Source organism: Oncorhynchus gorbuscha, linkage group LG13 (assembly GCF_021184085.1).
Source record: "Oncorhynchus gorbuscha isolate QuinsamMale2020 ecotype Even-year linkage group LG13, OgorEven_v1.0, whole genome shotgun sequence".
Taxonomy (NCBI): Eukaryota; Metazoa; Chordata; class Actinopteri; order Salmoniformes; family Salmonidae; genus Oncorhynchus; species Oncorhynchus gorbuscha.
In genome coordinates, this window is record NC_060185.1 from 40185395 (window position 1) to 40247575 (window position 62181).

At 43.9% G+C, this 62181-nt stretch overlaps 1 long non-coding RNA gene across 1 annotated transcript; it reads right to left on the reverse strand.

Moving 5' to 3' along the window:
- Positions 1–31437: 31437 nt before the first annotated feature.
- Positions 31438–58604, reverse strand: LOC123992864. The gene is made up of 4 exons (XR_006831323.1): positions 58293–58604; positions 43155–43254; positions 32891–33083; positions 31438–32603 (listed from the first exon to the last, which is right to left on the reverse strand). It is a non-coding gene; the product is annotated as an uncharacterized LOC123992864 (long non-coding RNA).
- Positions 58605–62181: the final 3577 nt, after the last annotated feature.

The following is a 62181-nucleotide window of genomic DNA, read 5'->3' on the forward strand; positions in this document are numbered from 1 at the left end:
GACTGAAAGGGAGCGTAGAGCCTTTGTACGAGCTGTTTCATTGTCGTCTGGCAAGACAGTCGGGGTAGGAGCATGAGAGGAGGTCTGCCACCATGTTATCCCTCCCCGGAGTGAACTTCAGCTGATAGTCATACTGTCTGAGGAGGTTGGCAACCACGTTATCCCTCCCCGGAGTGAACTTCAACTGATAGTCATACTGTCTGAGGAGGTCTGCCACCACGTTATCCCTCCTCGGAGTGAACTTCAGCTGCTAGTCATACTGTCTGAGGCGATCGGCCCATCTGTTCAGCCGAATTGGCTTGTGGCTAGTTCCTAATGCTGACAGTAGCATTGTGAGGGACTGGTGGTCGGTTCGGAGCGTGAACAGCCGGCCGTATGGGTACAGGTGCCACCTTTCACACGCCCAGACACAGGCCAGTGCTTCTCATTCGCCCACAGAGTACCGTTGTTCAGTGGGGATCAGGGCCCTTGAGGCGAAGGCAACGGGCCTCTCAATGCCATTCTGCAGCTGTGAGAGGACAGCTCCTAGTGTTTCAGCTGAGGCGTCACAGGTGACAATGGTGGGGCAGATGGGGTCAAAGTGAGCCAAGACTGGGGTTGTGGTCAGCTGGCTCTTCAGTGAGCAGACCGCATCTGAGCAGGCTGCCGTCCAGGCCCATGGCTCGTCTATCTTGAGGAGCTGGTGAACGGGCGCTGTGGTCTGAGAGTAGTGGGGCAGAAACCGGAGGTAGTAGGCTGTCATGCCCAAGAACGAGGCCACCTGAGAGGCTGAGGTCGGTTCCAGGATGCGATGGATGGTTTAAATGTTTGACATGAGTGGGGCAATGCCTTTGGACGATAGGCGGAACCCCACAAATTTGACGGCTGGAGCTGCAAAGGTGCATTTTCCACCCTTCAGGGCCAGGTTGTTCCTTAGAGCACTGGAGACTCTGTGGAGTCGATGGTCATAAATGTGGTGGTCAGGGCTGTGGACCATGATGTTGTCCAGATAGACAGTCACATGTGGGTATTCCAGCGAGGATGGTGCTCATCACCTGCTGGAAGCAGCTGGGGGCGGTGCTAAGTCCAAAAGGAATGTGTGTGTATCTAAACACAACAGTATGCGTAACAAAGGCCGTGAGGTCTCTGCTGGCTGGGTGGAGAGGCACCTGAAGATAACCCTGACGCAGGTCGAGCTTTGTGAAGAACCTGGAGCCATGAAAATGTGCGGTCATTTCCTCAGCTGTATGCAAGGGGTACTTATTTTGGACAACAGCCTTGTTCACAGCACAGAGATCCACACAGGTCAGGATTCCACCAGACTTTTTGGTTGCAATGACCAAGTTTGAAATCCAGGAGACAGTGTTGACTGATGCCTGCCTCCAACTGTGACTGTAGATATTTTGTGACATCATCACGCTATGCAAAGGGAATGCGCAGCAGGGGCTGCAAGACTGGGGTCACGTCCGGGTTCACTAGGGGCCTGTGAGTAAAAGCTGTGAGGCAGCCCAGTCCATCAAACAGAGCTGGCCAGTTATGTTGCCATGTGCCGGTAACTTGGTGGTTAGCTGACCCACTGTCATCTCTCAGTGTGAATCCCAAGCCTGTGAAGAGGTCGAGGCCCAGGAGGTTGGCACACCCGCTTCGAAAGCAGCTGCTTGGCGCAAAAGTGCACTAGGAGCTGGAGGGTGCCTGCAATGTCTATCTTGGATCTACCATACCCACACAGGGCAGTACAGGGCTGTTGGAGTGGTAGGTGACTGAAAAACTTGTAGTAAGTGGCAAGGTTGAGCAACAACATCGCAGTGCCAGTTTCCAGTAGCAAAGGCAAACCCACCTTGCCCAGCTGCACAGTGCATGTCTTGAATGACACATGGTTGGTGGAGACGGTTCGAATTTCAGTGTGTTCATGTTGAGAGTGAGACGAAAATAAGGGCCTGTTCTGAGTGGAGCTAGTAGCTGGGGCAGAACGACACACTTTTGCAAGTGATTCGATTTTTGAACAGTTCTTGCATATTTTCCCATGGGCTGGGCAGTTTGAAGCCCTTGAATTGTGAGAGCGAGCACCACATTTGCCACAACTACTTCTATTTGTTTATCTGTGTCCATGCAGCTATCGACGTGGGAGGGCGTGCGCCGCTTGTGATCGCTGTAGTGCGCCTGCTCGGGCTGAAGCTGCTGTGTGAGAATGGCAGGGGGCCGAGTTTATGCTGCAGAACTGTCTGTTAGCATAGTAGAGCATTCCCAAGTCGCTTCAACCTGGATTGCTATTTTAATAGCTCCATCAAGTTGTAAATTATCCGATTCCAAAAGCAGTTTCTCCCTTGTCTTTTCACATAACGTTCCCTCTATCAGCTGATCCCTGATGATCTCATCCTAAAGTGTCCCGTAGTTACAAGAGCTAGCCAAATCCCTCAGACTAGCCACCTAGCTTTGAATGGTCTCTACCGGCCGTTGTTGTCTTTTCCGTAGCCGGTAGTGTTGGAGGAGCACTTGCTCTTTCCCGGCAAAGTGGTTCCATAGGAGGCTGACTGCAGCGTTGAGATGTGCCACTCATTCTCACAACACATTCATCCATAAAGCAGCATACTATAAACCATAACAATGTACAGTATGACCCTACATAACAATGTACAGTATGACCATACATAACAATGTACAGTATGACCATACATAACAATGTACAGTATGACCATACATAACAATGTACAGTATGACCATACATAATTCTGATGACCAGGTGGCGAATCGCATCTCTGCATGTCTGGCAGACATATCAGTGTGGATGACGGATCACCATCTCAAGCTGAACTTCGGCAAGACGGAGCTGCTCTTCCTCCCGGGGAAGGACTGCCCGTTCCATGATCTCGCCATCACGGTTGACAACTCCATTGTGTCCTCCTCCCAGAGCGCTAAGAACCTTGGCGTGATCCTGGACAACACCCTGTCGTTCTCAACTAACATCAAGGCGGTGGCCCGTTCCTGTAGGTTCATGCTCTACAACATCCGCAGAGTACGACCCTGCCTCACACAGGAAGCGGCGCAGGTCCTAATCCAGGCACTTGTCATCTCCCGTCTGGATTACTGCAACTCGCTGTTGGCTGGGCTCCCTGCCTGTGCCATTAAACCCCTTCAACTCATCCAGAACGCCGCAGCCCGTCTAGTGTTCAACCTTCCCAAGTTCTCTCACGTCACCCCGCTCCTCCGCTCTCTCCACTGGCTTCCAGTTGAAGCTCGCATCCGCTACAAGACCATGGTGCTTGCCTACGGAGCTGTGAGGGGAACGGCACCTCAGTACCTCCAGGCTCTGATCAGGCCCTACACCCAAATAAGGGCACTGCGTTCATCCACCTCTGACCTGCTCACCACTGAGGAAGTACAGTTCCCGCTCAGCCCAGTCAAAACTGTTCACTGCTCTGGCTCCCCAATGGTGGAACAAACTCCCTCACGACGCCAGGACAGCGGAGTCAATCACCACCTTCCGGAGACACCTGAAACCCCACCTCTTTAAGGAATACCTAGGATAGGATAAAGTAATCCTTCTCACCCCCCCCTCTCCCCCCTTAAAATATGTAGATGCACTATTGTAAAGTGGCTGTTCCACTGGATGTCATAAGGTGAATGCACCAATTTGTAAGTCGCTCTGGATAAGAGCGTCTGCTAAATGACTTAAATGTAAATGTAAAATGTAACATAACAATGCCCACCCAAACCTAGTAATTCGCTGTTTCTCTTTACTTGAGTAATCTTCATGTGTCAGACTAACGTAATTTAAAACATTTACATTTGAAGTATTATGTATGATACCGTTGCAAGTCTGAAAAACACTGATGATAACATTGTCCAAGTGGATGGCTATTGTCCATGTGAGGCGGTTGGACAGACTCTAAAAGTGCCGTTGATCAGCCAGACTAAAACGCTAGCTGTGTTGCTAGCTGATCTTCAGTTTTTCTTGACACTGAGCCATGAGAGGGTCTTGGTGTTGGGGACAGTTGAGAAGCCGTCACATTACTTGCTTGAGAGAGAGAGAGAGGAGTAGTGACGGCAGGACCAGATGGCTCTCTGGACTCAATGTACCATCCCTCTGATAAACCCAGACAGAGCCGTTACACTTTCCAAAAGAGAGATGAAAGGAAATACAGGGAGGGAGGGAGGGAGGGAGGGAGGGAGGGAGGGAGGGAGGGAGGGAGGGAGGGAGGGAGGGAGGGAGGGAGGGAGGGAGGGGAAAAAAACAAAGGCTCGCCTTTCGCAAATCTTTAATTACCCAACTGTCGGCTGCTTTTCAGATTGCTGCTTTTTAAAACATCCCCTTCCCCAAAGAACACACACACAAACACACACACACACACACACACACACACACACACACACACACACACACACACACACACACACACACACACACACACACACACACACACACACACACACACACACACACACACACACACACACACACACACACACACAGCGACCCCCCGCCAGAGGATCCCTATACGACAGTCTTGCTCTGCTGAAGAGAGGGAATCAAAACTGTTAAAAAAGGAGGAAAAAACAGATAAAAGATATGCAAATACAACTGTCTGGGGGCGACGATGAGCATTAACCAGAGTTGAGGTTCTGCTATTTTTAGCTGGCGTTTCTTTGCAGACTCTGAAAGATGTGTGATGACTTCCTTAAGCGCAGGATTTTATGTGCTACAGACACAGCTTGGCTGTGCAGAGATGTCGGGAGAAATATTCCCCTTAATTGAGACACTTCACAAATGAGGCTGTCAAACCCAGTACAAGCAGAATACAGTGAGAGTTGAAACTGGATTTCGAGGAAAGAGCTACGTTGGAGTCTTCACTCTTCACACATAAAAAAGTAGAGTGTATAGCAACTAGCGAGTTTTGGAGCTGATCTTACGGAGACGGTTAGGCAGTAGCACAAATATTCTCTCCCTTTCACTAATATAACCACTGGCAAGTGTACAGTGCATTCAGGAAGTACTCAGACCCTTTATCCTTTTCCACCTTTTGTTACTTTACTTTATTCTAAAATTGATTAAATAAAAAAATGTCCTCATTGAGCTCAACACAATACCCCATAATGACGAAGCGAAAACAGGTTTTTAGACATTTGTGCAAATCTATTAAAAATAAAAAACTGAAATAGCTTATTTACATAAGTATTTGAGACTTTGAGTGCAGCTGCATCCTGTTTCTATTGATCATCCTTCAGATGTTTCTACAACTTGATTGGAGTCCATCTGTGGTAAATTCAATTGATTGGACATGATTTGGAAAGGCACACACTTGTCAATATTTATAAAAGGTCCCACATTTGACAGTGCACAGACATGGGGAAGGGTACCAAAACATTTTTGCAGCATTGAAGGTTCCCAAGAAAACTGTGGCCTCCATTATTTGTAAATGGAAGAAGTTTGGAACCACCAAGACTCTTCCTAGAGCTGGCCACCTGGCCAAACTGAGCAATCGGGGGAGAAGAGCCTTGGTCAGGGAGGTGACCAAGAACCCGATCGTCACTCTGACAGAGCTCCAGAGTTCCTCTGTGGAGATTGGAGAACCTTCCAGAAGGACAACCATCTCTGCAGTACTCCACCAATCAGGGCTTTATGGCAGAGTGGCCTGACGGATGCCACTCCTCAGTAAAAGGCACAAAACAGTCCGCTTAGTTTGCCAAAAGGCACCTAAAGGACTCTCAGACCATGAGAAACAAGATTCTCTGGTCTGAAGAAACCAAGATTGAACTCTTTGGCCTGAATGCCAAGCGTCACGTCTGGAGGAGACCTGGCACCATCCCTACGGTGAAGCATGGTGGTGGCAGCATCATGTTGTGGTGATGTTTTTCAGAGGCAAGGACTGGGAGACTAGTCAGGTTTGAGAAAAAGATGAACGAAGCAAAGTACAGAGAGATCCTTGATGAAAACATGCTCCAAAGCGCTCAGGACCTCAGGACCTTCACCTTCAAACAGGTCAACAAGCCTAAGCACAAGACAATGCAGGAGGGACTTTGGGACAAGTCTCTGAATGTCCTTGAGTGGCCCAGCCAGAGCACGGAACCCGATCGAACATCTCTGGAAAGACTTGAAAAAAACTGTTCAGCGACGCTCCCCATCCAACCTGACAGAGCTTGGGAGGATCTGCAGAGAAGAATGGAAGAAACTGCCTAAATAGAGGTGGGCCAAGTTTGTAGCGTTATACCCAAGAAGACTCGAGGCTGTAATCGCTGCCAAAGGCGCTTCAACTAAGTACTGAATTAAGGGTCTGAATAATTATGTAAATATGATTTATTTTTTATACATTAGCAAAAATTTCTACAAACCTATTTTGTCTTCATGGGGTATTTTGTGTAGATTGATGAGGGAGAAAAAACTATGTAATCCATTTTAGCATAAGGCTGTTACGTAACAAAATGTGGAAAATGGGAAGAGGTCTGAATAATATCCGAATGCCCGGGACCACCCATATGTAGAATGTATGCACACATGACTGTAAGTCGCTTTGGATAAAAGCGTCTGCTAAATGGCATATATTATTATTATATTATAAAGCAATAGAAAAGGGTGTTAATTATGCTACTCCAAGTGTATGTGCCACATAATAAGAGCACTGCCCTCCAAGGCCCAGCCATGGCTGCATCCCTGCCCAGTCATGTGAAATCTATAGATTAGGGCCTAATGAATTGATTTCAATTGACTTATTTCATTATATGAACTGTAACTCAGTAAAAAACGTTGAAAATGTGGCATCTATATTTCTGTTCAGTATGTTAGAGTTGAGGTGGACTGCTGTAAAAGGTCTGAAGCCAGGACAGTTATACCAGTGTAGCAACCCTTTTCTCTTTGTTTACATACTCCTTGTTTACATGAAGTGAGTCAATCCCTGAAAACAGCAGACTAGCTCAAAGTGTGATTCTCCTTTTTAAATACAACACAAACAAACAGAGGGCGTAAAATAGGAGCTATGGTTCCATTCAGTGCAATACGTCATAAAACATGGTGTGTGTGTGTGTGTGTGTGTGTGTGTGTGTGTGTGTGTGTGTGTGTGTGTGTGTGTGTGTGTGTGTGTGTGTGTGTGTGTGTGTGTGTGTGTGTGTGTGTGTGTGTGTGTGTGTGTGTGTGTGTGTGTGTGTGTGTGTGTGTGTGTGTGTGTGTGCGTGTGTGTGTCTGTGTGTGTGTGTGTGACATACATACACACACACACCTTCAAGAACTGGAGCCCCAGCAGCAACAGTTCTTGAGGGAGATACTGAGCATCAGATGGGAGGATCGACGGACCAATGTTAGCGTCCTGACCCAGGCAAACATTCCCAGCACAGAATCCCAAATCATTGGGCACTCCGATGGACAGGATACCGTGATTCAAGGCTGCCCAAACAACTGCGTCCGGGCAACTGGAAGAGGGGAAATGGATGCAAATGGGGACAAAAGAAAAGGTACAAAGACACCCTGAAAAGTAATACATAACGCAACAAACTGGCAACTCCACACCACAAAAAGAGCCACCTGGTGACTTCAGGTTGTTGTCTGCTCAAGTACGGACGTCTAATTAGCATAATACACAAATCCCCATCAAAATCTGTCCGTTTAACCATCAAACTAACGAATGGGGTGATTTTGATCAGGACTTTGTTCTTAATAAATAAAAAATAATTGTTTCCTGTTTCTGTAACAATGTGGACATTGGGGGAATTCCTATATACTCTTCAATATTCTATATGTGCAACTTGTTATGGTATTTGGGTCGCTATAACATTTGTTTTAAAGTGACTGAGGATAAACATGCTTTTTGAAGCATCCTGGCTCTACCACTCCCATTGTTTCACTAGCAGGGATGCTAATGATGGCTTTGGGGTAAGTAAATAAACAAAACTAAGGCATATGTTTGGTCATTGTCTCTCAGGATCAATGGATGCATCAAATTAAGTATATTTCACATTTTAATGTACTACCCTTTAAATGGCTGTTTAAAACCAACTAGTCAATAAACTCCCATCACCTCCAGACTCACTTGAAATGTCAGTGGACAGGTCTGAGGCTCCAGAATCTGCCTGCTCAGACACAGCCGGACCCACAACAATCAAGCTACCTAAAAAAACAGTGAGGAGAAGATCATCCTTGAGGGATTACGTGTGAGCATGCATGTGTGAGCATGCATGTGTGAGTATGCATGTGTGAGCATGCATGTGTGAGCATGTGTGAGCATGCATGTGTGAGCATGCATGTGTGAGCATGCATGTGTGAGTATGCATGTGTGAGCATGCATGTGTGAGCATGCATGTGTGAGCATGCATGTGTGAGCATGCATGTGTGAGTATGCATGTGTGAGCATGCATGTGTGAGCATGCATGTGTGAGCATGCATGTGTGAGCATGCATGTGTGAGTATGCATGCATGCATGTGTGAGCATGCATGTGTGAGCATGCATGTGTGAGTATGCATGTGTGAGCATGCATGTGTGAGCATGCATGTGTGAGTATGCATGTGTGAGCATGCATGTGTGAGCATGCATGTGTGAGTATGCGTGTTTTATGCGGGTGTGTGAGCATGTATGTGTTTTCATGCATGCATGTGTGTGTACAGTATGTGCATGCATTTGTATGTGTATGTGTGTGGTATTTACAGTAGAACATAATTGGTGCGGGGCAGCGGCGGATGAGGGGAAGGCCAGTGGGTCTGACAAAAAGCAGGGTAGCCAGGCAGAGGCAGTGCTAAGGCCTGGTGGGTATGAGTGGTGTGCAGGGGGACAGACAGAGAAAACTGAGCAACTCTCACTGGGAAACAATATGCAGTTTCATCTGGGGAAGACATTTTGCAGCTCTCTCTCTCTCTCTCAGAGCCAGAGAGCCGACAGCACAAAGAGCTCCATTGTTTCCTCTGCAGCAAACTCACCGCTCCCAACTAGAGCAGCAGGGTCGAGGACACACAGGACCTGCCAGGGGCTGTTAGAACCTGCTCCCACTGTGTGTGTGTGTGTGTGTGTGTGTGTGTGTGTGTGTGTGTGTGTGTGTGTGTGTGTGTGTGTGTGTGTGTGTGTGTGTGTGTGTGTGTGTGTGTGTGTGTGTGTGTGTGTGTGTGTGTGTGTGTGTGTGTGTGTGTGTGTGTGTGTGTGTGTGAATATCGCTTGTCTTCAATATAATGTTTCATGCTAGTTCTTGGTCAGGATTATCATACAGTTATATCAGTTTTTTTTCCTGTACTGTATAAATGGTAGCGAGTTCTAACACTGTACCTACCACACACTGTATGTGGTTCTAATGTTTCATACAGGGATGTGTTTCAGCGGGTTGTGTCAGTATCAGATCATGGACAGTTAGGACAGATATGCCTCCCTCTGTCCGTCTTTCGCTCTCTCACCCTGTTTCACCCTCCATCACCGTCACTCTGTAACACACACTTACAGTACTCGAGCACGCACACACATGCACACACACGGCTACAGGACACAATGGAAAATCCTTTTATATAGAAGTACGGGTCACATCCTTAGAGGATCCAGGATATTTCTAGTTCATAATACTCTGGCAGGCAGGCTGGGTCTGTGGAGAGAGGAGGGGAAGAGAGGTAGAGGCAGGGAAAGGGAGAAGGGAGGGGAGGTGAGGTCAGGGAAGGGAGGGAGGGTAGGCTAACGACTAATTGAATAGATAAGATCAAAGGCTGGATGAGAGAATTCTTCAAACTCAAAGGGCTATGAGAAAATTAGGAGACATGGAGGGCCGCGACTAATCAGCAGTTGGAAAATCCTAATGCTCCACTACCGGGTACGGCAGTAATCCCCGTAAATTGTAGCGAGACAAATGCTTGCATCGTTCAGTGAAGTCGAAATCCATTTTTAAAGAGGTGAAAACTAGTATGAGTGTAATAATGAAGGTGATTCGGTGAGCCACGGTAGTGTGATAAGTAACCTTGCCTGAGACTTGTGTTTGCTCCCCAAACTAATGCCTAGGCTTGAGCTCAGCGAGCTAACAGAGTCAAATAATGAGAAAAAAACTCTTCTTCGGTACATACAGAAGAAATCAAGATTACTGCTATCAATCATGGGTGCTAGTTTAGCAGAAGTGAAGTAGTTAGCTGTGTGCGCTAGGAACGGCACGGTAGTGTTTAGCATGTTAGTTAACACCCAATAGTGTGTCCTTACCAACCAAGACCATGGTTTTGGCAAGGTAATGGTTAGCATGCTAGCTTCAGGAGCACAAAGTGTCGTTGTTGTTGGGGCTGGAATCCTGGGTCGGACTTAAGCTCTTATCAGATTCCAAAAACGTGTACGTGTCTACACAGCAGTGTTCTAAAATATTGGACCATTGGCTTTCATATTTTTCGAAGCAATTTCTCCAGAGTAGTTTAGCTATGTTACAATGGGCGACAGACTATCGGGTCTCTGCGTCTCTGGACTTTAAATTACAGCTTAAAGGGATGGCCTACGTCAGGGGTTCTCACTGGTGTTTTGCAGGTACTATTTAATGAAGCTGCCAGTTGAGGACTAGTGAGGAATCTGTTTCTCAAACTAGACACTCTAATGTACTTGTCATCTTGCTCAGTTGTGCACTGGGGCCTCCCACTCCTCTTTCTATTCTGGTCAGAGCCAGTTTGCGCTGTTCTGCGAAGGGAGTAGTACACAGCGTTGTACGAGATCTTCAGTTTCTTGCATGGAATAGCCTTCATTTCTCAGAACAATAATAGACTGATGAGTTTCAGAAGAAAGGTCTTTGTTTCTAGCAGTTTTGAGCCTGTAATCGAACCCTCAAATGTTTTTGCTCCAGATATTCAACTATTCTAAAGAATACCAGTTTTATTGCTTCCTTAATCAGCACAACAGTTTTCAGCTGTGCTAACATAATTGCAAAAGGGTTTTCTAATAATTAACTAGCTTTTTAAAATTATAAACTTGGATTACTTGGATTAGCTAACACAATGTGCCAGTGGAACACAGGAATGATGGTTGCCGATAATGGCAAAGGGTGGCTACTTTGAAGGATCTAAAACCTCAAATATATTTTAATTAGTTTAACACGTTTTTGGTTACTACATGATTCCATATGTGTTATTTCATAGTTTTGATGTCTTGACAATTATTCTGCCATGTAGAACATAGTACAAATAAAGAAAACCCTTGCATGAGTAGGTGTGTCCAAACTTTTGACTGGTACTGTATATACAGTGGGGCAAAAAAGTATTTAGTCAGCCACCAATTGTGCAAGTTCTCCCACTTAAAAAGATGAGAGAGGCCATGTTTTATCATAGGTACACTTCAACTATGACAGAAAAAATGAGAAAAAAAATCCAGAAAATCACATTGTAGGATTTTTAATGAATTTATTTGCAAATTGTGGTGGAAAATAAGTATTTGGTCAATAACAAAAGTTTATCTCAATACTGTTATATACCCTTTGTTGGCAATGACAGAGGTCTTCACAAGGTTTTCACACACTGTTGCTGGTATTTTGGCCCATTCCTCCATGCAGATCTCCTCTAGAGCAGTAATGTTTTGGGGCTGTTGCTGGGTAACACGGACTTTCAACTCCCTCCAAAGATTTTCTATGGGGTTGAGATCTGGAGACTGGCTAGGCCACTCCAGGACCTTGAAATGCTTCTTACGAAGCCACTCCTTTGTTGCCCGGGCGGTGTGTTTGGGATCATTGTCATGCTGAAAGACCCAGCCACGTTTCAACTTCAATGCCCTTGCTGATGGAAGGAGGTTTTCACTCAAAAACTCACGATACATGGCCCCATTCATTCTTTCCTTTACACGGATCAGTCGTCCTGGTCCATTTGCAGAAAAACAGCCCCATGATTCACGGTAGGTATGGTGTTCTTTGGATGCAACTCAACATTCTTTGTCCTCCAAACACGACAAGTTGAGTTTTTACCAAAAAGTTATATTTTGGTTTCATCTGACCACATGACATTCTCCCAATCGTCTTCTGGATCATCCAAATGCTCCCTAGCAAACTTCAGACGGGCCTGGACATGTACTGGTTTAAGCAGGGGGACACGTCTGGCACTGCAGGATTTGAGTCCCTGGCGGCGTAGTGTGTTACTGAAGGTAGGCTTTGTTACTTTGGTCCCATTTCTCTGCAGGTCATTCACTAGGTCCCCCCATGTGGTTGTGGGATTCTTGCTCACCGTTCTTGTGATCATTTTGACCCCACGGGGTGAGATCTTGCGTGGAGCCCCAGATCGAGGGAGATTATCAGTGGTCTTGTATGTCTTCCATTCCCTAATAATTGCTACCACAGTTGATTTCTTCAAACCAAGCTGCTTACCTATTGCAGATTCCGTCTTCCCAGCCTGGTGCAGGTCTACAATATTGTTTCTGGTGTCCTTTGACAGCTCTTTGGTCTTGGCCATAGTGGAGTTTGGAGTGTGACCTTTTGAGGTTGTGGACAGGTGTCTTTTATACTGATAACAAGTTCCAACAGGTGCCATTAATACAGGTAATACCTTCGGTAGTAATGTACACGCTAGACATGCCGCACATTAAAGCTATCTACTCAAATCAAATCAAATTTGATTTGTCACATGCGCCGAATACAACAGACATTACAGTGAAATGCCTACTTACAAGCCCTTATCCAATGATGCCGTTTTATGTATAGATAATAAACAGGTTAGTCGAGGTAATTGAGGTCATCTGTACATGTAGGTAGAGGTAAAGTGACTATGTATAGATAATAAACAGGTTAGGCGAGGTAATTGAGGTAATATGTACATGTAGGTATAGTAAAGTGACTATGTATAGATAATAAACAGGTTAGGCGAGGTAATTGAGGTAATATGTACATGTAGGTAGAGGTAAAGTGACTATGTATAGATAATAAACAGGTTAGTGGAGGTAATTGAGGTAATATGTACATGTAGGTAGAGGTAAAGTGACTATGTATAGATAATAAACAGGTTAGGCGAGGTAATTGAGGTAATATGTACATGTAGGTAGAGGTAAAGTGACTATGTATAGATAATAAACAGGTTAGTGGAGGTAATTGAGGTAATATGTACATGTAGGTAGAGGTAAAGTGACTATGTATAGATAATAAACAGGTTAGTGGAGGTAATTGAGGTAATATGTACATGTAGGTAGAGGTAAAGTGACTATGTATAGATAATAAACAGGTTAGTGGAGGTAATTGAGGTAATATGTACATGTAGGTAGAGGTAAAGTGACTATGTATAGGTAATAAACAGGTTAGTGGAGGTAATTGAGGTAATATGTACATGTAGGTAGAGGTAAAGTGACTATGTATAGATAATATAAACAGGTTAGTGGAGGTAATTGAGGTAATATGTACATGTAGGTAGAGGTAAAGTGACTATGTATAGATAATATAAACAGGTTAGTGGAGGTAATTGAGGTAATATGTACATGTAGGTAGAGGTAAAGTGACTATGCATGGATAATAAGTAGCAGCAGCTATGCCATTATTAGCTGAATTAATAGTGTTCCCCTGACCACTGCATACCAAGTTGTTTGCCACATAAACCAATAAAACAATGACTGTATTGGGAATGAGAATTTAGAGTAGAAATGACAACCGCATCCTCTGTCAAAAAAAAAATGCAGACAATCTTGTTTTCAGAGGCAATGGAAGACCACCAGCTCTTACTGGTTAATGACAGATTATCAGATCCTCTGACAGCCCTCACACAGGCAGGCGCTTGAACACACACACACGCACACGCACACGCACACGCACACGCACACGCAGACACAGACACAGACACAGACACAGACACAGACACAGACACAGACACAGACACAGACACAGACACAGACACAGACACAGACACAGACACAGACACAGACACAGACACAGACACAGACACAGACACAGACACAGACACACACACACACACAGACACACACACACACACACACACACACACACACACACACACACACACACACACACACACACACACACACACACACACACACACACACACACACGGAAATGCGCTGGTGGCAAATCAACAGCTGTTCCCATAGTAAAATCATTTATCTGAAACATGCTCAGAACTGCTCTGTTTCAGTAGTATTGTATGTTAACCCCAATAAGACGACGAGCTCTAATCATAGTTGTTTCTTCTTTGTCTAATGATCTATTGTTGCAGCCTAGATATCGCTGCTTTGTAGAGGTTCACCGTCATATCAGCCATAACTATTCACAACAGTTATGCATGAAGCATTTGGTGCTTAACTTCTCTCATTATCAGGTTTCAATAACCATTTTTTTTTCACTTTGACAGGTTCATTAAAGCCTCTCAAAAATATTCAAATATTCAAACGTGCCATCATACATTTACAGTAATCTCCAAACAACCGCAGAGCCATGTCTCCCTGTAACCAGCTCATCGCTGTCACAATTTCAAAGGCTCTCTCTCAATCCCTTTCTCTCTTCCTCTCTCTTTTGATTCTCTCCCTTCTCTCTCTCTCATTCCCTCACTCTCTTTCTCCCCCCACTCCCCCCTCTCTCTTTTTCTGTTTCTTTCTCTCTCCCACCCTCTTTCACTCTCTGCCACAAAACACAGACAGCTCCTATTGGCTGATAGTCTGTCTCGAACCACGTCAATATTCCCTGACTCATGTGTGGGTATTGGCAGGCACTGGCTCAGCTAATGGCAGGTGAGGCAGTAGCGCTGTGCTGTGCTGTTTTGTGTCACTTAATCAATGCCCTGCAGAGGAGAGAAGTGCCAGACAGCTCAGCACTGGCAGCTCCCTCGGCGTTGGGCACGGCAAACCTTCTGGAGCCAGCAGAGCTGGGGAGGGCATGGCATTGCTGCACACAAACACACACACGCGCATACCCAACCCCTTCCTCTTCGAAACACCCTGCCCCCACCCCCAAACCCCACATCGGCTCTAGTGGTCTGTTGTCGGGTACAGACAGCGTATGCCAGGCTGGTCTGACGTACCCTACACCCCACGTCGCCCATCCTGGCTTGGACCAGGGACAACATCCAAGATTCCGTCTCTCACTCTCACGCTCTCTCTCTGTCTCTCTATTTCTAGCAGCTGCGGTAGCCATGAGCTGCAGTAGACAGTGGCTCCAGGCCCCAGACTGAAAAACCCTCAGCTTAAAGCTTTCAGCATTATCTCTGTAACCCCAAAGCAATTGGCTAGAGGAACTTGGCCTTTTCTGCTGTCCTCAAAATGTATTCCTGGCATAGGGACCTTATCCCACTTCTCTCTCTTTCGACGACGTGCTGCTGGGCTTTAACCTTGCAATGACTCCTCCTCCTCCTCTGCACCAGGTTAATGCCTGGGATTGTTTGCCACGCTCACTCAGTCAAATCCTTTCAAGCTTTCATCTGCTAATTTCATTGTTCATTTACAAAGAATTGTAATGGATGTCTGTGGTTGCAAGTGTTGTAGACAACATGTACTTGAGGCAGTTGTTTTTGTGCCAAAAACAATAAACAGACGGCATTTGAAATTATAAAAATGAAAGGTATAGGAGTGGTCCATTTGCTGCTGTCATGGACAGCAGGCAGACTCTGCTGGGGTAAGTATTATGTGTGTTGGTACAGGGATTTTGCTATCGCTCACAAATAACATCCATGTGATGAGAACTACCATTATACCGTACTTGTGGTTTGGTATTTTAATGAACATACACTACATGACCAAAAGTATGTGGACACCTGGCTGTTCAACATCTCATTCCAAAATCATGGGCATTAATATGGAGTTGCTCCCCCCTTTACAGCCTCCACTCTTCTGGGAAGGCTTTCCACTAGATGTTAGAACATTGTTGCAGGGACTTGCTTCCATTCAGCCACAAAAGCATTGGTGAGGTAGGGCACTGATGTTGGGCGATTAGGCCTGGCTCGCAGTTGGTGTTCCAATTCATCCCAAAGGTGTTTGATGGGGTTGAGGTCAGGGCTCTGTGCAGGCCAGTCAAGTTCTTCCACACTGATCTCAACAAACCATTTCTTTATGGACCTCACTTTATGCACTGGGGCATTGTCATGCTGAAACAGGAAAGGGCCTTCCCCAAACTGTTGCCACAAAGTAGGAAGCACAGAATCATCTAGAATCTCATTGTATGCTGTAGCGTTTTTTTTCTTCGGGGGGCATATTATTGTGACCCTGGTGGCACCAAATAATCAAAAGTCTGACTGCACAGAGATGCCTGGGGAAATGGTCCCAACGGGGGACCAGTGTGTGTGTGTTTCAGGGGAAGGGATCTCATCTCCATCAACTAGGATTTGACATTGGTTAATTTAATCTCCCCATTTTTGCAAATTTTGCTCAATCTTGCATGCTTTCAAAAACAGCTGAAACTGTATATGCATTCGTAAATCAAGTCCTTTCAAGAGTTGGGCTCTGGGATGTAACAACCGTTGGGCATCTGAGCTTATGGATGACTGTAGGGGAAGTGTGTAAGAGTATGTGTGTGTAAGAATGTGTGTGTGTGTGTGTGTGTGTGTGTGTGTGTGTGTGTGTGTGTGTGTGTGTGTGTGTGTGTGTGTGTGTGTGTGTGTGTGTGTGTGTGTGTGTGTGTGTGTGTGTGTGTGTGTGTGTGTGTGTGTGTGTGTGTGTCCCACATCTGTTGCTCGGGAGTAAGGATGTTAGGGACAATATAGGATGACTCACAATAATTGTTTGCTAAAACAGTAATTGCTTGACAAAAATGTAACAAAATGGCAATCCTGGTTATCGGTTACAATCCTTTGCATCCTTTGATCTGTCGACATTATTACGCATATAGATTGTTAATGATGGGAATTAAGTTATGCAATATTTTTGAATATACATGTGTATCGTTTTTTAATATCTATATATAAAGCAAATCGAGGTGAGGGTGATGGAAATGCTTTTGGCAGTTGATCTGCTTCTGTTCTGTGGTTGGCACCGTGTTCTCTTTTCAAAGCGTGGGTCCTGGCCTCTCAGGGGGCATAGAGATGACAACCCAACTTGGGATGGGGAGGGGCTTTAGCGGGTGGAATAGTGGAGAACAATTGGAGGGTTACATAGGAGCAATGAAAATATCATGGTACAGCTATATGGACACTCAATCATTATGGTACTTTTCAATGGTCAATTTACAAACATATATTATGATAAATAGATCTGAAACTTGTATCTCATTATGGTAATTGGTGAAATAAGTATAGCCAGTTATAATTGTAATGGCTTAGCAGATAATAAGAAAAGACAAACAATATTTACCTGGCTTAAAGAGAAAGAATATAACATATATTGTTTACAAGAAACTCATTCAACTCATTCAATTAAATTGTGTGGGAAAAGGACTGGGGGGGGGGTGCAATATACTTCTCCCATGGGCAAAGAAACTCAAAAGGGGTGATGATATTAATTAACAGTAATTTTGATCCGAATGCGCAAATTGTCCAAGCAGATCCGCAAGGTAACCAAAAAAAGTGTTAAAATATATTTGATATTTGAGATTCTTCAAAGTAGCCACCCTTTGTCTTGATGACAGCTTTGCACACATTTTGGCACCATCCCTACGGTGAAGCATGGTGGTGGCAGCATCATGCTGTTGGGATGTTTTTCAGCGGCAGGGACTGGGAGACTGGTTAGGATTGAGGGAAAGATGAACAAAGAAAAGTACCGAGAGATCCTTGATGAAAACCTGCTTCAGAGCGCTCAGGATTGGGGCGGGGCGAAGATTTACCTTCCAACAGGACAACAACCCTAAGCACACAGCTAAGACAACGCAGGAATGGCTTCGGGACAAGTCTCTGAATGTCCTTGAGTGGCGCAGCCAGAGCACGGACTGGAACCTGATCGAACATCACTGGAGAGACCTGACAATAGCTGTGCAGTGACTCCCCATCCAACCTGACAGAGCTTGAGAGGATCTGTAGAGAAGAGTGGGAAAACTCCCCAAATAAAGGTGTGCCAAGCTTGTAGCGTCATACCCAAGAAGACTCAAGGCTGTAATCACTGCCAAAGGTGCTTTAACAGAGCACTGAATACATTTCAATTTTTTTATTGTATTTTTGTTTTAAAAAATCACCTTTATTTAACTAGGCAGGTCAGTTAAGAACAAATATTTTTTTACAATGACGGCCTACAACGGCCAAACCTGGACGATGCTGGGCCGCCCTATTGGACTCTCACTGCCGGTTGGGATCTGAATACTTATGTAAATGCAGCTGTTGGCAGGTCAGCTGATGTATGTATAGGCTGATGACCATAGAGAGGGCACAGCTGCAGTAGCTGAACAGAGTTGAGAGAGGAGGCCCAGACCCTTCACTGTGTTTGTTTACCATCTCCTCCATCTCAGTAGACCATTCAAGGTACATTCCAGCAGGGTGGCTAGCTCCAAGGACTGCTCCAATACAGATACTACAGGAACACTTGAAATGTGGTTCGTTCCACCATTTCAGTTCCTTTTGAGTAGTGGAACTTGGTCAAAATAATCGTTTGATTTCAACCAAATGTAAAATTCTGTCATAAAGAGCACCTGCAATGTAATAAAAACATGTTTTCCCATCTCGAGAGGTTAAATAAAATAAAGTAACAGGGTTGATGATTTCATCTTAAATCAGCCAAAAATCCCCCTGTGACAGGGGGAATGGAAGCTTGTTGTGTACAACAGGGAGTAGCAATTGAATGCAAACTTCACAAAAAAATATTCTATGGATAACAGGGTTGATGTGCTCTGCTCGACCCGCTCAGTTGTCCATCACAAAACACCAGATAATGGTCAAAAAGAATAGAACCAGCTCACCTGCTTTCATACTATGATTTGACTATTAGAATGTTTCTTTTGAAAAAAAAACTTTTTTTAAGGAATAGTTTCAACATATTAAAAAGAGAGTTCAGTTCACTAACAGGGTTGACCTTTAAATGAGTGACAGATGTAAATGAATCACTAATCACATAAACTCAATAACACTCTTCTGAAATGACTTTGTCAAAGAAACAAAAAAACAGTGTCTTACAATGATGGTGAAAACATTAAGAAATTGTGGGGTTATGTGGCTTATGTTAATGTAAAGTGCAGAATTCTTGAATTATATATTTTTTCAAATCAGATTAATTGAATTCTCCAAGGCACTTAATATAGCAGGCTTTTAAATGCAATATTGGTGCAGAATTTCTACTTAAAATATCTAAGGGATGCAAAAGGCCCTCTTTTCGTGGAACGACCCAGCTGAGAATACTCTACTCACAGTCCAGAAGTGGTGCTAATCATCATGTGAGGCTGCTCTCTTCCACTCATTGGCTTCTATGGATACTCTCTCTGGTTCCTGAAAAACATGAAAAACTCCAATATCTTATCATCATGCCACCATGTTGACATACACTGAGTATATAACACATTAGGAACACCTGCTCTTTCCATGACATAGACTGACCAGGTGAATCCAGGTGAAAGCTATGATCCCTTACTGATGTCACTTGTTAAATCCACTTCAATCTGTATAGATGAAGGGGAGGAGACAGGTTCAAGAAGGATTTTCAAGCCTTGAGACAATTGAGACAAAGATTGTGTATGTGTGCCATTCAGTGAGGGAATGGGAAAGACAAAAGAGTTAAGTGCCTTTGAACGGGGTATGGTAGTAGGTGCCAGGCACAAAGGTTTGTGTCAAGAACTGCAACACTACTGGGTTTTTCAAGGTCAACAGTTTCACGTGTGTATCAAGAATGGTCCACCACCCAAAGGACATCCAGCCAACTTGACACAACTGTGGGAAGCATTGGAGTCAACACCTTGTAGAAGTCCATCCCCCGACATATTGAGGCTGTTCTGAGGGCAAAAGGGGGTGTAACTCAATATTAGGATGGTGTTCCTAATTATTTGGTATACTCAGTGTGCTGTATATGGCATGAAGGATCTAAGATAGATGAGCAGTATCTGATGCTTCACTAGTACCAGTCTATGTACAGAACTGCTGAATCACATGCAGAGAGATGGTGGATTACACAGCACACTCATTTCAATAGAGGGAAAAACAGATGCTGGTTTAAAATATGATCTTCACATTGACTGAGAGTGAACAATAATCATTGTTGTAAATGATTGTTGCATGACACACTAGATTCTCGACTACATTAGGCGGCCATGATGTAGAATAGAGTGGAAACAAGTAGTGTTTTACGGCCATTATTTTTATTGTAACAATTACAACCCAAATAAAAATGCAATTCCGCTCATTCCTGGCATGTCGCATAATGCCTGGAAAATCTGGGAATCTTTCAAAGGGGAAATTCTCATTTTGAACGTTTTTTTCCCTTTGCATTTCTCAAGACGAGTGGTCTATACTGGGCACCGATTCAAAAAACACAAGGAAAAAAACCTCTCTCTCCAAATTAGCCGGCGGTTCCTTTTATTGGAGTGGATTCTGTTCTAATTTTAAAGCCTTTTGTAATAAAAGGTCTTAATTATGACCTTGCATTCCAAGTAGCGGTGGTGTAACCAGAGAGCTATTACAGTGAGCCTCCTTCTGGGTGCCCATTAGCCAATAGCCAGGCACTACACCGCTAGTCTCCGACTAGACAGCCTCTCTGCTTTACTGGCAGCCTCTGCGTGTTCCCTCCCAGCCTACCTGGTAACACAGGTAATCAAAGGAGCAGTTAATGCCATGTACTTTGAGTTAAAGTCTATGGCGGTGTTGTGTAATTATGTGCGCCCTGGTCATGACTCAGACACGGATTGACTGACAACGGTAGAGCGCTCATCTGTCTGGTGTAGAAGACACAGCCGTTGGTGTAAGATGTAAGGTAATAGAAAATGGGCAGGTAATGATGCTATTCTGACTGTAGGGTAAACAGGGAAAGGGGGAAAGGAATGAGTATTTCAGGAACATTTTAACTGTGAATGTGTGTTTTGTAGGTTCCCACTGGTATCACAGGTTGTCAACCTAAGTGTATCCTAAACGACATCCTATTCCCTATATTGCAGTGCTTTTGACCAGAGCCCTAAAATAAGTATGCTGTAGTATATAGGCTAGGGAATAGGGTTCCATTTCAGACACAACCCCTGTCCCATGTTGTGGGTGGTGTGGACTGACGGACTGAGGGCTAGGATGGCTCCAGGCTGATGCCGGGGTGTACTGCAGTCATCAAGGGTGCTTTGAGAGATGTCAGTATGAGAGAAGCCTTTTTGTGTGTCCTCAAATAACCCAATGTCCCACCCTCCTCTCTGCCTCTCTTTCGCCATTCCAGACCACCCTCCCTCCCTCTTGTCGTATCTTCATTGCCTTTCCTCGTTCCCGGCTCCTCGTATCGTTCCATTTCGTTCTCCCTCCTTTCTCTTTGTCGCTCTGTCTGTCGTCCGCCTGCCTCTCTCAACCTCTAGCCAACCTTCCACCCCTGTTTCTCCTCAGCATCTCTTCTATTAAAGACCCCCCGTCTATCACTCTATCACAGGAGTGTCAAAGATAGCGACGGGGTGCAATCCAGCCCAAGGGTGGTTTGATTTGAAAAGTATATATACTGTACTGTATATAATATTTTGGGGGTGGAAAACAAACTCAATATATTTTTTTCAATGACTCAAACCAAATGAAAACTGAGTAGAAAAGATAATGGACCTAAATTCATAGTTTCTTGACTTTGTCCAACTCACTAATAATCACTGAAATGAAAGCTAGTCAGTCAGGGAGCATCAAACATTCACCAAAAACGATGTACAGAGGACTATTTTTTGCAAACGTTGACGGCATGGAAATATAACACATTTTCAGTGGGGCCCTCCGGACCTCATTGAAGACTGAAGGTGGCCCGCGGTGAGAAATTTGTTCCACATCCCTGCTCTATTCCATCTATTCAGTCTATCTATCATCATTTCCTTTACAGGATACCCACCCAGAGCACAAAGACAGAAAGTTATGGCTAGCCTGTAGCTATCTTCAGGTTGGTACCTTCCATTCCGCTCCCTCTGCTACAGTTTTCAGATTAATCAGATCTTTTAAAATATCCTACTAGATGTATTTACATTCTAAAATATATTTGATCCAGGGCTTCCGGAGTGACACAGTGGTCTAAGGCACTGCATTGCAGTGCTAGAGGTGTCACTACAGTCTCTGGTTCGATCCCAGGCTGTGTCGCGCACAATTGGCCCAGCGTTAGGTTAGGGTTTGGCTGGGATATCCTTGTCCCATTGCGCTCTTGCGACTCCTGTGGCGGGCCAGGTGCATGCACGCTGACTACAGTCGCCTGCTGTACAGTGTTTCCTCCGACACATTGGTGCGGCTGGCTTCCGGGTTAAGCGAGCAGTGTGTCAAGAAGCAATGTGACTTGGCGGGTTTGTGTTTCGGAGGACGCATGGCTCTTGACCTTCGCCTCTCCCAAGTCCATACTGGAGTTGCAGCGATGGGACAAGACTGTAACTTCCAAAATTGGGGAGAAAAGGGGGTACAAAAATATATATATTTGATCTATAAAAAGATATAGGCTAATACAGACATACCTGTACCCCAAACCCACCATCTATCTCTCTCTCACGCTCTCTCTCTTCCTGATGGAGGGAGGGTGGGGTAATCCACACTGGTTGCCATGACACCAGACAGCCCTTGCTCGGTGAAGGGTCGAAGCTTCCTCTCTGGTCTATTTCTTCCACAGAGGAGTGAGTAAGTGAGTGAAAGAGTGAATGAGTGTGTGTGTGTGTGTGTGTGTCTATTTGTGTATGTTAGTGTGTTTGAGTGTGTGTATATAGCTCCATTCTTGTGTATTTTATTCCTCTTGTGTTACTATTTTTCTTTTCTTATTATTTTTTTTACTCTGCATCGCTGGGAAGGGCTCATAAGCAAGCATTTCACAGTGAAGTCTACACTATTCGGCGCATGTACAATATTGAACCATTATTATTTTAAAACTTCTCAATCAAACTCTGATTTTGCCTTTGCTTATATCTGTCTTCCATTTCTTCCCAAACATAACACTTTGTATTCAAGACAAAAAGTTCATTTATTTTCCACATTTTTGCAGTATTACTTAAGCGCCTTGTCGCAAACAAGATGCATGTTTTTCAATATTTTATTCTGTACAGGCATCTTTCGTTTCACTCTGTCATTTAGGTTAGTATTGTGGAGTAACTACAATGATTTCTCATACCATTAAACTCTGTAACTGTTTTAAAATCATCATTGGCCTCACTAGGGTAGCCTAGTGGTTAGAGCATTGGACTTGTAACCGGAAGGACTTGTAACCGAGCTGACAAGGTACAAATCTGTTGTTCTGCCCCTGAACAGGCAGTTAACCCACTGTCCCTAGGCTGTCATTGAAAATAAGAATTTGTTCTTAACTGACTTGCCTGGTTAAATAAATAAAAAATGGTGAAATCCCTGAGCAGTTTCCTTCCTCTCCAGCAACTGAGTTAGGAAGGATGTCTATCATTCTATGGACTGGGTGTATTGACCACTATTATTGAACATGGAATGAATCCTTGCAACTTATTATGTGTGGCGGTGGCAGGTAACCTAGTGGTTAGAGCATTGGGCCAGTAACCGAAAGGTTGCTGGACTGAATCCCAGAGCTGACAAGGTAAAAAATCTGTTGTTCTGCCCCTGAACAAGGCCGTTAACCCAGTGTTCCCCAGTAGGCAGTCATCGTAAATAAGAATTTGTTCTTTAACTGACTTTCCTAGTTAAATAAAGGTAAAATTGAAAAAATATGATTTGTTAAGCACATTTTTACTCCTGAACTTATTTTGGCTTGCCATAACAAAGGAGTTGAATACGTATTGACTGAAGAAATTTTGGCTTTACATTTTTTATTCATTTCAAAATGTCTACAAACAAAATTCCACTTTCACATTATGGGGTATTGTGTGCAGATCAGTGAGGCTGTAACACAACAAAATGTGGAAAAAGTTAAGGGCTGTGAATACTTTTTGAAGTCACTGTAAGTCATGCCGACCCGAGTTAAGTGAGCGCAAATGGAATGTAATTCCCTTTCTATGTACTTTTCTCTCTAAGCATATTCTGACCTTGAATTTAAGCATGAGAATAGGATGCTATTCACCCACTATTCATTTGGGGCGAAAAATATTTTCAATAAGAACAAATATCATTTTTACAGCTATTTAAAGCTGGTGGACAAAAAATTAAAGTTACTTTTGGTTTTGGTCCACCAGCTTCAAACAGATGTAAAATCTATATTTTCTGTTATTGAAAATATATTTCACAGAGATTTAGATGATACAATGATTCTCTACACTAAACTGAAATTGAGCGAATAGTGCAGAATTTTTGCAATCAGGAAATGAATGATTTCCACTAGACAGATGCTGCTCCGGCGAAAGAAATCCATACGCAAATGAATATCACAGCGAAACCACAACAAAGGCACGTAAGTAATACTGTGAAATCTATCATTCCACTATTAGCACCAGATATAAAATGAACATTTTCTGAAATTACAAAGCAAAAATAAAAATAAATCCTATGTAGCACCTTCAATTGATCCCTAATATTCTGGACTGTTCTCTCCATATATTCGATTGACTCTAATTAAAGGTACACCAAATTGAAATGGATGGATTTAAGATAAATGTAATAAAAACCCCATTGAATGAAAACTCAAGTTTGAGGGCTTTCAGCAGTTGGGAGGGCTTTCAGTGGGAGGGCTTTCAGCAGTTGAATTAAATGTATTCAGTGCTCGCAAGCGAACCATGCATGGAAAGCCTGTTATGCACCTGCATAAGGTAAGTCTGAATAACAATCATTTAGAAGTGTGTAGGAAATCCATGCATAGGAAAGGAGTCTGAATTGGGCCTAAGGTAAATAATAATACACTTAATGTGTCATGCATCAGATGCAGCATGCAACAAAAATGTATCATGAATAAAGTGCAACGCTATCTTACTTCAACACCATGTAATGAGCCTCTCTTGAAATATTGTGTGTAATCATGCTCATCCCATTTACAGTAATGTAGACAACATGCAAAACAGTAAGGGGCCGATTCCAACTCAGGAAATGTACGCCTTTCCTGGGCACACCTTTCCCAGGCATTTCTCAGACTAATAACTTACGCAGGTGCGTAATGAGCTTTGCAGGTTTGGTTCCCTTACGCACTGAATACATTTCATTAAAACGGCTGAAAACCCTCCCACTTACTGACCAACAGATTTTCTCATGGCATTTTTTTGTACATTTATCTTAGGCCATCCCTTTAAATGTCAACAGACTAGAATATATAGAGAGAACCGGTTCAGAGTACAGGGATCAATGATAGAATGCCATCTAGGCATCTTTGTCTTCGTTTCAGCACCAACTAGTAGATTTAAAAATACTCTAATCTTATAGATTATTTTGGCAAACTTTAAAAGTTAAAAGTTGTGTCTATGTCCTCTTTTGTTGGCCTAGACTTGTTAAATGTTTCTAGAAAGTATCGTTTTTCAATAAAAGGTGGAAAAAAAGTGTACACTAGGTGTTGAACAAAAGTCCTATTAATCTACCCTAATTCTCACTGTTCATGGAACTGTGTGACAAAGGTCCAGTCCTCATAAACCATGTGCCAGGCTCCAGAGGCTCCAGGTTTAACCTGCTACTTGTGGTCTGAGTTCCATAATGATTCATAGAGGCTACATGTCCCAACATGAACCTAATATGATCCGGTAATGTTAGTGACCCTCAGGAACAACTCCACAGGCGTGACAGAGGAAAGAAAGGTCAACGGAATGAAATGGAATGAAGCAGGTTCAGCCCCACAGAAGCCCATAGCGTGGGTCTCCAAATTTCATCCACGCAAATTATGATGGCACACAGTTACAATTCTGAATGATGGCACAGCTATTTATAGCCTACTTCACTGTGGAAAAAGGGCCACAATACATTTCATGTTAATATCATTTTCAGTTTGCTTCGATGTGACTGGTTTCACATTCGTCTTCCGGGATCATAAGAAAAAAATGATCTAAAACTATTTCTATGTGTATTTACAATTCCCTTCTTCAAGCGGATTACTAATTGATCTAGCTATTATCGATAGCTCTTATCAATTTATACATGAAAGTGTGTGGAGAATGCTGTTATTTCTATAAGAGAAAATAAGTCGATGCTTTTCGACTTTGAACCAGCAGGTTGGCTCAACCTTGCAAGTAAAGGTCGTGGAATTATTCAAGATCGGAGTCAAGCTCAGAATATGGTGTATCTGTAGACACACCTCCACCTCACCTTCATTACTTACATCTCCAAGCCGAGTGAATAGCGGGTGAATAGAAGGCTATTTTCATGCTTAAATTCAAGGTCAGAATAAGCACAGAGAGAAAAGTGCATCAAAAGGGAATAATGTTCAATTTATGTACGCTTAACTATGAGTGCAGAACAGCTTGTATTCTAGACTGTATACAGTATCTCCTCCCCCCACCTCAATCTCTCTCTTTCTCTCTGCCTACCCACTCCGCCACCACTTCTCTCTCTCTCTGAGTCCTCCACCAACTCCTAGCTAATAAAACCGTCCACTCTAGCTAGTTTCCCATTCATCCCAAGGCTCCAAACCTGATGAATAATTTAGCAGTCTATATTTCCAGCCATCTGCTTCTCTTTGCCTGGCCATCAGTCCTCCTCCTAGTCTACGGACACTGGCTGCCTGCACAGCCTTCAAACATACACATACCTATTCACACCCATAGACATATGCAGTACATAGGCACATTCATATACATTGGCAAACATATTCATACTCGGTGTCCATAATTGACTTTAAATGGTGTGCTTCTCATTCGCATAGTGGAGGAAGATAGCCACAGATCATTATAATGATAAAGCCATGACAGCCATGTCATATTTGTATGAATTTATTATACTTCCGTGAAGTAGCTGACTTTTACTCAGCATGCAACAAAAATGCAACTTAAGGGAAATGTACGACAAATGCAGCAATCATAATTTTCCCTCTGTAACGACAATCAAAATGAATCGCTGTCATATGAACGCCACCTTAAAGCTAAAATGGCTTTCACCAGTCCAAATGCCACTTTCTGGTCATGAACCTGCTGCACTAGCCAACACCCACCAGCAGAGGACAGAGTAACCCCTCTGTCCCCTTTAACAAATGATTCTCCAGAGAGGACCATACCAGGTTCAACGCCATACAATAAAACACGGTTAGGGTTCTGATCAGTGAGGTTCACGATGACAGCAACAATCTTCATCTAAAAACATAATTACATACATTTTGATGTTGACACAGCACATGGTTATGAGCAACTAAAACTGGCAGACATCTTGAAATGACTGTTTAGATGGGGTTGCTGTGCTGTGCTTATTGAAATAGATCATTTGAGAAAAAAATCAGATGATGGGAAAAGCTGGGAATCCGTCCGTCCCTCCCTCCTTCCCTCCATCCCTCCCTCTACTGAACACTGTCCTTTTCTCTGTTAAATTACAGCGCACAGAGATCAAGCCCCTGGTGGAGCGCCAACACAACCAGCCTCTTTGTTCAGGTGAAATTCTTCCCTGGTATCTCCGGCTCCCAAACTCCCGAGCTGCGTTTACTCAGCTTAAAAAAATGAGACGAGTCTTGTAGCTAGCTGCTTGGCGCCACCCTCTTCCCCAGCCATCTCCATAGACAGAGGATGCGTCCCAAGTGGCACCCTATGTCCTATATAGTGCACTAAAAAGAAAATAGGATGCCGTTTGGGAAGCAACCATAGACAGAGATGAGCATTTAAAGATGCACTTGCAACAGCAAAGATAATCCAGTCGTTCTTCGGGTGCAGGCCTACCCTGTAAACAGGATTTATATGGTGCCGGCATAACGTAGACATACCTGAGGTAATGATATTAGGGATCATAAAAGGCATTCTATAAATGTAACATATGTCTCTGTAGTGTCATAAAACGAAATACCAGGGTAAATTAGGTTCATAAAATGAAAGCTGCAGTGAAATGGGGATGTGTATGAAATGACAGCACTGGATAAGCCACCGTGCCATGACAGTACCTAAGGATACCACAGTGAAAACACTTTTGGTTCAGTGAAAAACCCCACATTTGTCTATTGTATGAGAGGTAGCCCAGTGGAATGAATGTGTGGCTCACTGTGCTCCCTGCCCTGACAGCTTCCCCACCCATCCCAGACACATTAAATATCCGCCCTCCAGCATCGGCAGTTGTGTGTGTGTGTGTGTGTGTGTGTGTGTGTGTGTGTGTGTGTGTGTGTGTGTGTGTGTGTGTGTGTGTGTGTGTGTGTGTGTGTGTGTGTGTGTGTGTGTGTGTGTGTGTGTGTGTGTGTGTGTGTGTGTGTGTGTGTGTGTGTGTGTGTGTGTGTGTGTGTGTGTGTGTGTGTGTGTACATGCATATATCTGTGTGTACACACGTGTGCGAGCGTGCATGTGCGCACATTGGTCTGTGTATATGTACAGTATGTGTGTAGGGGTGGCTTGCTGTATCTTCGAAACATGACTGGCTGGCCCAGAAAGAGAGAGGAGGTCAAACATTCATGTTACACTGCCTTTACACACACTGACAGATGCTGTCGGCTTTGATCTAACTTTAGCTGATCCACTCTTGTCTGTCAGTTCGCTGGTGGTGACTGCATGGTCAGGAAGCAGCTTAAAGGTTCTGCTTGTCCTGCGCCACAGAAAGATAAGCTATGCAATCTAACACTATGGGGAGAGGTCCAAATCACAGGCAAATACAAACACCATTAAGGCAGTAACCTTTTGCTTTTCAATGCTTTACAGCTGCCTTTCAGTGCACAACCAATCGCCCAGGCAGGGACACTACCTTGGTCTCCGTGCCACATAACATATTTCCAGGAACCGCAAGCTACTGTGGTGTGTGTGGCTCTGTGTGGACGTAATGAGGAGTTGTGAGGAGTGACAGTTAAAGGGGAGAGGGGGGAAGAGGGTATTGGGGAGGGGGGTGGTGGGGGGGGGGGTTGCAGTGTGCCAGGCACTGCACACAATGGGGTTCGCCCGCCACGGAGAGAGCGAGAGAGAGAGAGCAGGAAGGAATCTGGCCGCTCTGTTTCTCTCTCCCTCATTCCCTCTCTCTCTGTCTCTCACTGGCTCAAATAGGAGAGGAGCGGCGAGGGGAGAGGAGAGAGAGGAGAGGGGCTAGGCGAGGGGAGAGGAGCTGGCTGCACTCGGAGCACTGCACGGCCAGGCTGAACTGAGTGAACTGCACCAGAGTGTTTGCTGTGAGGTCAGAGAGTCCAACATTCCTCTGGAGCTGTGTGTTTACACTGCTTGGGAGAGAGAGAAAGAGAGAAAGAGAGAGAGAGAGAGAGAGAGAGAGAGAGAGAGAGAGAGAGAGAGAGAGAGAGAGAGAGAGAGAGAGAGAGAGAGAGAGAGGGAGAGGGAGAGAGAGGGGGGGGGCAGGGGGGAATGAGGGGGCTTACAAAACGGGAACAAATCAACGTCCCGTCTCTCTTTGTGCCATACAGTCTCGTCCTGCTCTACTCTACTCTAACGCTGAACCAATGCAACACTACCTATCACTTGAACTGGGTTTTTGAATCATCACAAACTTTACATTATCTGTGAAGAAAAGCAACAGGCTGACAGAGTGTTTATTATTTAAAGCCTGGGATCAAGTACAGATTTTTGAACGTTTGCAAGATGTGTGGTTTATTTAACGTTAATAATTTATGTGTTGAAAAGTTGGGAGAAAACTGAAAGGAGCCGAGTTAAGTCTGGTAATCAAACACATATTTATCTGTGTCTCTAGAAACACACATGTAAAGGGAACTCCAACAATGGTAAATTCTGCAGAGTGAATTTCTTCTTTTTTTAAATGTAAAACTCACAAAGTGAGATTCTACATAAAACTAGCTCGGCTTAACAATTGTGAAAACCCCGGAGCCTATGGTAAAACTAGAAACTTCTCATATTGCTATTTATATTGATTTGATTCTGTTTATTTTACATTTACCATTTACTATAGTATACAAAAAATACATAGTTTCCATCAAACATTCTTCAGTACAATTTAAATCCAAATCACAAAAAATGTAATGCTATTTGTTAGTAAATCATTGTAAAAATCAAACTAATTTTCTGGTAAAAAATTCCATAAGCATTTCCTTCTTAAAGCTTATTTTCTAATGAAGACACATAGTACAGTAAGTAGTTCCTATGGAATAATCTCAACTTTAAAAACTAAAACCACTTTTGTCTTTACAAAATCCTTGCATCATTATTATAGAAATAGAATGTGTTAAGTATAAATTCTAGATCATGATCTTGAATAAACATGACTGGCTCATGCAACAAAATTGCAATTTTCACTATTAGCTACTACATGATCTTGGCTTAATAATAGGCAGACATATGCCATTCACCATTCATGTACATTGCTCATACTTATTTAATGAAATGCATTAAAAAAAACAGCTTGGCCAAAGATACAGTTGTTTTATGATAGTGCCCCTCTACCATTAAATCAACCAGACTTCTCTCAGATCTGGGCCTGTGTTCAAAAAGCATTTAATAAATAAAATGACATGGACAGGTCGGACCTGATCCTAGACCAGCACTCTTAAACTGAGAATCTTTGTGTAAATGGGTACTGGTCTGCTGTACTGGGACTCAGAGCTGGGACGATCAGAAGTGCAGTTCAACGGAGAGATTTTTATTCACTGAATAAAGATGTTTCCTTTCCCCCTCTCCTGGACAGTCAGACATACTACACGCCGAGCACTAACACTTTAGGTAAGAACATATGGCAACTGAATGAATCTGTCCACTTTTATGAATAACATGTAATATTATCTATTGGTTGAAAGTATTCTCACAATCTCAGAGGCTATAATGAAGAAAGTATACAATTTACTGACTATACACTATAGAATTCTAAAAGGGCGTTTTCTAAAGTAATCCTACAAAATTTAGCGAGTTAAAAGAATACGTCATTGTAAAGATTTTTGCTTTATGCTAAATTTACTACTTTGAAATATACGTCTATTTAATTGTACTTTTCAATTTGTAAAGTACAAAAGTTTCTCTCTCTCTCTTTCTCCCCCTCTCCCTGTCTCTCTCTAGTCTCCTTTAGTTTTCCGTCAAACACTTTTTTGTGGCTAAATAATCACACAATTTCTCAACAAAAGAAATGGAAAATGTATTTGCCAGTGCTTTACTAGTATATATAACAGGGGTCCCCTCAGAACCAAAGAGTTCAGATTGCTCTTTTTAGGAAGCCTCAGCAATCGTGATTACAAATCACATCCAATCTACATAAAACAATAAAAAATATATCCTAATGATTGATTCCAGAAATAGTCTCTGTTTCATCTGCCATTATGTGCAAAACCATGATCAGGTTTCTTGACTTATACTATAATGATTTAGAATTACCATTTGAATTGCACGCATTGGTTGCCTTTCAGGAAATCGTCACATCTGGCATCTGCTCGAATGTCATTTCAGCAAATCAAACCTGAGTGTTAGACTATTGGTTGTCTGGCATTCAAGACTGTTTAATCAATTTCAGACTGTTGCATATCAACACCAGTTGGTAAGAGCTCAAGTATGCACCCTGACAAAAACAAATCTAATACTGAACTACAGGGGAGGAACACGGCAAAATCCTGATAATTATTTAATACATTTTAAATCTGCTGACTAAGACGATAGGGTGAGTTACAAAGTTGCTTAGATGGTCTATTTTACATTTCTGTAGCTGAAATATAGGAGATTGAAAAGACATTATACTAGCTTCAGATGACAGCTGTAATGCCACAGTATAGTTTCATTATTGTGGGAGTAGAACTTAAAAACAGTTTTTTAAAGCACAGTCAAAATTGAGAAACAAAAACAACAGCAGCTTATCAAGAACAAACAGCCACCAGACTATCCAAATGAACTGCACCATCAAATTCTCTCACTTTTTAAAAACCATTTTTCATCAGTAAAACAAACATGTATTATTTGTTGAAACATGTCATTCAATTCAGAACAATTTGAGTCAGTACCAAAACCTTCGGCTCTGTAAATATATCAGTTAAGTATTTTAGCTCTGTCCTTCAAGTTATGAACGTCTACAGCAATAAAATCAAGTCACAGACAGAGTCAGGAAATGATAGGAGGAAGTGGGCTTTGCTTCCAAAGGTTGAGCTATCCTTCATAGTTGTGTATTCTTTTGGTAAAAGTCCTGACGCACAAAAACAATATAAACGATCCAAACTGTCACATCGTGCATCTGTGTGTGACTGGTGGTTGTGTGGATGCAGTCTTTAGACCCACGGCCCCTATAGGTGAACGGCTCTAACACTACATTTTAACACTCAATTTAAGGGAAACATGCACTTAAAAAGCACTTAGTAACAACTGACAGGTAAGAGGTAATTAAAAACTATCTTTACCCAGTGGAGAGCTGGACAAGGGGGATGAGCGAGAGACAGAATGAAGGGGTATATGATAAGGTGGAGGTTTTGGCAGTTCAGCTACCGGTTAAGGGGATAGGGGACAATGTGAGAGAGAGAGGGAGAACTCACTGTGGCCAGACCTCCATTCCTCAGCTCCCCAGGAGGTACAGCCACAGTCACAGCCCCAGCAGCCAGCTCTGCCGCGGGGGAGCGTAGCTAGACACCCACCCAGGATACCAGTCCCCCAAACAAACCACTCTGGGAGGGAACCACCGCAAAGGAAAAGGCGGCAGGATTTTTCCAATGCAGCTGGGCACCGGGCAGCTGCCAAATCGCCGCCACGCTTCTCTTCTTCTTTTCTCTCTCTGTCAATCCCTCGCTCCAGAGCTGAGAGAGGCCCAGGATTGGGAGAGCGGAGGGAGAGAGAGAGGAGAGAGGGAGAGTCAGCCACACAGACACAATAGATAGCCGTGGCTTTGACAATGCCTTCCCCAAACGCCAGAACATTTGCTCCCTCTCCATGACACCCGCATTCAGCCAGACAGACTACGCTGGACACAGACAAAGGTAAGTGCAAAGAAGGATGGAAAGAATGGAGAGAGCAAGCAGGGGATAGCAGAGGGGAAAAAGGGGGTTAGGATAAATGAAGATTAAGATCGGCGAACTGCACTCACCTTTCGTCCGACTCTTTGTTGTGTGTGTTTCATAAATGTTCCGTTTTTTTTCATAGTAATCCATCACAAAGTTTGGGACAGAGTACTGCAACTGTAATGCGATGAGTACTGTTTTGTATTTTCATATGCAGCCTTGCGCACTTTTCAGAATATGGGAAGTGTTTTTTCCCCCGCATGCGGTCATTGTCCAGTCCTAGTTGGAGATTACACAGAAAAGGAAAGGAATGTGAGATAGTCAGCTCAGCTGTTGATGTTTTGCTGTTGTTTGCCCTGAATCCTTCTTGCTTCTCTACACAGTTGCGGCATAAGGACTTTCTTGTCCCCCTCCCTCTCTTTTCACTCACAAGTATAACAGTAAGTATAAGTAGTGCCAATGAGTGTGTGTGTGTGTGTGTGTGTGTGTGTGTGTGTGTGTGTGTGTGTGTGTGTGTGTGTGTGTGTGTGTGTGTGTGTGTGTGTGTGTGTGTGTGTGTGTGTGTGTGTGTGTGCGTGCGTGTGTGTGCGTGCGTGCGTGTGCGGGGGGTGATTGCGTGTCTGAGTGTGTGTACGTACATGAGCGTGTGTGTGTGTGTGTGTGCGTGTGTGTGGAGGGGGGGTGATTGGGTGTCTGAGTGTGTGTACGTACATGAGCGTGTGTGCGTTTGCTCGCGCATACATCCAGTGTGTTTTAATAAGGCACTGGGTCAGATGTGAAGACCTGTCTTCAGCAGCTCATTAAACCTTTCACACCAATCATTCAACAGGAGCCTGCCTATAGGACATGGGAAACACAGGAGAACAAAGGTACGGTGCACCAAATAGCACCTCCGCTACGTTACCCGACAGAACAGACCCACTTCTCTTTTTCTTAAACAATCGCAGCTTGGCTGTGCACTATGGGCAGTAACAATTCCCTTAGTAAGAAACAGACAGTTCTGCCCACTCCACAATATATTGCAGCTACAGGGGCTGTGCATACAGGTGTAGGATCTTAACTTGATCACCTTATTGCAGGATAACTTTCCTGCATAGCAGGAAATGTAAGACATGTAGTGTATTTTGTAATTTTGTAATATCAGACTTGATTTTCCCTTACAAAAAAACAATCAACCCCTACAAAAATGTCCATTAATTATAATTCCCATAATAATTTCCATTGCCTGTAGCTGCAGGAGTATTTTCCTGATGTAGCAAACTGGCTCAAATTAAGATCCTACATCTGTAGTTTCATATAGACAGACCCAGGCGAGAAAAAAGCTTGTTTTTAACGGTTCAGCAGAGAGAGGAAGCCAGGAGGAAACGTGCCACAAAGCAGGCAGAGGAGGAACTTTTCTAGTGAACCTGGTAAGGCAAATACTGTATGTGGCATTGGAGGAGAGACTATGGAGTCTTGGCATTTACTGTCTCTTAAAGACTGGGATGTAGGATTTGATTAGAAAACTATAATACATACAAATATACAGTAGCCAATTGAAAACTACCAACCTGATCATCATGTTCAACCTATAATTGAATTAAACATAAATAGCTTATAAATAGTATATCTAATATCTTAAATACAGTACCAGTCAAAAGTTTGGACACACCTAATTTTTGAAAATATTTTCTATGTTGTAGAATAAAAGTGAAGACATCAAACTATGAAATAACTCATATAGAATCCTGTAGTAACCAAAGTGTTAAACAAATCTAAATATATTTTAAAGTTTAGATTATTCGAAGTAGCCACCCTTTGCCTTGATGACAGCTTTACACATTCTTAGCATTCTCTCAACCAGCTTCACCTGGAATGCTTTTCCAACAGTCTTGAAGGAGTTCCCACATATGCTGAGCACTTGATGGCTGCTTTTCCTTCACTCTGCAGTCCAACTCATCCCAGCTCAATTGGGTTGAGGTTGGGTGATTGTGGAGGCCAGGTCATCTGATGCAGCACTCCATCACTCTCCTTCTTGGTCAAATAGCTCTTACACAGCCTGGAAGTGTGTTGGGTCATTGTCTTGTTGAAAAACAAATTATAGTCCCACTAAGCGCAAACCAGATGTGATGGTGTATCGCTGCAGAATACTGTGGTAGTCATGCTGGTTAAGTGTGCCTTGAATTCTAAATAAATCACAGACAGCGTCACAAGCAAAGCACCATCACACCTCCTCCTCCCTGCTTCAAGGTGGGAACTACACATGTGGAGATCATCCGTTCACCTACTCTGCATTTTAGGAACAAAAATCTCACATTTGGACTCATCAGACCAAAGGACAGATCTCCACCTGTCTAATGTCCATTGCTTGTGTTTTTTGGCCCAAGTATGTCTCTTCTTCTTATTAGTGTCCTTAAGTAGTGGTTTCTTTGCAGCAATCCGACCATGAAGGCCTGAATCACGCAGTCTCCTCTGAGTAGTTGATGTTGACATGTGTCTGTTACTTGAACTTTGTGAAGCATTTATTTGGGCTGCAATTTCTGAGACTGGTAACTCGGATGAACTTATCCTCTGCAGCAGAGGTAACTTTGTGTCTTCCTTTCCTGTGGTGGTCCTCATGAGAGCCAGTTTCATCATAGCGCTTGATGGTTTCTGCAACTGCGCTTGAAGAAACTTTCAAAGTTCTTGACATTTTCCAGATTGACAGACCTTCATGTCTTAAAGTAATGATGGACTGTCATTTCTCTTTGCTTATTTGAGCTGTTCTTGCCATAATATGGACTTGGTCTTTTACCAAATATGGCTATATTCTTATATACCACCCCTACCTTGTCACAACACAACTGATTGGCTCAAACACATTAAGAAGGAAAGAAATTCCACAAATTAACTTTTAACAAGGCACACCTGTTAATTGAAATGCATTCCAGGTGACTACCTCATGAAGCTGGTTGATAGAATGCCAAGAGTGTGCAAAGCTGTCAACAAGGTAAAGGGTGGCTACTTTGAAGAATCTCAAATGCAAAATATATTTGGATTTGTTTAACACTTTTCTGGTTACTACATGATTCCATATGTGTTACTTCATAGTTTTGATGTCTTCACTATTATTCTACAATGTAGAAAATAGTTAAATAAAACCCTGGAATGGGTAGATGTGTCCATGCTTTTGACTGGTACTGTATATATCAGTGAAATGCATGTAATCAAAATATTCCATTTGAAGAATGTTACTACAGGGTACAGTCTGACAGCGTGGCCATATCTTATGCATGCAGTTTGTGTACAAATATGATGTGTGTGATCATGGGGTCAGTCTGTCTCCGAAGACAGAGAAAAAGAGGAAGGAAGAGATGACGAGAGGGAGAAAGGGAAGAGACAGGGAGACAAAGATAAAGGAGAGAGAGAGAGAGAGAGAGAGAGAGAGAGAGAGAGAGAGAGAGAGAGAGAGAGAGAGAGAGAGAGAGAGAGAGAGAGAGAGAGAGACAGAGACAGAGACAGGCAGACAGAAAATAAGAGAATGAGATAGAAAGAGAGAAAGGAGGGGAGAGATGGAAAGAGGGAGGGAGGAGGGAGAGTCAAGGCGAGGCCAGGCCAGGAAGAAATTGGGTGTCTGGTGCACATGCCCAGAAGAATAAGACTGCTCGACACTTCTTAAGTCTTCACTTGTACTGCATGTATTATTTATATTCCCCACTGCAGCTGTCTCAGAGGAAAATTGAGATGTGTCTCTGTCTGATTCATAGCAGCTATGGGCCCTAGCACAGTGCACTGAGGAGCCATTGCCATCCGTTTGATCAAAAACCTAGGAAAAGAGTCTGTTGATGGGGACATCGACTCATATAAATTAGTTATAGGAGGTGTTACCAAACTTGGTTACTTAACGCTGGTATAATGCATTATGATGCGGTTCAAATGCAATGGAATACGTGTCATAAGCATGTGTGACCTTCTTAAGATATGTTATTATCATCTCACAATGATCCTGAATAAAGAGCCGCCATTTTGAGTCAAGTGACATAGAGGGGTATAACTTTCTATAAGATGTATCATAAGACATTATAAAGGCTCATGCATGTTTACAACAAGTAGGCCTAATGAAGCATTGTACAGTGAGTAAATCAAATGTTACCAGTGATAAACTTCTCCACGGTTCTTTTCTCTGACAATCTCTAATCACCAGGGAAGGTGACGGAAACTTTCCGACCCCCTTCTAAAATATGTTAATCCTAATTTAATGAATTATTAGATAATGATCATTCATGAGGATGAGGACATTACAGCAACATTCTGCGAAAACGGAACCTTTTTTATTAGCATGGCTTTCAGTTGAAGACACCTGAACACAGCACAAGACATGCTATTACTAAAATATCATAGAATTATCATATATGTCGTGTATGATGTTCTGTCACATTCTCACCAACAAACTCAAATCACCAAATTACTCACTACAATTATGCCCGTATGAGTTATGCTACTCAACAAACAAAAAAACTTTTCCAGATGAACATAAATTCACCCCTGTCTGTATGCTACATCCCTAGGGTACTCCTGGCACATTTATTCATAGTCTGGAAGTGCCCAGAGGTTCTCACCTTTTGGCAATCTGTGGATTCATCATTATTAGGTAGACATCCCATGTCTGCCCAATGCACTACTGCTTAATGATGACTCGTCACTGAATTTAACATAAAGGCAGAGAATTATTTGGCTTGCCGCCTTAACAGCAGCCAAGAGATGGTTGCCTTACGATGGCACACCAAATGTACAGTCCCAGTCAAAAGTTTGGACACACCTACTCATTCAAGGGTTTTTCTTTATTTTTACTATTTTGTATGTTGTAGAATAATAGTGAAGACATCAAAACTATGAAATAACACATATAGAATCATGTAGTAACCAAAAAAGTGTTAAACAAATCTAAATATATTTTAAAGTTTAGATCTTCAAAGTAGCCACCCTTTGCCTTGATGACAGCTTTGTACACTCTTGGCATTCTCTCAACCAGCTTCATGAGGAATGCTTTTCCAACAGTTTTGAAGGAGTTCCCTCACATGCTGAGCACTTGTTGGCTGCTTTTCCTTCACTCTGCGGTCAAACTCATCCCAAACCATCTCAATTGGGTTGAGGTTGGGTGATTGTGGAGGCCAGATCATCTGATGCAGCACTCCATCACTCTCCTTCTTGGTCAAATAGCTCTTACACAGCCTGGAGGTGTGATTTGGGTCATTGTCCTGTTGGAAAACAAATGGTAGCCCCACTAAGCTCAAACCAGATGGGATGGCGTATCACTGAAGAATGCTGTGGTAGTAATGCTAGCAAAGCCCCCCCACACCATAACACCTCCTCCTACATGCTTCACGGGGGGAATCACACATGCAGAGATCATCCGTTCACCTACTCTGCTTCTCACAAAGACATGGGGGTTGGAACCAAAACTCTCAAATTTGGACTCATCAGACCAAAGGACAGATTTCCACCTGTCTAATGTCCATTGCTTGTGTTCCTTGGCCCAAGCATGTCTCTTCTTTTTATTGGTGTCCTTTAGTAGTGGTTTCTTTGCAGCAATTTGACCATGAAGGCCTGAATCACACGTTCTCCTCTGAACAGTTGATGTTGAGATGTGTCTGTTACTTGAACTCTGTGAAGCATTTATTTGAACTGCAATATCTGAGGATTGTAACTCGAATGAACTTATCCTCTGCAGCAGAGGTAACCCTACCTTGTCACAACACAACTGAACTACTCAAACGCATTAAGGAAAGAAATTCCACTTATTAACTTTTAACAAGGCACATCTGTTAATTGAAATGCATTCCAGGTGACTACCTAATGAAGCTGGTTGAGAGAATACCAAGCATGTGCAAAGCTGTCATCAAGGCAAAAGGTGGCTACTTTGAAGAATCTCAAATATATAATATATTTGGATTTGTTTAACACTTTTCTGGTTACTACATGATTCCATATGTGTTACTTCATAGTTTTGATGTCTTCACTATTATTCTACAATGTAGAAAATAGTTAAATAAAACCCTGGAATGATTAGGTGTGTCCAAACGTTTGACTGGTACTGTATATATTTATGGACATAGGTCAACATGAACTGTCAATTTCCCGACTGCATGGTGCAAAATTGGAGAATATTAACATATGGACTACAGCATTTGGCAGTATAAAATCATGACTTTAAGATATGTACTGAAGTAAGCAGGTCCTGTGGGTGGGATGTGGAGGTGGAATAAATGTATTTGTGTATTGTATGTTGGTTTGTTGTTTTTTGTTTGTCAGCTAAAAAATGTATCAAAACTTGATCACAAAAAGAAGTATGATGTTGTAGCGAATCCACAGGTCTGTGGTTGAAGTCTCATAAAGCAACTGCTCTAAACATGAGTAGTCCAGACAGGACAGAAGCTGTCTGGGGAGAGGGATTTTAGTGGATACTTTGGTAGAAAAGGCAGGGGAAAAATACCCCCCCCCCCCCCAAAAGAGAACGAATCTCCTTTTTGGCTGTTCAAATCCTTCAATAGAAGAGTTCATTCAGAGTTCGCTCACAAGTCGACAAAAAACAACATTCTTCGTAAACATAGCATGGGTGGAAATTGACTTGGTGCATCTTTAATGAATGAGATTCTAGCTTTTTGAATGGGATCATTTTGGGCCAGCAAATAAAAGCCTAGCTGCGTTCGAAAACACCAAATCAGCTGGAGGCACTTTATAACTAAGTGTAATTAAAGTGATACATCACTTTGAAGAAGCCTCATTTCTTTACAACAACCCTGTATCTCTCACAGGCAGACAATTGTCTTTGCACCAAGGAGACAAAAGCACTACAATAATTAGCATGAAAACAAAGATGGGCGTCGGTGTGGTGGTAAACGAGCAGTGCAGTGTTGACCACCTTCCAGATGTGCTGATCAATACAGTGTCTTTTGACTGGTATCGACACACAGCACCATGTGTGAAACTGTACAGCCGTGGAGCCGTGCGGGCGTTCTGCATTCAGAGCATGCCGTTCTTCCAGCAGTGGCGAGAAGGAGTAATAAAAATGGTGCGTCCAAGTCCAGGCTGCAGAGGAGAGCAGCACTTCTGCAGCCAGCCAAAGCGGACTGTGGTCGCCGGTGTGTGTGTGTGTGTGTGTGTGTGTGTGTGTGTGTGTGTGTGTGTGTGTGTGTGTGTGTGTGTGTGTGTGTGTGTGTGTGTGTGTGTGTGTGTGTGTGTGTGTGTGTGTGTGTGTGTGTGTGTGTGTGTGTGTGTAGGGCTATCAATCACACCCACCATAGGCCCTTCACCTACGCATACGTGCGCATGCGCACATGCATACACACAAACGCATACACACACGCATACATACACGCATACACACACACACACTCTCTCCCTCGCATAAGACTAACACACACAAACACAAATGCAATCTCTTATCTCCTAACACACACACACACAATCATGCACTTAGTGTCACTGCAGTCAGATTGATTAAAGTGAGAGAGGGATCAGGCTTTCCTTTGCATTTCTGCACTTATTAATTCACTGACTAACTCAGGCTGACGTGCTTGGGGAGAGAATCCAGTTAAGTGTGTGGGAGCCATTAAAACTACACCCAGAGACATACAGTAGACCACTGTTCTACAGAATGCCTCTGTTTTGATGAAAGAATGAGGTACTTTTGATCAAAGAGCAGCAGTAGCTTTTCACATTTGAAAAATGAAAGCCTGTATTCCATACAGAACTCACAAACGCATGTGTCTAGTAGGTTCTGGAGTAGGCATGCAATCTCACAGAGCTTCTTTGCAATCCAGTAGAAAATCAATTCACTTCAGTTTTCATCATATATCTTGACGCTGGTCCTCACAAGTGTACTTAAAGACGTAATCCTTAGATGCACTTCATCTTACAGCAATGACATACACTACCTTTCCAAAGGTACGGTAGACTCTTCTATGTGATTTCAATGCTGCATGTGAAGTGACTGAGATATGCAACATAAAGATGCCACAGTACATTCTAGGTTGGCATCCAGATCTTAAGAATAATGACTGCAATTCACAGATACCCCTTGTCTCGGCCCGACAATTGACATCGACAGTAAAATATCTAAGCAATACTGGAAATAGACAATGTTTTTGATGGACACCATTCTTTTGAAGACAGGGGCATGTCGAGTGAAGTATACAGACAGACAGACAGACAGACAGACAGACAGACAGACAGACAGACAGACAGACAGACAGACAGACAGACAGACAGACAGACAGACAGACAGACAGACAGACAGACAGACAGACAGACAGACAGACAGACAGACAGACAGACAGACAGACAGACGGGCAGACAGACAGACGGGCAGACAGACAGACGGGCAGACAGACAGACGGGCAGACAGACGGGCAGACAGACAGACAGACAGGCAGACGGACGGACGGGCGGGCGGGCGGGCGGACGGACAGACAGACAGACAGACAGACAGACGGGCAGACGGGCAGACAGACAGACAGACAGACGGGCAGACAGACGGGCAGACAGACGGGCAGACAGACAGACAGACAGACAGACAGACAGACGGGCAGACGGGCAGACAGACAGACAGACAGACGGGCGGGCGGGCAGGCGGGCGGACAGACATATCATAGACACTGTAAAAATAACTCTGCTTACTATGCATCCTCTCTTGCTACAAACAACCTGACAAATAGCTGGAGCCAGGATGAGTTACAATGTCACCAGCAGTCTACCAGCAATGAACCGACTGACCGGCTCTCTGCTTCACAATCTGTGTCCTGTGTCTCTAATGTTCAAAACCCCATCGGCAACAAACAAATCACACCTGTTCCCTGTTAAAGTACCACCAGTAGCTCGTTTTGGGATTGGGGAGGAAACCTGATATGAGCCCCTGAGGCGCTGTACAAGGTGAGGCACTATATTTGAGCAGAGCCCTGGGAATAGGGAGACATTTGGGACTCACCCATAGACCTGTTGGTGTTGCTTTATTATGTTTACACCAAATACATACAAGCAACAACTTACAGACGCACACAAACAACGATCTCCTCTGCCCAGACCCGCATGCTCATACCCCCATCCCTAGTGCCTGCATTATGGTTTGCCACAATGGCCTTAAATGTTGATGTTTCTTTAGAAAGCACATATTCATACAGTATCTACTCAGACATATAATGAGAGGAGGGTGACTGTCACTGATTATCTCTCCCTTCCCACTAAACATATGATAAAACATGAGGGGGAACCAGCCCATGCCCACAGGCCTCCAGGCCTCCAGGCTCCTCTATCCCAGTGAGAGGCAGGGAGAGGAGACCAGGACCCACACACTCCTCAGCCCCGGCTGGTGCTGTAGTAGCACCCACCGCTGCCCCACATTCCTCTCACTTAACTGGGGCAGCTGGGGCTTAGCTGAAACTCATTTGGCAGCCAGGGCCCTGAGAGAGATGGCTGGGGAGGAAACAGAGGAGGAGGAGGAGGAGGGAGGTGTACGGCTGGAGCTCCAGACATAAATAATGACCTGTCACGAAAGCGATCGTGTGAGTAGCAGTCATTTTTGGTGAAATTAAAAAAAATTGTCCTGGAGATTAATAGCTCTCTCCGTTCCTCTCCTTCACTTGGACTGATACTCTCAGAATGGCTGCTGCACATTGAGACAGCTGAACATGTTGAATATGGAGCACACAAGATGGACGCTAAACGATCTGGTATGATAGGTCTTATGAGTGGCAAGGACCTATTATCTGAACGAATTACACAAGAAAAATAAGCCATTACACATACCTACACGGACACACACACAGTGTAAAGGCTATATATAAAATCATATTGATTTACTTTGATAACTTTCCTAATTTTATCAACCTAGCCCTTCCTCATCTGTGCGTGGTGTTATCGTCTTATGAAAAGAGGTGAGTATTATATGAACAACCTGTAAATTGGTCCTGAAGGGCCTCTTCAGTATTTAGTATTTAGTGAGCTGATAGAAGTAGTGTTTTATGAACAGTGCTGTTGCTTCATGCCGTGAGCTGTGATGTTGTGTGTGAACGTGTGATGCTGTGTGTGTGTGTGTGTGTGTGTGTGTGTGTGTGTGTGTGTGTGTGTGTGTGTGTGTGTGTGTGTGTGTGTGTGTGTGTGTGTGTGTGTGTGTGTGTGTGTGTGTGTGTGTGTGTGTGTGTGTGTGTGTGTGTGTGTGTGTGTGTGTGTGTGTGTGTGTGTGTGTGTGACTACAGTTGAAAATTAAACTGCTGGAGAGAATTGTAGATTAATGTGCAAATACATGAAACAAAGTAAAGGAAGTAAAGTAAAGGAAGTAGTGTATTTGGCTGTGTGTGATGCTGGTCTACAGATGGCAGCTGTGTTGGGGCCCACCTCAGGGGGGTTAGACCAAGCCACAGTCCACACAGGAGAGAACACCAGTCATTCCACAACGTCCTCCGAGGCAGATTCGGTGTTCTTTGCCGCTCACGCCCTATGACAAAACAAACAGCATTTGTGATGTTTGGCTCGCCGCTAGGATTTCAGAAAAAAAATATATACATAAATCTTTCCCTGTCTGTCTCGAGTCTCGCTGCCCAACTGCTGTCAGAGAGCTGTGGGTGTCGAGATCAGCTCAACCCCCCCCCCAACTGACTCCCTCAGGACAGGGGAGGTTTGTTATTTATTTTTAAGAATACCGCTAGTTGACTTTTCTTTCCATTCCCACTGTACTTTGGGTTGGGCGAGTGTAAACATTCCAGAATCATACGTAGCACACTGCTCACACAGTGGTGTGAAGTACTTACTGTAAGTAAAAATACTTTAGACACAAAGGTCTGTAAATCTGGAAAATGTCAAGAACTTTTGAAAGTTTCTTCAAGCACAGTTGCAGAAACCATCAAGCGCTATGATGAAACTGTCTCTCATGGGGACCACCACAGGAAAGGAAGGCCCAGAGTTACCTTTGCTGCAAAGGATAAGTTCATTAGAGTTACCAGCCTCAGAAATTGCAGCCCAAATAAATGCTTCACTGAGTTCAAGCAACAGATGCATCTCAACATCAACTGTTCAGAAGAGACCGTGAATCAGGCCTTCATGATTGAATTGCTGCAAAGAAACCACTACTTAAGGACACCAATGAGAAGAAGAGACTTGCTTGGGCCAAGAAACACAGCAATGGACACTAGACCGGAAATATGTCCTTTGGTCTGATGAGTCCAAATTTGAGATTTTTGGTTCCAACCACCATGTCTTTGTGAGACACAGAGTAGGTGAACGGATGTGTGGTTCCCACCGTGAGGCGTGGAGGAGGAGGTGTGATAGTGTGGGGGTGCTTTGCTGTTGACACTGTCTGTGATTTATTTAGAATTCAAGGCACATTTAACCAGCATGGCTACCACATCATTCTGCAGCGATTCACCATCACATCTGTTTTGCGCATAGTGGGACTATCATTTGTTTTTCAACAGGACAATGACCCAACACACCTCCAGGCTGTGTAAGGGCTACTTGACCAAGAAGGACAGTGATGGAGTGCTACATCAGATGACCTGGCCTTTACAATCACCTGACCTCAAACCTACTGAGATGGTTTGGGATGAGTTGGACCGCAGAGGAAAGGAAAAGTAGCCAACAAGAGGTCAGCATATGTGGGAACTCCTTCAAAACTGTTGGAAAAGCATCCCAGGTGAAGCTGGTTGAGAGAATGCCAAGCGTGTGCTAAGCTGTCATCAAGGCAAAGAGTGGCTACTTCGAAGAATGTCAAATATAAAATATATATATAGATTTGTTTAACACTTTTTTGGTTACTACATGATTCCACGTGTTATTTAATAGTTTTGATGACTTCACTATTATTCTACAATGTAGAAAATAGTCAAAATAAAGAAAGACGCTTGAATGATTAAGTGTGCCCAAACTTGTGACTGGTACTGTAATCAGAAATACAAAGAGGTGTTGTGTAAATGACAACAGACAGTTAGGAATAGGCTATTCTACAGAAGAGACAAATACCCTTTAAGCTTTGTCACTATGATAAGTCTGCGGCAAGCATTTGTCAGTGATAAGCCTGCAATTGGTATCTTACATTTACATTACATTTACATTTAAGTAATTTAGCAGACGCTCTTATCCAGAGCGACTTACAAATTGGTGCATTCACCTTATGACATCCAGTGGAACAGTCACTTTACAATAGTGCATCTAAATCTTAAGGGGGGGGGTGAGAGGGATTACTTATCCTATCCTAGGTATTCCTTAAAGAGGTGGGGTTTCAGGTGTCTCCGGAAGGTGGTGATTGACTCCGCTGTCCTGGCGTCGTGAGGGAGTTTGTTCCACCATTGGGGGGCCAGAGCAGCGAACAGTTTTGACTGGGCTGAGCGGGAGCTGTACTTCCTCAGTGGTAGGGAGGCGAGCAGGCCAGAGGTGGATGAACGCAGTGCCCTTGTTTGGGTGTAGGGCCTGATCAGAGCCTGGAGGTACTGAGGTGCCGTTCCCCTCACAGCTCCGTAGGCAAGCACCATGGTCTTGTAGCGGATGCGAGCTTCAACTGGAAGCCAGTGGAGAGAACGGAGGAGCGGGTTGACGTGAGAGAACTTGGGAAGGTTGAACACCAGACGGGCTGCGGCGTTCTGGATGAGTTGAAGGGGTTTAAAAGGCTTTCATTAATATTAGTTAAACTAAAAATAGTGCAATCAATTCACAGCAATAGCTTTATAAAACCAACCAGTATGGGTGGAGTGGAAAACATAGATGACCTCGAATATCAGGATATCCCTTAAAATAGAACATCAACAATAAATTATGTCAAAAACATTGTCAAGAAGTCGCACTAGTTTTACTCTGCCAACTTCAGATTAGCGTTCAAACCTTTTCCGCTAAAATGATGACTATTCTTTTGTTTTGCCTAGATTTTGTTTTAGCGAAGGAGGTGATGGCGAACAAGAAAATAAACATTTGACATCTTTTGGCTGGGCAGCCTTGTTTTCCTTCCAATTAAACTTTTATGATACCATTCAGTCATTTAACTTCTCAACTCCTGACTTACACAAACACGGGTGCTACTGTATATCACTATATTATTGATAGACACCACTAGCGTAGCCGCAGGGAAAATGCCGTAATCCGTTTCTGTTTCAGCAGACCCAGGGGCATGGGCAGTAATTAATGGAGTTAATGTTTCCCTACTGAGGAAATCTCTGATTACTCAAGGTAACACAGAGAATGGACTCTATTCATAAAACTCTTGCTGTTCTCCTAAAATGTAAGTATTACCTAAACAAGTACTTTTCCAAAACCACCATATATATGCCCCAACCTTCAGTTGATTGCCTTTCCAATTACATACACTGAAATACCACATGTAATTTGCCTGTTTCAGCCATGGGCAAAAAAATATTATAAACGTCTCTTGCATATAGGCCATGAAATTATGACGCAGTTTCTGAAAATGACTCACAATTGCGAGGCTTGGCAAAGTGGTTAATCATGTTTACAAAATTCCCGAGTTCCCGTATCTCAGTGCAAGAGACATGACTGCAGTACCTGGTTCAAATCCAGGCTGCATCACATCTGGCTGTGATTGGGAGTCCCGTAGGGTGGCGCATAATAGGCCCAGCGTCATCTGGGTTTGGCTGGTGTAGGCCATCATTGTAAATAAGAATTTGTTCTTAACGGACTTGCCTAGTTAAATAAAAAATACATTTAAAAAAAACTAACTTGGGCCTCCCGGGTGGCGCAGTGGTCTAAGGCAGTGCTGGCTGTGCCGTCAGAGACTCTGGGTTCGTGCCCAGGCTCTGTCGCAGCCGGGCCGCGACCGGGAGGTCCATGGGGCAATGCACAATTGGCCTAGTGTCGTCTGGGTTAGGGAGGGTTTGGCCGGTAGGGATATCCTTGTCTCATCGCGCACTAGCAACTCCTGTGGTGGGCCGGGGGCAGTGCACGCTAACCAGGTTGCCAGGTGCACGGGGTTTCCTCCGACACATTGGTGCGGCTGGCTTCCAGCAGTGCGGCTTGGCTTGGTTGGGTTGTGTTTCGGAGGACGCATGGCTTTCAACTTTCGTCTCTCCCGAGCCCATATGGGAGTTGTAGCGATGAGACAAGATCGTAACTACTAACAATTGGATACCACGAAATTGGAGAGAAAAATGGGGTAAAATAAATAAATAAATAAAAAGCTAAGTTAATGACAACCGATCAAACTCCTAACTTCATGCAGAAGCTGTTCACTGGCCTAAGTACATTGCTAAATAAAAATTCAGGAGCTCAAAATATCTATTTTGTTACTGTATATGGTGACTTCTTAGAGTCCCCTTAAATTCTATGGATCCTCAAGCATCCACAGAACAACTGATCATCCCCAATCTGCTGTTTAGCTATTGTTCTAACTTTTCCTTTTACTAAATAATAATTACAAAGTCAATGGACCTTTGTCTAAAGGTCCAACATATCCCTAATAGGTTCACCCTTGGCAGCTCTAGAGCTTAAAGCCCAGCTCCAGACTCCTACCCCAACCCCAAGCCCTAGACCCCAGCCTCTGCATAGTTTCAGCCCAATGTCAAACCCCAACTCAACCCAAACCTCAAAATCAGCCCAAATCAGCAGCCCAAGCCCAAACTCAGGCAAATCTAGAAAAGCCAAAAGCCAGCCCAGACCAGACCTGCTCCTTCCCCAGGTGGTCAGCCCCAGCTTGTAAAGCCAGCCCCCCATGCCCCAGCCCAAAGCCAATCCCATTGGGGAATTTCAACAGACTTTCATTTCACTTCTGGCTTCTGTCCAGGCAGCTTGAGCCACAGCCACACAAAGGACCCAAGTTTCAAGTTGAACGTGAGAACCACCTCATCTCTTGACCTCTATTAGCATATGAATGGTGCAGAAAGGAACTGAAAGCAAAGAAAGATGAGGGAAAGGGAGAGTGACCGAACACAGCTCAGAGTGTGCCCTTGGCCGACTCTCCTCCTCAGTTTCAGTTACTGTGAAAACAAACTATGCCCTTTCATACAGATCTCTTTACAGGGTGGCACGCTCTGACAAAGAGCTACGCCCAAAAACATGTTGCTCCAACATTGCGAACACAATTTGGAAAATATGATTGGATACACAAAAACATTGCAAAGGTTTTTTTCTCGCTGTCTACATGTCTGAAATGTGGTTAAATGTATCAAATTAAATGTATATTGGGGGAAACCATCTGCGCAAAGAGCATACATTTCCTATAAAGAAAGTGCCTATTGACTATAATATTCAATGCATCTCAATAAAATTCATGGCAGTTCAGTTGCTCTTATTTTCAGTTGTGTTAATAGGTGTAAATCTATGCTGATAAAGACCAAATCATACCTTTACTGTGAGAGACTCATTGGATAATCTGCCTAGCCAGCAGTCCCCAGGTTGGCACTATTCATTGAGTTTATCTGGGAGCGGGGAGGGGAGTCAACCACACTGACCTTACTCTCAGTCCACTAACAAAAGGGCACGCTCTCTCTGCCCTCAGCTCCAGCTGGTTAGAGGAAGAAATAGAAGAGGTAGGTGAAGGAGTAGAGGAGGACCGGAAAAGAGGGGGAGGGAGACAAAGACAGATCACTAACTCATCAAAGAAATTCTATCAGTACAAAAGTGGGGTCCAATGTGATAAGCAAAACAGTTATTTCGGACACCAATGACAACCACAATGCCCATGTGTGGTAACAATACATCCAGCAGTGTTATAAAAAAATGTGATGACCCAACCTTAAGTGGCAGGAGTAGGGAGAGGAAGAAATTACAGCTGAGGTGTGGACTCCAGTTACATGACATGGACTAGAGTCTGACTCATCACAAATTTGATGACTTGAGACTCAACTTGATAGAAAAGAAAATAACTTGAGACTTGAAGACTCAGGACTTTGACTTGATACTGATGACTTGAAATGATTTGTGGATTACTCTCCACGCAGCCAGCTACTGTAGCCGCAGCATCGCATTTGCAAATAGTTTTTTTGCAACAGATTTGCGAGTGAAACGCACACTCGGCCCTCTGATTGGACCAGCAAACTGTCAATCAACACAGGTCGGGTGAGCTAGCGAAGATTGCTGATTGGATCGGGTGCAGCGCAAACGCCAAATTGTAGGGAGAGAGGATTGCCATAAATAAATATGCAGCTCTATAAATTGTTTGGGGATCAATAATATGAACTGTTTACTTGGTAAGCTCACCAGCAATGGGTCATCAAGCAACAATTACTGTTTTTTTGGTATGTCAAAATTGCTTGAAATGTATCATTTACGTATGAAGCATTTGGAATTTGTTGTTAAAATGAATGATTGAAATGTGTTGTAAACCAAATAATGAAAAGGGCTGTATGGTAGCCTTAATAAATAGACAAATATTTGTAGTCATTGCACATGTAGATTTTTTTTCTTACTTCACTTGAGACTTCACTTGATAAAAACGCGTGACTCGACTCGACTTGCTCTTAGAATGCACGACTTGGATTTAACTCAAAGCTCGACCCATTCTACTTGGGATTCAAACTGAAATTATAGTGGCAGGCAGGAAGAGGCATATGAACGTCAAAGACATTGGCTGCTGTGGACATACAGTATGTTATATTATGCTTGGCCTGCCAGTCCTCAACATGAAACAAAGCTCTGTAAATCTGTTTTCCGTGTGTCCATTATCCACCTCTCTCTCTCTCTCTCTCTCTCTCTCATTTCCCCCCCCTCACTTTGTCTGCCAGCTACACACCACTCCTGTATAATTTGTTATTTTCTTCATATTATTGTCAGAGAAGTGAGAGCAAGAGAGTGAGCTGCCAGGAGAGGCAACATTTCAAAGGCACGATGCGAAGAATAAAAAATATCACATATTATCTAGCTTCTATCTTATTCCATTGTTGGAAAACCACCAGTATCTTTACACCCAGACAAGCACCCGATTCTCACAAACACCTTTAGTGGCACAGAAAAGTCTTTCCGTCCGTCTGTCCGAGGTAGATTATGTCCTGTGAGGTGTGAGTAGACAGGGCTTGGAGGAGCATCCGTCTGTGCTGTGGCATTATTGCTCTCCTCCACTGCTTTTATCATCTCTATAAATCTCCACTGTCTGAGCCCCAGCCTCCCCATAAAGAGCCAACCTGTGAGCATCACCAGAAGAGAGAGAGAGAGAGAGAGAGAGAGAGAGAGAGAGAGAGAGAGAGAGAGAGAGAGAGAGAGAGAGAGAGAGAGAGAGAGAGAGAGAGAGAGAGAGAGAGAGAGAGAGAGAGAGAGAGAGAGAGAGAGAGAGAGAGAGAGAGAGAGAGAGAGAGAGAGAGAGAGAGAGAGAGAGAGAGAGAGAGTAGTAGCCCGTACCCAGACACATCCATCTCACACGCCTCTGTCTGGAACAGACAGACGGACATGCCTGGTATATACTGTAAGCTACAACTGAGATTTGAACTTTATAATATTGATCAGAAACATCCAATAGTATAACATTTTAGACCCCAAAGACTCATTGTCTTGCAGGAAAGCACATTTTGAAGACTTGGACTGGTTATTACAGTGCAGAATCACTGGTATGAGGATGTTACATGGGCAAGCTACAGTAGTACAGTGAAAGGGAAATAGCAGATAATAACAGAAGAGAGATTGGTGGATTGATACAGGGTTCAGAGGAAGTGCATTGCCACAGGATCTCTCCAGTGTCAGTCAATCAAAAAGACAGCTCTCTGAAAAGGAGAATCCACACAGATAAGTGACCCAGGTGCCGCCGAAGATTGTTTCGTCTCGCACAAAGCCGAGATAACTCTTACACAACGTGAACCGCAACCAAGAACAATGGACACAATCTACACCAAACGACTGTTGAAAACTACCTATCGCTGTATTGTGTGCGTCAAATATGTCCACCTTCAGTTAGCAAGTAGGCCTACAGGCTACTCTTAGTACAGTATCACCTTTATGGAGAAAAAAAACACATTTGAGTCAATAACTAAAATGTACCAATATTGACCTCCAATAAAGCACAATGTTCTGTGTTTATGTATCCTCTGTGCAGGCATGCCGTTAGCTTTATGTCAACAGACGACTGAGTCCTTTTACCCCGTATTCATAACACAGCCCTGATGTCACCGAGATAACCTTAAGTAACCACTGACGTGGATCTGCTAGCTAGACCAAACACAAGGCTTGAGTTGACACATAGAATGTACTTTGCCCAAAGACGGCTAACTTGAAACATCTTAAAACATTCACAACTATTTCTTCATGCCATTTTGAGTCCGTTTGAACTTTTGAACAGTGAAATATCACCGCAAATATCCCTTTTTTCCATGTCATTCTGAGTCACTTTTGACTGTTGGATTCATAGTCTTCAGTCAGTTTCTTATGATTCCCCATTCAGTTCTGCCAAGGCTATTCAACTATTCCTCTGGCAGTGACAGATGGCCAGGAAGAATCATTTGATCACTTCAACAGTATATGACATATTTCTTCATTTGGCATCTCTTTACAAGGCACATTAAACTGGACAAGGAACTAACACGGTCCGTTCTCTAGCCTCGCTCCCACTCACCCTCTCATTAAATGGTCCTCCAGACAGTGACAGCGACTGTGTCAGATTGGAGACTTGCCGTGCAGCTCATACTGAAATAAATATAATCCACTCCACCTTCCCACCTATGAGCCTCTTTATACCCTTCAATATCATAATCACACAACAATTTTCTGACAAGCACCAGAAAACATGTTTCAAAACATTGAACAAACCCCCTTGAGGTTGCAATTTGAATATCAGCCACTTGTACAGAGATGCAGGACTCCCTAGACGGGATACCTCAGTATCTGCCCATCAAAGCTCTGTCTACCCATCATGCCCTAGCCTTTGTCCTCTCCCCAGGAGAGATGTGGCAACACCCAGAGGAGTGGCATTAGATTGATGCATCTATTTCCAACCATCATACAAGCCCTAGTCCCAATGACTGGAGGGCAATAGTCATTGGAGCGTTTCAATGTCCCTCACCCCGGGACTAAAAAGTAACAAACAACTAAATGTGACAGGGAGCCGAAGGGAGTTGACAAGTTCACAGCTCTTTCAGAGAACATGGCTTCAGACTGCTTGATGGATCCTGGGCCTACAGAGGGCAAAGCCAGTAGTAGTGCACTACTTTTGACCAGAGCCCAATGGGCCAAGGTCTGGGCTCATGCCTCCCCAGGCCTCTGGCCTCCATTCTCCTTCCTCTGGCTCGGCATCCAGGGTGATGTTTAATGAGAAATCTTTATTGGAGTTCTCTGGGAAGAGTTGGGCCCCATGAGGTTTCTACTCATCCCAAGTTTAATTGTGAGCTGCTTGCTTGCTTGGCCCATGGCCTATGTGAGGCTACCCAAGTATGTTATTATGTCGAAAACGATGCCAATGATGACTTTTACAACTGTAATTAAGCTTATGAGATAGACAATAATGTGTGATCATTTGATCATGCCCACTGTCACATCTGAAAACATTCAGTCTAAATCTTTTCATTTACTCAAAATCACTGCTGTCATTTGATCAAAACCAGCCTAACGTGTGTCTGCCTCAATGTTTTTTTTATCTATGAAATGATTGACAGATTGATCATATATCCTCTTGGCAATTCATCAGGAACCATCCATCATATCTACTGACAAATCTACTGACCAGGCAGGTAGCCTAGCAGTTAAGAGTTTTGGGACAGTAACCGAAAAGTCACTGGTTTGAATCCCCGAGCCAGCAAGGTAGGGGTGTTATCGTAAGAGTAGGGGTGTTAACCCCGGTGTCCTGGCTATATTCCCAATCTGGCTCTCAAACCATCACGGTCACCTAATAATCCCCAGTTTACAATTGGCTCATTCATCCCCCGCCTCTCCCCTGTAACTATTCCCCAGGTCGTTGCTGCAAATGAGAATGTGTTCTCAGTCAACTTACCTGGTAAAATAACGGATAAATAAATAAACAAAAAAGGTGGTGGAAAAATCTGCCGCTCTGCCCTTGAGCAAGACAATTAACCCGACAGAACATCTGCTCTCTGTGGATGTGGATTAAGGCATCCCCTGCACCTCTGATTTAGAGAGGCTGGGTTACATTTCAGCTGAACGTATTCAGTTGTGCAACTGACTAGGTATCCCCTAGTATAGCTGGTGGTTCATAGTCAATACTCAATGTAAAGAGGACAATAGGGTGGTTCATAGTCAATACTCAATGTAAAGAGGACAACAGGGTGATTCATAGTCAATACTCAATGTAAAGAGGACAACAGGGTGATTCATAGTCAAATACTCAATGTAAAGAGGACAACGGGGTGATTCATAGTCAAATACTCAGTGTAAAGAGGACAACGGGGTGATTCATAGTCAATACTCAATGTAAAGAGGACAACGGGGTGATTCATAGCCAATACTCAATGTAAAGAGGACAACAGGGTGGTTCATAGTCAATACTCAATGTAAAGAGGACAACAGGGTGATTCATAGTCAATACTCAATGTAAAGAGGACAACAGGGTGGTTCATAGTCAAATACTCAGTGTAAAGAGGACAACGGGGTGATTCATAGTCAAATACTCAGTGTAAAGAGGACAACAGGGTGATTCATAGTCAATACTCAATGTAAAGAGGACAACGGGGTGATCCATAGTCAAATACTCAGTGTAAAGAGGACAACGGGGTGATTCATAGTCAAATACTCAGTGTAAAGAGGACAACGGGGTGATTCATAGTCAATACTCAATGTAAAGAGGACAACGGGGTGATTCATAGTCAAATACTCAGTGTAAAGAGGACAACGGGGTGATTCATAGTCAATACTCAATGTAAAGAGGACAACGGGGTGATTCATAGTCAATACTCAATGTAAAGAGGACAACGGGGTGATTCATAGTCAAATACTCAGTGTAAAGAGGACAACGGGGTGATTCATAGTCAATACTCAATGTAAAGAGGACAACAGGGTGATTCATAGTCAATACTCAATGTAAAGAGGACAACGGGGTGATTCATAGTCAAATACTCAGTGTAAAGAGGACAACAGGGTGGTTCATAGTCAAATACTCAATGTAAAGAGGACAACGGAGTGATTCATAGTCAATACTCAGTGTAAAGAGGACAACAGGGTGGTTCATAGTCAAAATATGTCTGTTATGCCTCAGTTACCAAACAGCATGGTGATTGTACTGAAGCCATTGCTCATCTCTACCAAACCTTAGCCAATGGGAGGTAATGATAGACACAGCTGTCAGTACCTGAGGGGCTTCTTTCATTAACTTTCTCTGTCACGACCAAAGGAAAGACTGACTTAAGAGAATGGAAGGGTGATTAAATCATGGCAGCCGAGAAGACAGTTGGTAGAGAATGTTTTTTCTAATGCTAAGAGTTATGGGTTCGATTCCCACTGGGGGCCGTCCATATGTAAAAAATGTATGCATTGACTGTAAGTTGTTGGACAAAAGCATAAACTAAATGGCATACAGTATATTAGCTGGTGCAGTAGAGTAGTAGCACCACTTGTCCCACACTTCCTAGTGCTCTTGCACCACTCTCTGCCCAGAGACAGGCTGAACATACATTTCTCATCAACAGGTTTCTCAGAAAATGTTAGTGAACAGGTGTCATAGTTTACTATGATATTGTCACGCCCTGACCTTAATGAGCCTTTTTATGTCTCTATTTGGTTTGGTCAGGGTGTGATTTGGGTGGGCATTCTATGTGTTGTATTTCTTTGTGTTTGGCCGAGTGTGGTTCCCAATCAGAGGCAGCTGTCTATCGTTGTCTCTGATTGGGAATCATACTTAGGTATGATCCCTCCTAGATCCCTCCTATGTTTTGGGATCTTGTCCTTGTGTTGTTGCTGTTGAGCCCTACAAGGCTGTACGTTTTGTTGGTGCTCTCTTTCTTGTTTTTCTGGTTATCATTAAAGAACATGATTAACCTACCCCACGCTGCATCTTGGTCCACTTCTTCAGACGATTGTTACAGAAGATCCACCACAAAAAGACCAAGCAGTGTTTTCTGGAGGAGTGGACATGGGAGGAAATACTGGGAGGAGATACTGGAAGGCAAGGGACTCTGGGCGCAGGCTGGAGAATATCGTCGTCCTAAGGAGGAAATGGAAGCAGCAAAAGCGGAACGGTGAAGATACGAGGAGTTGACACGACGAAGCATGCACAAGAGGCAGCCCCCCAAATGTTTTGGGGGTGGCACATGGGGAGATTGGCTGTAGTCAGGTTATAGACCTGAGCCAAGTCCCCGTGCTTACCGTAGGGAGCGTGGTACTGGTCAGGCACCGTGTTATGCAGTGAAGCGCACGGTGTCTCCAGTGCGCGTTCACAGCCTGGTGCGCTACATTCTAGCTCCTCGCATTTGTCGAGCTAGAGTGGGCATTCAGCCAGGACGGATTGTGCCGGCTCAGCGCTCCTGGCCTCCGGTGCGTCTCTTTGGTCAAGGATATCCTGCGCCGGCTCTGTGCACTGTGTCTCCGGTGCGCCTCCACAGCCCAGTACATCCTGTGCCAGCGCCTCGCAGTTGCCAGGCTAGGGTGAGCAGCCAGCCAGGATGGGTTGTACCAGCTCTGCGCTCCAGACCTCCAGTGCGTTTTCACGGCCCAGTATATCCTGTACCAGCTCCACAAACTAAGCCTCCAGTGATGATCCATGGCACGAAGCCTCCAGTGATGATCTAGGGCACGAAGCCTCCAGTGATGATCCAGGACACGAAGCCTCCAGTGAGGATCCATGGCACGAAGCCTTCAGTGATGATCCATGGCACGAAGCCTCCAGTCATGATCCATGGCACGAAGCCTCCAGTGATGATCCATGGCACGAAGCCTCCAGTGATGATCCATGGCACGGGCCATCCAGTGATGATCCATGGCCCGGAGCCTGCATTGAGGATCCATGGCACGAAGCCTCTAGCATCGGTCTCCAGTCCGGGGTCTCCAGCGACTGTCTCCAGTCCGGAGCCTACGGTGACGGTCTCCAGTCCGGAGCCTCCGGCGACGGTCTCCTGTCCGGAGCCTCTGGCGACTGTCTCCTGTCCGGAGCCTCTGGCGACGGTCTCCAGTCCGAAGTATCCGGCAACGGTCCCAAGTCCGGAGCCTCTGGCGACTGTCTCCTGTCTGGAGCCTCCGGCGACTGTCTCCTGTCCGGAGCCTCTGGCGACGGTCCCCTGTCCAGAGGCTCCGGCGACTGTCTCCAGTCCGGAGGCTCCGGCGACGGTTGCCAGTCCGGGGCCTGCAGAGAGGGTTCCCAGTTCGGTGCCTACAGCGAGGGTCCCCAGCCCGGGGCCTACAACGAGGGTCCCCAGTCCGGGGCCTGCAGAGAGGACCGCCAGTTCGGGGTCGGCGACGAGTCCCCGCACCAGAGGCGCCACCAAAGTGGGGGGTGCCAGAGGTGGAGCGGGGTCTGCGTCCCGCACCGGAGCCGCCACCGAGGATAGATGCCCACCTGGACCCTCCCCTATAGGTTCAGGTTTTGCGGCCGGAGTCCGCACCTGTGGGGGTGGGGGGTGGGCTGTCACACCCTGACCTTAGAGAGCCTTTTTATGTCTCTATTTGGTTTGGTCAGGGTGTGAATTGGGTGGGCATTCTATGTGTTGTATTTCTTTGTGTTTGACCAAGTGTGGTTCCCAATCAGAGGCAGCTGTCTATTGTTGTCTCTGATTGGGAATCATACTTCGGTAGCCTTTTTTGCCACCTATGTTGTGGGATCTTGTCCTTGTATTGTTGCCGTTGAGCCTTACAAAGCTGTACGTTTTGTTGGTTCTCTCTTTCTTGTTTTTCTGGTTATCATTAAAGAACATGATTAACCTAACCCACGCTGCATCTTGGTCCATTTCTTCAGACGATTGTTACAGATATACTGTACCTACCTCATATCTATGTAGTAAGAGAGGGCATATCTGTTAGATAATATTGCATCCTCTGTATGTCATTGAATTTCTGTCAAAGTGTGTATTGGAAAGCTACAACCAGAACCACTATGATCTTGGATTGAACTAAACAGATGCCACATACCTCATTTAGGAAAGGTCCTGAAATACTATCAACGTTACATGTTGTCTGGAAATTCATAAAGAAGTGTGTACTTCTGTGCCTTATTTAATGAGTAAATAACAAGGAGGCTATAGGGTAATGTACACAATGTTCAACTCTACCAGCACTAGCTCTCTCTCCCCCTGGTGACATATTCTGCCCCAGTTCTAGAAGCATAAATTATAAATCTGGCAACACAATGTCTGTGGGGAGGTCACCACTGACACCAACCAGTTGCAAGGCATGAAACATGCTGGGATATACCTGGGTAGTGTTCATTAGGGCACACACCGGAAAATGATTTTAAAAACGAAATTAGCATTTCTTATGGCGGAAGTCCCGCTCCTGTTTCAGTCTGTTTTCTTCCATTTGATACCAAACGAACACGACCCAGGAATTATATCTTCAGTATTTGCACAGCCAGGTAAGCTGCCTAATACTATGAATAGTAAAACGACAGGTTCATTATTGTATTCTTTCTCTCTGGTGATCATACCAAGATGCTGTTTATTGCTGCAATACAATGATTTCAGGGCAAAATATTCCACTACTATGTTGAAGTTAATGTAAAATTGTGAGAATAGAATAAATAGAATGGAATAGAATTGGAATATAACATTGTGACATTAAGTGTGTGAAGATAAGTGATCTTTGAAAATGGGCAATCATTCAAGGCTGCAGTATGAGTCTCAGTATGCAAACTATGATCATTTGTTTCTTGACATCTGAATGCATGGTAGTGAATCAACATAAACAAAATGTACTCTACACTCTGAGAAAAAAAGAGTTCCAAAAGGGTTCTTCGAATGTCCCCATAGCTGAACACTTTTTGGTTCCAAGTAGAACCCTTTTTGATTCCAGGTATAACTATTTGGGGTTCCAACTCAAAAGGGGTTTTATCTGAAACCAAAAGGGTTCTGCCTGCAACCAAAAAAGGGTTCTTCAAAGGGTTCTGCTATGGGGACAGCTGAAGAACCCTTTTAGGTTCTAGATAGAACCTTTTTTTCTAAGCTTGTATTGAAGAAAAACAGTTTTCACTCTTTCAATGACCACTGTCAAATAAGATTGACCAGAGCCATGTACAATATCTCTACATATTGCTCCAACCTGCACGCCCACGCCGTAGTCATTTCTCACTGATTCTTCCTTTATTAAAACCCCTTGGCTTCGGTCAAGACAGCAAGATAAATCCTTCTACGGCTAAGGCTCTGGACTCCTATTCCAAGTCTCTCCAAAAAAGGGTCGCATAATATGCTGTGGAAGAATGCAGGCAGTTAAACCAGTTACAGACTACAGTAGGTGTCACTCAGCAACACTGAAGGGCATAAAGAGAGTCCACGTGTCTGTCTGCTCACCCTGTAACGTTGCACAATTCTCAACCAATAAATCCTTTCCAGCACGGTGCACCCTATAACACCATATTTCCACATACAAGCAAACATGAGATGAAAGAACTTTTGACTGTGCAATAACCAGGAGAAATACATTAAATGGAAACTGCTGTCACTTGCTTGAGAACCTCATAGTACTGACCTTATCAGAAGACCACGGGTTTCTCATCTCTCCTTCCTGCTCATACTTCACACCAGCTCCCTCTTGCCTTTCTTTTGAAGTTAGTCCCTTCAGATCCACTGTTTCTGAGGCAAAGTTAGTCTGTTCATTTTCTTCTCTTCATTTTCTTGCTTCTTTCAGCTGTTTTGTCTAGTGTTCCTCTTTCGGCTATCTCTCCACACCAAAACAAAAGGGGCAAAGAAAACGAAAGGAGAGAGCTGTGCAGCGAGAGAGCATGACAGAGACAGAGAATGTGTGGAACCAAAGTCTGCTCGGACACAGTCACCTCACAACTCTCCTGTTCAAATTTAGAGGCTGGACCTGGTAGAGCAGAGCCGAGCCCCACTGAGCATGCTCAGAACTGAGAAGCACACTTTTAAATTAACATTAGTTCCTTTCCAGTCCCTGGCTTCCCCTCCCCTCTCTCCAATATCTCTCTCTCTCTCTCTCTCTCTCTCCCTACCTCCTCCCGCATGCCTCACAGTTGAACAGGAATCAGGAATGCTACTATCAAGCCATTTTCCTTACCTCTCTGGATCAACACGTATAGCCCCCCTCTGGCTGACAGACAGTCAGACAGACAGTCAGACAGACAGCGGAAGCAGTATTTAGTAATATTGGAGCAAGACATGCTCTACTTACAGGAACTCACAGCTTCAAGCTCATTTTCAATCCAGATTACTTGCAACAATCTTTTCATCTTTCTGTGAAGTCTAGACAGGAATGAGAGTTGATTTGAGGGTTTCTAATACTAGAACCAGAATGCTAAGTCCAGTGTTCCATAGGTCAAGTCAGAAATAAGGTCAGAATGATGTCACATGTGACCTTTCTCATTTCCCCAACATATCATTTCCACACGCAGCACCTTGTCGGTCATCACAAATACACAATTTCTTGCAAATGCTTTATGAAAACATGAAATGTTTAAACAATCATATATCTATTTAACACTCTCGTTCTCTCTCTGGTCCCTTATATCTGGGCTTGACTGATAACAACATAGTCTCTTCCTATGTGTGAGCCCCCTATTTGGCATCAGACTGGTGATCCAGCAGGGCTTCAGCTTACTGTTCACTGTGTCTCACACCACTACCTCCCACAGATGGGTGACTAACTCCCACCACTTTTCACTGTTCCCACACACAAACACACACACACACACACACACACACACACACACACACACACACACACACACACACACACACACACACACACACACACACACACACACACACACACACACACACACACACACACACACACACACACACACACACACACACACACACACACACACACACACACACACACTGTTTTCAGTGCAGTGTACTTGGCTGATTGCAGAGGCTTGGGAAATGGAGAGTCATTCTGTAGAGAGTGATTATATTGCACAGTGAGAGAAGCAGCCAGTTAGATCCTGAACAGGGGTGACTAACACTGACCAGTACATATGGCACATAATGTACTGACAACAACCTAAGCATTTTATAAACATTGAGCCACCTTAACACCATTACATAAAACACTCAACATGTCTTCCAGAACAAAATTACTTAACTGCCTAATACAGCCGAAATATATAAATATTGGTTATTCCTTTAAATTGTGGATCTTCTGAGACCATGTTACGCAGTTAGGTGCCTGTGTAATCTCAAGACTCCATGTTGACCCAATTCCTCTTTTTCATGGAATCTGTATGTATTGAAACCAGGCTATGCAACCAGGACAGCAGTTGGAAGACAAAAACATTCCTTATACATCTGTCCTCTGGTAGTATAAAGTAGCTAAGACCACATCACAAAAACATATACACTCAAATGGCAAAGCAAAGCTATATAATGTTTGTAACACAGAAGGGTTCACTGCTTAATTATTTGGTTCAAGATGCACTGATAGTTATCTCTAATAAGAAAATAGTATAAATTATTTATCTTTAATTTCATAAATAGAGTTTTAAAGGACTATGAATATCTGTAAAACTAAAATAAATTACATTTCAATGTAATCTTGTCGACATTATAGCATTAAAGCAATCTCTCTGAAACCTGTCCAATGTATTGGAGCTAACCTGACTGATCATGCTCTCAACAAGCTCGCACAGTCTCACATCAGAATTAAACGTTCATCCATGTTTCTCAAACGTCAAATTTTCGAAGTTGTTCAAACATCACATTTCGAAGTGTTTAATGTTAAGTTTAAGTTTTAAGGTTGTGCATTAATGGTTAAGGTAAGGGTTAAGGTTTAGGATAGTCATAAAACTAAAATCTCAAAAACAACTTCCCATTACTGGATTTGAACATGCAACCTCTTGCATGAGAGGCAGAAGCTCATGCCCATCCACCATCCCCATTCACAACACCCTAGCAAAACCAAAGCCTACTTGAAGGTAACAGCGCTCACTGTTGACCGTAGTTGCCAGATTCCACATCATCTCTCGACGTCCTCAGTCATGGATGGACGTCTAATACTGACTTGTATCACGGCTGACCTGGCTGACCTGGCTAAATTAGTCTCTGATTGGGCTGACCTGGCAAATAACGGGGAGCTCAGATTCAAATTCACAAAAGTCTGTTAATATGGGGGGTTGGACAAGATGGGGGTGAGGATCGGGGGAAGGGGGTGTCAGTCAAGCTCCAGACGGTTATGGACTGGTCCTAGAGGTCAAAGGTCAATCAAAGGTCGTGGGAAAGCACAGGTCTATATGGTGATGTCAGGGTGGTGCTCCAACTGACCAGGGAGCAGACAGACAGGCTAGGGGGGAGAGGGTCCTAGCTACTAATTTATTACCCCCTCCACCTTTATTTGTGAAGGTGCGGTTTCAAACTGCGCGTCCCCCCGCGGTAGTCTCAGAGCAGCGTCACTATGTCACAATGGGATGCTGGACTATCGCGTCTCAGCGTCTGTGGGCTATGCTTTATGCTTTAGGGATTCCTTGGGATAGCTGTTTGGGGCATTGTGAGGTAGTTTGTGGTAATTAACCGGACCTGGGGAGAGAAGGAGGCGAATCATCAACAAAGTGACTAAAGCTAAGACCCTTTAGAGATAGGGCTTGCTATGCCTATCTGAGCTTTAGGAGAGCCCCAGTAGGATAGTGGCCAGTCCCTCTTAGCTCCATGCTGCCTCATTAGCTTTCTTTTACGGGGGACATGGGGGCCGGAGGCCGAACATGACCTCTGACATTGTGTGCTGACAAGCTGTGCACCGAGAACAAAGCACTGTCATTAAGAGTAGCTCAGAAGGGGCTGAGCCTTACAATGTGCAGCAGTGTCAGTCTGTAATGAAATGAAATGGCCGAATGCATTAGTTCACTCAAACGCACTGCTTGTCAACTCAAGTCTTGCACTGAAAAGGGAAGGCAGGCGGCAACAATACGCTGTTAATGGACCACACTTAACTTCCACCTGTTCCTGTGCAAATACATGTGTAAAGTCTATTGTTTGTTTGTTTTTGACCATCAAGTGCCCAAAACCCCATAATCATGGTAGTCCACGGTAGTATATTTCCCCTCTCTTTAAGTCAATAAATCAAGAAACAAGACAAAAAACATGTCTCAGGTGCGCAGATAATCTAAAGCCAAGAGCCATTCTGATCTTAAGAGTTTGTGAACCAACCTAGGGCTTGTTGTCGAGGGTGGTAGAGTAGTTGACTTGGAAACATTGAGGAGAAAAACATGTTTGGTCTGCCAAAGACCACTTCTACCATTAAGAGTGGGGGGGGTCAGGAAAGGTTCAATAAGGTCTGCTGTGTTTTCTATGTGGAAAGTCTCCAAGGCAATAGCAAAATGAGAGAGATGGAGAGGAAATGCGTTGCATTCTCCTGATAATAGCTACTGTATGAGGACCTAACCTCAGAGACCACTTTATGTATT